The following is a 72,089-nucleotide window of genomic DNA, read 5'->3' on the forward strand; positions in this document are numbered from 1 at the left end:
CGGAACGGTCAGCGATGCTGACCGTTCATACATTCGGGCTGCTATCATTTTGATAGCAGCGCCGATATGGACAGGGGCTCATAGCGCCCCTGTCCATTACCGCATCCCGGCCGCTTCATACATGGTGGAGAAGCGGTATCAGTGCACATAACTGCGCTGATACCCTTCTCCCCCATATCGATACATCTGCCCCAGTGTCAGTTATGGAGGCAGCAGGAAGCCACATACTGGGATTTATATGGTGGGAGGAGCAGGGCCCCAGCAGCACAGAGTATATCAGGAGATGAGTGTGTCAAGTCTGCATGTGACATTGGGGCAGATTTATTAAGCTTGGAGAAGAGATAAACTGGAGATAAAGCACCAGCCAATCAACTCCCAACTGTCTTTTTCAAACACAGCTGATTGGCTGGTGCTTTATCTCCTTTTACCTTATCTCCGCTTCTCAAGTTTATCTCTTCTCCAAGATTAATAAATCTGCCCCATTATGTGAGGAGGGGAATGCAGGCAGCCACAGATAGTTATATAGTGAGAGGAGCAGGGTCCCCAGCAGCACAGAGTATATCAGGAGATGAGGGATGTGTCAGTGAGGACAGGGTTGCATGTGACAGGGGCAGTGACATGATGTGAGGAGGGGAATGGAGGCAGCAGGAAGCCACAGACAGTTATATAGTGGGAGGAGCATGGTCCCCAGCAGCACAGAGTATATCAGGATATGTTGGGTGTGTCAGTGAGGACAGGGCTGCATAAGTTATGTGACCACATTACAGATATCAAAGGAAAGAGGTGCAATTGGGTCAGACTTGGTGCGCAGATTTACATATCTGGTACCTCGGGTAGGGAGTATTTTTGCTGGTTATGAAGAAATACACAGAAAACAGGGTAAATTATTTTATTAGACCAGTAACAGAACCAATCACAGCAACAGTTCATAGCTTAATATGTCAGGACAAAATATTTTCTTCTCTATGTATACAAAAATAGTGTCCAGTAACAGAGATCCCATATAATACAGGAACAGTACACCCCAGGGCGAGAGATCACCTGTGATACACTAGGTGGCAGCAGTCAACCCTCTTAGAACAGAACTAGAAATATTACAGGAAGAAAGGTCTCCGTGTAGACAAACTTTGTTGTGAATTTTTCTTTTCCAAAAATACTTTTTCCACATCATGTATGTACTAAGCTCTCTGCTAACATTAGACTAGATTGTAAATCAATGAATTTTTCCTATTTGCATAGATACAGGTAATGAGATCAGAAGTGATTGAAGACGATACATTTGTAGGATATTGGTGGACACAGATCACCCGTGCGGGCAGTAACCACGGCCGGCTCTGCAGCAGATTATCCGTGCGGTGACAGCAATACGGTATAGCGGCCGGCTGTGTGACGAGCAGAGAATCAGCCATTCACCATCCACATTCCCAATTTTTTTCACCATTTCCCAAAAACCCACAACCAACATCCAAGCACATGGAGAGACTGGGTGGCCGGCACATCCGCAGCATATCCCGCGTCACCGGCGCGCTCTCACTTCCTGGCCTGCTCGTAGTTGGAATTAAACCAGTTACACGTCTCCTGGACAGCTGGAAATAACAGAGAGCTTGGTCAGTTCAGCAGAACAGCGGCTAAAGCGTTATGTATCACTATATCATCTCCAATCCCCGTTCTCTTACACAAACTTTACTTTTAGTAAATAGTGTGCAAACCAGGAGAGAAATGACAGGTCAGCACACATTACACTCCTCTCCAGGGCAGCATTGTGCAAATACAGTTTGCACTTTGCAGTATTCTAGACCAACCTTTGCTGCTATGAACACAACACAATGGGTGCGACAGTAGTGTAAACATCCATTGTGACATAAGTATCCCCAGATTCTAGCTGTGCGACATTACTGTAGGCAGAGCGCCACCTGGAGGAAACCCAGTTACTTACCTTGATTGAACGGGGTAAACTTGAAGTCGGGCAGGTGCTTCCGCAGTTTGCAGTTGCTGGCGGTCTTCTTGAACTGTCCGTCAGATTTGGTGCTGTCAAACTGATCGCAACGTTAAGGGATAGAACCACTTATATGAGAGATGATGTAACACTGTGCCGGGGATATCCAGTCCCCACCCCGCTGCTATACTGCTGCGGACATCTACTGCTGTAGTTAACCCTGTCCCAGATTAACATTGCCAGACTGCATTTCCTCTGTATACCCTACAGGTGGCACCGTTTCCAACACTGAGCGTGAATCAAAGGATAGACAGTATCTAAGTGGACGCTAACAAAAGGTTGAAATGTTTTTCACTTTCTATGGTATCAATGCCGACATGAGAGCACATGGACCCCCAACCCCTGCAGCAATAACCCTCGCAGGGCTTCAGTGCATTGTTTTACCCTTCCCACGTGGGCGACAAAGTATGAAAGTAAAAGAAAAAAAATGTGAAAAATTCACATCATCAAGTATCGACTTACTCACGTCGACACTGTTGGCCAATCATCCGGAACCCCAATTTCATAGGCTAGAATTGTGGTAGACATTGCTGGAGTATTAAACATTGGAGAGATAAGCACCAGCCAATCAGCTCTCATGTTACAGGTGGAGTTTGAAAAATGACAGGAGCTGATTGGAGAAAGGTAAAGCTACAACCAAAGTCTGATACATCTCCCAAACCCCACACTGCCCGATCATAGACAGCGGATACTAAGTACCAGTCACAGGCTCCCTCGCCCGATGGGGAGTGGCACAGAAGGTCCCCTTCCACCAATCATTGTCCAGATCAGCTGAGCGAGAACGGGACCTGTGTCGCTGCCATTAGCAGTGGTGCTGTAGCTGACAGACATGTATCCCGGACAGCACTGGTCTGAGCTCTGTACGGAGCTGGGATCACAGCTAAGGATACAATAACATCTCCCTTAAAGTCCATGGCGGCCACAATGCTCTCTGCAGCTTCCTTGATAGACACCTCGTCCTCTTCTCCAACTGAGAACACAGATAAGAGACTGATGCGGGGGTGACGTTTCTAGGATGTTCCGTATACATCCTCAGTCACACGCGGTATACAGGTGTCACATATCCCATCACTCAGCGCAGTCTGCTCCGTATACAGCCTCAGTCACACGCGGTAAACAGGTGTCACATATCACATCACTCAGCGCAGTCTGCTCCGTATACAGCCTGTCACACGCGGTATACAGGTGTCACATATCACATCACTCAGCGCAGTCTGCTCTGTATACAGCCTCAGTCACACGCAGTATACAGGTGTCACATATCACATCACTCAGCGCAGTCTGCTCCGTATACAGCCTCAGTCACACACAGTATACAGGTGTCACATCACTCAGCGCAGTCTGCTCCGTATACAGCCTCAGTCACACGCGGTATACAGGTTTTACATATCACATCACTCAGCACAGTCTGCTCCGTATACAGCCTCAGCCACACGCGGTATACAGGTGTCACATATCACATCACTCAGCACAGTCTGCTTCGTATACAGCCTCAGTCACACGCAGTATACAGGTGTCACATATCCCATCACTCAGCACAGTCTGCTCCGTATACAGCCTCAGTCACACACAGTATACAGGTGTCACATAGCACATCACTCAGCACAGTCTGCTCCGTATACAGCCTCAGTCACACACAGTATACAGGTGTCATATATCACATCACTCAGCACAGTCTGCTCCGTATACAGCCTCAGTCACACACAGTATACAGGTGTCACATCACATCACTGAGCGCAGTCTGCTCCGTATACAGCCTCAGTCACACACAGTATACAGGTGTCACATATCACATCACTCAGCGCAGCCTGCTCCGTATACAGCCTCAGTCACACGCGGTATACAGGTGTCACATATCACATCACTCAGCGCAGTCTGCTCCGTATACAGCCTCAGTCACACGCAGTATACAGGTGTCACATATCACATCACTCAGCGCAGTCTGCTCCGTATACAGCATCAGTCACACGCAGTATACAGGTGTCACATATCACATCACTCAGCGCAGTCTGCTCCGTATACAGCCTCAGTCACACACAGTATACAGGTGTCACATATCACATCACTCAGCGCAGTCTGCTCCGTATACAGCCTCAGTCACACGCGGTATACAGGTGTCACATATCACATCACTCAGCGCAGTCTGCTCCGTATACAGCCTCAGTCACACACAGTATACAGGTGTCACATCACTCAGCGCAGTCTGCTCCGTATACAGCCTCAGTCACACACAGTATACAGGTGTCATATCACATCACTCAGCGCAGTCTGCTCCGTATACAGCCTCAGTCACACACAGTATACAGGTGTCACATATCACATCACTCAGCGCAGTCTGCTCCGTATACAGCCTCAGTCACACGCGGTATACAGGTGTCACATATCACATCATACAGCGCAGTCTGCTCCGTATACAGCCTCAGTCACACACAGTATACAGGTGTCACATATCAGATCACTCAGCGCAGTCTGCTCCATATACAGCCTCAGTCACACGCGGTATACAGGTGTCACATATCACATCATACAGCGCAGTCTGCTCCGTATACAGCCTCAGTCACACGTGGTATACAGGTGTCACATATCACATCACTCAGCTCCGTATACAGCCTCAGTCACATGCAGTATACAGGTGTCACATATCACATCACTCAGCACAGTCTGCTCCGTATACAGCCTCAGTCACACACAGTATACAGGTGTCACATATCACATCACTCAGCACAGTCTGCTTCGTATACAGCCTCAGTCACACGCGGTATACAGGTGTCACATATCACTCAGCACAGTCTGCTCCGTATACAGCCTCAGTCACACACAGTATACAGGTGTCACATATCACATCACTCAGCACAGTCTGCTCCGTATACAGCCTCAGTCACCCACAGTATACAGGTGTCACATATCAGATCACTCAGCGCAGTCTGCTCCGTATACAGCCTCAGTCACACGTGGTATACAGGTGTCACATATCACATCACTCAGCGCAGTCTGCTCCGTATACAGCCTCAGTCACACACAGTATACAGGTGTCACATATCAGATCACTCAGCGCAGTCTGCTCCGTATACAGCCTCAGTCACACGTGGTATACAGGTGTCACATATCACATCACTCAGCACAGTCTGCTCCGTATACAGCCTCAGTCACACACAGTATACAGGTGTCACATCACATCACTGAGCGCAGTCTGCTCCGTATACAGCCTCAGTCACACACAGTATACAGGTGTCACATATCACATCACTCAGCGCAGCCTGCTCCGTATACAGCCTCAGTCACACGCGGTATACAGGTGTCACATATCACATCACTCAGCGCAGTCTGCTCCGTATACAGCCTCAGTCACACGCAGTATACAGGTGTCACATATCACATCACTCAGCGCAGTCTGCTCCGTATACAGCATCAGTCACACGCAGTATACAGGTGTCACATATCACATCACTCAGCGCAGTCTGCTCCGTATACAGCCTCAGTCACACACGGTATACAGGTGTCACATATCACATCACTCAGCGCAGTCTGCTCCGTATACAGCCTCAGTCACTTGCGGTATACAGGTGTCACATATCACATCACTCAGCGCAGTCTGCTCCGTATACAGCCTCAGTCACACACAGTATACAGGTGTCACATCACTCAGCGCAGTCTGCTCCATATACAGCCTCAGTCACACGCAGTATACATATGTCACATCACTCAGCACAGTCTGCTCCGTATACAGCCTCAGTCACACGCAGTATACAGGTGTTATATCACATCACTGAGCGCAGTCTGCTCCGTATACAGCCTCAGTCACACGCAGTATACAGGTGTCACATATCATATCACAGCGCAGCCTGCTCCGTATACAGCCTCAGTCACACGCAGTATACAGGTGTCACATATCACATCACTCAGCACAGTCTGCTCCGTATACAGGTGTCACATATCACATCACTCAGCGCAGTCTGCTCCGTATACAGCCTCAGTCACACACAGTATACAGTTGTCACATATCACATCACACAGCGCAGTCGGCTCTGTATACAGCCTCAGTCACACACAGTATACAGGTGTCATATCACATCACTCAGCGCAGTCTGCTCCGTATACAGCCTCAGTCACACACAGTATACAGGTGTCACATATCACATCACTCAGCGCAGTCTGCTCCGTATACAGCCTCAGTCACACGCGGTATACAGGTGTCACATATCACATCATACAGCGCAGTCTGCTCCGTATACAGCCTCAGTCACACACAGTATACAGGTGTCACATATCAGATCACTCAGCGCAGTCTGCTCCGTATACAGCCTCAGTCACACGTGGTATACAGGTGTCACATATCACATCACTCAGCGCAGTCTGCTCCGTATACAGCCTCAGTCACATGCAGTATACAGGTGTCACATATCACATCACTCAGCACAGTCTGCTCCGTATACAGCCTCAGTCACACACAGTATACAGGTGTCACATATCACATCACTCAGCACAGTCTGCTTCGTATACAGCCTCAGTCACACGCGGTATACAGGTGTCACATATCACTCAGTGCATTCTGCTCCGTATACAGCCTCAGTCACACGCAGTATAAAGGTGTCACATATCACATCACTCAGCACAGTCTGCTCCGTATACAGCCTCAGTCACACACAGTATACAGGTGTCACATATCACATCACTCAGCACAGTCTGCTCCGTATACAGCCTCAGTCACACACAGTATACAGGTGTCACATATCACATCACTCAGCGCAGTCTGCTCCGTATACAGCCTCAGTCACATGCAGTATACAGGTGTCACATATCACATCACTCAGCACAGTCTGCTCCGTAAACAGCCTCAGTCACACACAGTATACAGGTGTCACATATCACATCACTCAGCACAGTCTGCTCCGTATACAGCCTCAGTCACACACAGTATACAGGTGTCACATATCAGATCACTCAGCGCAGTCTGCTCCGTATACAGCCTCAGTCACACGTGGTATACAGGTGTCACATATCACATCACTCAGCGCAGTCTGCTCCGTATACAGCCTCAGTCACATGCAGTATACAGGTGTCACATATCACATCACTCAGCACAGTCTGCTCCGTATACAGCCTCAGTCACACGCAGTATACAGGTGTCACATATCACATCACTCAGCGCAGCCTGCTCCGTATACAGCCTCAGTCACACGCAGTATACAGGTGTCACATATCACATCACTCAGCGCAGTCTGCTCCGTATACAGCCTCAGTCACACGTGGTATACAGGTGTCACATATCACATCATACAGCGCAGTCTGCTCCGTATACAGCCTCAGTCACACACAGTATACAGGTGTCACATATCCCATCACTCAGCGCAGTCTGCTCCGTACACAGCCTCAGTCACACACAGTATACAGGTGTCACATATCCCATCACTCAGCGCAGTCTGCTCCGTATACAGCCTCAGTCACACACAGTATACAGGTGTCACATATCACATCACTCAGCGCAGTCTGCTCCGTATACAGCCTCAGTCACATGCAGTATACAGGTGTCACATATCACATCACTCAGCACAGTCTGCTCCGTATACAGCCTCAGTCACACACAGTATACAGGTGTCACATATCACATCACTCAGCGCAGTCTGCTCCGTATACAGCCTCAGTCACACGCGGTATACAGGTGTCACATATCACTCAGTGCATTCTGCTCCGTATACAGCCTCAGTCACACGCAGTATACAGGTGTCACATATCACATCACTCAGCACAGTCTGCTCCGTATACAGCCTCAGTCACACACAGTATACAGGTGTCACATATCACATCACTCAGCACAGTCTGCTCCGTATACAGCCTCAGTCACACACAGTATACAGGTGTCACATATCACATCACTCAGCGCAGTCTGCTCCGTATACAGCCTCAGTCACATGCAGTATACAGGTGTCACATATCACATCACTCAGCACAGTCTGCTCCGTATACAGCCTCAGTCACACGCGGTATACAGGTGTCACATCACTCAGCGCAGTCTGCTCCGTATACAGCCTCAGTCACACGCAGTATACAGGTGTCACATCACTCAGCGCAGTCTGCTCCGTATACAGCCTCAGTCACACGCGGTATACAGGTGTCACATATCACTCAGCGCAGTCTGCTCTGTATACAGCCTCAGTCACACGCAGTATACAGGTGTCACATATCACATCACTCAGCTCAGTCTGCTCCGTAAACAGCCTCAGTCACACACAGTATACAGGTGTCACATATCACATCACTCAGCGCAGTCTGCTCCGTATACAGCCTCAGTCACACACAGTATACAGGTGTCACATATCACATCACTCAGCGCAGTCTGCTCCGTATACAGCCTCAGTCACACGCAGTATACAGGTGTCACATATCACTCAGTGCAGTCTGCTCCGTATACAGCCTCAGTCACACGCAGTATACAGGTGTCACATATCACATTACTCAGCGCAGTCTGCTCCGTATACAGCCTCAGTCACACACAGTATACAGGTGTCACATATCACATCATACAGCGCAGTCTGCTCCGTATACAGCCTCAGTCACACGCGGTATACAGGTGTCACATATCACTCAGTGCATTCTGCTCCGTATACAGCCTCAGTCACACGCAGTATACAGGTGTCACATATCACATCACTCAGCGCAGTCTGCTCCGTATACAGCCTCAGTCACACACAGTATACAGGTGTCACATATCACATCATACAGCGTAGTCTGCTCCGTATACAGCCTCAGTCACACGCGGTATACAGGTGTCACATATCACTCAGTGCATTCTGCTCCGTATACAGCCTCAGTCACACGCAGTATACAGGTGTCACATCACTCAGCGCAGTCTGCTCCGTATACAGCCTCAGTCACACGTTGTATACAGGTGTCACATATCACATCACTCAGCGCAGTCTGCTCCGTATACAGCCTCAGTCACACGTTGTATACAGGTGTCACATATCACATCACTCAGTGTAGTCTGCTCCGTATACAGCCTCAGTCACACGCGGTATACAGGTGTCACATATCACATCACTCAGCACAGTCTGCTCCGTATACAGCCTCAGTCACACACAGTATACAGGTGTCACATATCACATCACTCAGCGCAGTCTGCTCCGTATACAGCCTCAGTCACACGCGGTATACAGGTGTCACATATCACATCACTCAGTGTAGTCTGCTCCGTATACAGCCTCAGTCACACGCAGTATACAGGTGTCACATATCACATCACTCAGCGCAGTCTGCTCCGTATACAGCCTCAGTCACACACAGCATACAGGTGTCACATATCACATCACTCAGCGCAGTCTGCTCCGTATACAGCCTCAGTCACACGCAGTATACAGGTGTCACATCCCATTCTCTGCTCCGTATACAGCCTCAGTCACATGCGGTATACAGGTGTCACATATCACTCAGCGCTGTCACCTTGTGCATAATAATCACTTTGCGTTGAGATAAAAAATGCATTTTTCAGCAAATCACCACAACCTGTGGTGCTGTGACTGCAGCAATAATATAAGGAGGACACATTGTGTACCCTGTCATGGCTGCACTTTATCTTCACTCTTTTCCAGAATGTAAAATATATACAGATAGTTTGTGGCCCCCTATATAAAGATAATCAGACAGACACGCGCGCGCACACACACACACACACACTCACGGAGCGTCTTACCAGACAGGATAATGGGATCCACCTCTGTGTACTCTCTCAGCACCCAGATGAACAGCCTGGCGAGATCCTAGAAAACAGATTCAGTTCTGGCTCTTGTTACCGTATAGAGGGCAGATGGCACATCTATCATTGCTTATGTGCAGCTATATATTTGGGGGGGGGGGGGTATCCCCCTGACTGTATGACAGGGATCCTTCCTTTCCCCCATGTTTGTTCATGGATTGTGCGGTGCAGATTTATCATTGTCCGTAAACTGAAACATTCCCAATATCGTCGCCAACAGCTTCCGCCACTTGAGCCACACAATGTGTAGCTGGCCGGGCAGCGTGGTCAGCCGGAACCCTCTCCGGAAGTGGCTGCTGTGCTTGTGCAGTCTGAATGACCCCACGGCCAGAAGATGGAAACATTTCATTAGGGTACAGGGTCAAGCCCTAAAAACAGTCCTGACACTCAGTGATTGTAGTTCTATCGGGAGGCAGCAGAAAAATTGACCATAATTTGTAACTCTGATTATAGATTGTTCTACTAGAGAAATCGTAATTCCCTGACCGCTTACTGCCCTACGGACGACATGGGCAAGGACTCACCAGAGAGTAGATGAACTGCCGACGCGGCTTGCCGGTGCCCCATATGGAGAGCGCGGCGTTGTTTTCTGAAATGACAAGTTACAATGTTACACAGTGTTATATGACTGCTGCAGGGAGCACACACAGGAGAGGCTCAGTGATGGGAGTACCAGCATTACACATTGTGAGAGCTGCTGCAGGGAACACACACACAGGGGAGGCAGGACAGGGAGAGGCTCAGTGATGGGAGTACCGGCATTACACAGTGTGACAGAGCTGCTGCAGGGAACACACACACAGGGGAGGCAGGACAGGGAGAGGCTCAGTGATGGGAGTACCAGCATTACACAGTGTGACACAGCGTGACACAGCTGCTGCAGGGAACACACACACACAGGGGAGGCAGGACAGGGAGAGGCTCAGTGATGGGAGTACCAGCATTACACAGTGTGACACAGCGTGACACAGCTGCTGCAGGGAACACACACACACAGGGGAGGCAGGACAGGGAGAGGCTCAGTGATGGGAGTACCAGCATTACACAGCGTGACAGAGCTGCTGCAGGGAGCACACACAGGGGAGGCAGGACAGGGAGAGGCTCAGTGATGGGAGTACCGGCATTACACAGCGTGACACAGCTGCTGCAGGGAACACACACACAGTAGAGGCAGGGCAGGGAGAGGCTCAGTGATGAGAGTACCGGCATTACACAGTGTGACAGAGCTGCTGCAGGGAACACACACACAGGGGAGGCAGGACAGGGGGAGGCTCAGTGATGGGAGTACCAGCATTACACAGTGTGACACAGCGTGACACAGCTGCTGCAGGGAACACGCACACACAGGGGAGGCAGGACAGGGAGAGGCTCAGTGATGGGAGTACCAGCATTACACAGCGTGACAGAGCTGCTGCAGGGAGCACACACAGGGGAGGCAGGATAGGGAGAGGCTCAGTGATGGGAGTACCGGCATTACACAGCTGCTGCAGGGAGCACACACACAGGGGAGGCAGGACAGGGAGAGGCTCAGTGATGGGAGTACCGGCATTACACAGTGTGACACAGCTGCTGCAGGGAGCACACACAAGGGAGGCAGGACAGGGAGAGGCTCAGTGATGGGAGTACCGGCATTACACAGTGTGACACAGCTGCTGCAGGGAACACACACAGGGGAGGCAGGACAGGGAGAGGCTCAGTGATGGGAGTACCGGCATTACACAGTGTGACACAGCTGCTGCAGGGAGCACACACACACAGGGGAGGCAGGACAGGGAGAGGCTCAGTGATGGGGGTACCGGCATTACACAGTGTGACACAGCTGCTGCAGGGAGCACACACACACAGGGGAGGCAGGACAGGGAGAGGCTCAGTGATGGGAGTACCGGCATTACACAGTGTGACAGAGCTGTTGCAGGGAGCACACACACAGGGGAGGCAGGACAGGGAGAGGCTCAGTGATGGGAGTACCGGCATTACACAGTGTGACACAGCTGCTGCAGGGAGCACACACACACAGGGGAGGCAGGACAGGGAGAGGCTCAGTGATGGGAGTACCGGCATTACACAGTGTGACACAGCTGCTGCAGGGAGCACACACACAGGGGAGGCAGGACAGGGAGAGGCTCAGTGATGGGAGTACCGACATTACACAGTGTGACACAGCTGCTGCAGGGAGCACACACAAGGGAGGCAGGACAGGGAGAGGCTCAGTGATGGGAGTACCGGCATTACACAGTGTGACACAGCTGCTGCAGGGAACACACACAGGGGAGGCAGGACAGGGAGAGGCTCAGTGATGGGAGTACCGGCATTACACAGTGTGACACAGCTGCTGCAGGGAGCACACACACACAGGGGAGGCAGGACAGGGAGAGGCTCAGTGATGGGGGTACCGGCATTACACAGTGTGACACAGCTGCTGCAGGGAGCACACACACACAGGGGAGGCAGGACAGGGAGAGGCTCAGTGATGGGAGTACCGGCATTACACAGTGTGACACAGCTGCTACAGGGAGCACGCACACACACACAGGGGAGGCAGGACAGGGAGAGGCTCAGTGATGGGAGTACCGGCATTACACAGTAGGACAGAGCTGCTGCAGGGAGCACACACAGGGGAGGCAGGACAGGGAGAGGCTCAGTGATGGGAGTACCAGCATTACACAGTGTGACAGAGCTGCTGCAGGGACCACACACACACACAGGGGAGGCAGGACAGGGAGAGGCTCAGTGATGGGAGTACCAGCATTACACAGTGTGACAGAGCTGCTGCAGGGAACACACACAGGGGAGGCAGGACAGGGAGAGGCTCAGTGATGGGAGTACCAGCATTACACAGTGTGACACAGCTGCTGCAGGGAACACACACACACAGGGGAGGCAGGACAGGGAGAGGCTCAGTGATGGGAGTACCGGCATTACACAGTGTGACACAGCTGCTGCAGGGAGCACACACACACAGGGGAGGCAGGACAGGGAGAGGCTCAGTGATGGGAGTACCGGCATTACACAGTAGGACAGAGCTGCTGCAGGGAGCACACACAGGGGAGGCAGGACAGGGAGAGGCTCAGTGATGGGAGTACCGGCATTACACAGTGTGACACAGCTGCTGCAGGGAACACACACACACAGGGGAGGCAGGACAGGGAGAGGCTCAGTGATGGGAGTACCAGCATTACACAGCGTGACACAGCTGCTGCAGGGAACACACACACACACACAGGGGAGGCAGGACAGGGAGAGGCTCAGTGATGGGAGTACCAGCATTACACAGCAAGACAGAGCTGCTGCAGGGAGCACACACAGGGGAGGCAGGACAGAAGGAGGCTCAGTGATGGGAGTACCGGCATTACACAGCGTGACACAGCTGCTGCAGGGAGCACACACACAGGGGAGGCAGGACAGGGAGAGGCTCAGTGATGGGAGTACCGGCATTATACAGTGTGACAGAGCTGCTGCAGGGAGCACACACAAGGGAGGCAGGACAGGGAGAGGCTCAGTGATGGGAGTACCGGCATTACACAGTGTGACACAGCTGCTGCAGGGAACACACACACACACACACAAGGGAGGCAGGACAGGGAGAGGCTCAGTGATGGGAGTACCGGCATTACACAGTGTGACACAGCTGCTGCAGGGAACACACACACAGGGGAGGCAGGACAGGGAGAGGCTCAGTGATGGGAGTACCGGCATTACACAGCGTGACACAGCTGCTGCAGGGAACACACACAGGGGAGGCAGGACAGGGAGAGGCTCAGTGATGGGAGTACTAGCATTTCACAGTGTGACACAGCTGCTGCAGGGAGCACACACACAGGGGAGGCAGGACAGGGAGAGGCTCAGTGATGGGAGTACTAGCATTTCACAGTGTGACACAGCTGCTGCAGGGAGCACACACACAGGGGAGGCAGGACAGGGAGAGGCTCAGTGATGGGAGTACCGGCATTACACAGTGTGACACAGCTGCTGCAGGGAGCACACACACACAGGGGAGGCAGGACAGGGAGAGGCTCAGTGATGGGAGTACCAGCATTGCAGGGACCCGGCCTGACCCAGACACACAGAACGTAATGCTCACGTTTAGCCAGATACACCTTGTGGATGAGACCCGGCAGGACATGGCCGTCCTCTATGTTGAAGTTATCGTGTGGGCCAAAGACATTGGTTGGTATGACGGAGGTATACCTGCAGCCGTGCTGCCCATAGTACGCCCTGGAGTTAGGAGACACAGAGGTCAGTGCGGAGGACGGAGCTCTGTACCCCAATGGGTAATAGAGGAGAAGGGGACGTCTGTGTTATTACCTAGTCATCCATCAGAGCTGTACGCACATGTGCTCCTGTATACGGGTGTTAGGGGATATCTCTTACCATTCACATAACAGGGGGCTTAGACCTGACATTATATAGACAGAATGGTGCAGCCCATGTACTGTGGATGTGACCCCTGCACCTGCCAGTGACAGAGAGGCAATGTGACCCCTGCACCTGCCAGTGACAGAGAGGCAATGTGACCCCTGCACCTGCCAGTGACAGAGAGGCAATGTGACCCCTGCACCTGCCAGTGACAGAGAGGCAATGTGACCCCTGCACCTGCCAGTGACAGAGAGGCGATGTGACCCCTGCACTGCCAGTGACAGAGAGGCAATGTGACCCCTGCACCTGCCAGTGACAGAGAGGCGATGTGACCCCTGCACCTGCCAGTGACAGAGAGGCAATGTGACCCCTGCACCTGCCAGTGACAGAGAGGCAATGTGACCCCTGCACCTGCCAGTGACAGAGAGGCAATGTGACCCCTGCACCTGCCAGTGACAGAGAGGCAATGTGACCCCTGCACCTGCCAGTGACAGAGAGGCAATGTGACCCCTGCACCTGCCAGTGACAGAGAGGCAATGTGACCCCTGCACCTGCCAGTGACAGAGAGGCAATGTGACCCCTGCACCTGCCAGTGACAGAGAGGCAATGTGACCCCTGCACCTGCCAGTGACAGAGAGGCAATGTGACCCCTGCACCTGCCAGTGACAGAGAGGCGATGTGACCCCTGCACTGCCAGTGACAGAGAGGCGATGTGACCCCTGCACCTGCCAGTGACAGAGAGGCAATGTGACCCCTGCACCTGCCAGTGACAGAGAGGCAATGTGACCCCTGCACCTGCCAGTGACAGAGAGGCAATGTGACCCCTGCACTGCCAGTGACAGAGAGGCAATGTGACCCCTGCACTGCCAGTGACAGAGAGGCAATGTGACCCCTGCACTGCCAGTGACAGAGAGGCAATGTGACCCCTGCACTGCCAGTGACAGAGAGGCAATGTGACCCCTGCACCTGCCAGTGACAGAGAGGCAATGTGACCCCTGCACCTGCCAGTGACAGAGAGGCAATGTGACCCCTGCACCTGCCAGTGACAGAGAGGCAATGTGACCCCTGCACCTGCCAGTGACAGAGAGGCAATGTGACCCCTGCACCTGCCAGTGACAGAGAGGCGATGTGACCCCTGCACCTGCCAGTGACAGAGAGGCGATGTGACCCCTGCACTGCCAGTGACAGAGAGGCAATGTGACCCCTGCACCTGCCAGTGACAGAGAGGCGATGTGACCCCTGCACTGCCAGTGACAGAGAGGCGATGTGACCCCTGCACCTGCCAGTGACAGAGAGGCAATGTGACCCCTGCACCTGCCAGTGACAGAGAGGCAATGTGACCCCTGCACCTGCCAGTGACAGAGAGGCAATGTGACCCCTGCACCTGCCAGTGACAGAGAGGCAATGTGACCCCTGCACTGCCAGTGACAGAGAGGCAATGTGACCCCTGCACTGCCAGTGACAGAGAGGCGATGTGACCCCTGCACCTGCCAGTGACAGAGAGGCAATGTGACCCCTGCACCTGCCAGTGACAGAGAGGCAATGTGACCCCTGCACTGCCAGTGACAGAGAGGCAATGTGACCCCTGCACTGCCAGTGACAGAGAGGCAATGTGACCCCTGCACTGCCAGTGACAGAGAGGCAATGTGACCCCTGCACTGCCAGTGACAGAGAGGCAATGTGACCCCTGCACTGCCAGTGACAGAGAGGCAATGTGACCCCTGCACTGCCAGTGACAGAGAGGCAATGTGACCCCTGCACTGCCAGTGACAGAGAGGCAATGTGACCCCTGCACTGCCAGTGACAGAGAGGCAATGTGACCCCTGCACTGCCAGTGACAGAGAGGCAATGTGACCCCTGCACTGCCAGTGACAGAGAGGCAATGTGACCCCTGCACTGCCAGTGACAGAGAGGCAATGTGACCCCTGCACTGCCAGTGACAGAGAGGCAATGTGACCCCTGCACTGCCAGTGACAGAGAGGCAATGTGACCCCTGCACCTGCCAGTGACAGAGAGGCAATGTGACCCCCTGCACTGCCAGTGAGAGAGGCAATGTGACCCCTGCACTGCCAGTGAGAGAGGCGATGTGACCCCTGCACTGCCAGTGAGAGAGGCGATGTGACCCCTGCACTGCCAGTGACAGAGAGGCAATGTGACCCCTGCACTGCCAGTGACAGAGAGGCAATGTGACCCCTGCACTGCCAGTGACAGAGAGGCAATGTGACCCCTGCACTGCCAGTGACAGAGAGGCAATGTGACCCCTGCACTGCCAGTGACAGAGAGGCAATGTGACCCCTGCACTGCCAGTGACAGAGAGGCAATGTGACCCCTGCACTGCCAGTGACAGAGAGGCAATGTGACCCCTGCACTGCCAGTGACAGAGAGGCAATGTGACCCCCTGCACTGCCAGTGAGAGAGAGGCAATGTGACCCCTGCACTGCCAGTGACAGAGAGGCAATGTGACTCCTGCACTGCCAGTGACAGAGAGGCAATGTGACCCCTGCACTGCCAGTGACAGAGAGGCCATGTGACGCTCCAGTGCTGAGCTATAGGGCCTGGTAATTCCCAGTTATACCCCGGCATTACACAGGTCTCACATTACCTGTTCTGGACGTCGATCATTCTCTTGGCATAGGAATAGCCGAAGTTTGAGCTGTGAGGAGGTCCATTGTGGATCTGCGGAGGACAGAGATATAGACACCACGTCTGAGAGCAGTCAGCACACAGTCCATGGAAGAACAAGGGGGAAATGTAATAGGGTGAGAGATCTGGTAAGAAATCTACAGGTTTTTTAAAGCGGCAAAATCACACTGGTTTTGCAGTGTAAATGATTGCCGCTTTAAAAAACTGGAGATTTCTTACCAAATCTCTCATCCTATTACATTTCCCTCAAAATCTTATACTGGACACAGCAATCACAGCTGTAGGGTTCCACCTTTGGCCACAGCCATCGTACACAAGAACAGTGGACCCTATTCCCATCCCGTCTATCGCCTGGCCAACTTGTCCAGCATCAGGAGCCCTAAACCATTAAGCCAAGCACTTAGCTGCTGATTATTACCTGGCTGCTGATCTCAGACATCTACAGCCCACTGGCCCCACGACCCTCCTGCCATGATCGATGGACGGACACAAGGAGATCTATATAAATACATAAAGGCAGATCTGCCAGGCATCATGAGGGTTACTTGCCATTGTCTCGTCGATGGGGTAAGTGGTCTTGTCTGGGAAGATGCAGGTGGAGAGGCAGGAAACCACCTTCTGTACTCCCAGCTCATATGCCGAGTGCAGAACATTGTCATTGATGTGCAGGTTATTCCTCTGGAAGGAAGAGGACAGAACATATAATATATATCTCACATATACTAACAAGGCCACTCACCGCTGCAATCTGTGGCTCCATATGTCCAGCACATTACAATGTGCCGTAGGGCTCCTCCCCACCAAGTCACACTTACCACCTTACTGCAGCAGGTTCCATTCCATTCTGTTTGACACATTCCCTTGGCACTTAAAGGGTTAATTGAGGAATATTCATTTAAAAAGAAAATAATGTGACCTCATATAAATATGTGACTACTAGTAACCCCGCACGAAAGCTAGTCTACGGTCTTCTGTGTTTGTGCATGTGTGAGAAAGAGTAGTTTTGCGCTCTGCCAGCAGATGGCAGTGTTTTGGAGACACATGGACACTACACATACATATATAGAGATGACGACGACAGGGGTATCAAGGATGTGCCCTATGGGAATGACCCGGATTGCAGTCCGTCCCACATGTAATAACGCAGCAGGCATTTCCCAGGAGAGGGGAGAACGTTACATTACGGACATGGTATAGAATACTGCTGCAATAGACATTCCTTACCAGGAAATCCAGGTTATATTTCATGTTACGGAACAGGCCCCCCACCATCGCCGCCAAGTGAATGACATGGGTGGGTTTATGCTTCTCAAACAGAGCTCTGGTGTCTGCAGCGTTCCTGCAACGTGAGAACCAGCGTTTCAGTATAGAAAGCAGCTGCTGCGATGTAATGTAACATATAATACAGACAAACCAAGCCTATCAGCGAGCGAAGATATTTATTTCTCACATATAACATGGGAGGATAAATTGGCTATATAGCAGATATTTTGTTATGGTCAGAGCAGAGGTTTTAAGAAGTTGCTCACTGTCTGCTGCCAGAATTTTAGCAATGTCTGTCCCACAATCTATTCTGACAAGGAGAAATACAAATACTAAGATTTACATGTTAGATTCACTTGTTAATGGATGAAGCAACATTCCAGGAGGGTTATAGAAGTCGTATGGTACCGCTGCTTAGCCGCTGTAGGAAATGCGCACGGGTAACTGCGATCTAGCCGGACAGACATACTGGGAGGATCGGACTACATTATAGGAGCAGATAACACTCACGTGAGGTCAGCGTCCTTAGAGGACACAAAGATCCATTCCTCGTCCGGCTGCCCCTCTCCGTCCGCCACCACCTTCTCGATGGCTTTCCCCACCAGGCCAGCGCCGCCCGTCACCAGGATTCTCTTTGGCTTCTTGTCAGACATGGTAACGCGTCCTGTGACAATAAACCGCACACACATGTTATTTCTCCACACGCGACACAGAAGTCATGCCACACACACGGGATTGGCACTGCCATAAGACCGCATTACACCAAACAGAAAATACTCCCAAAGATGGGAAAATCCCTTCTATAGAATGTAAGCTCTGTGAGCAAGGCACGCTCTCCTTTTCTATAGGAGAATGACATTTGCGGAGCAGAATTAGGTACAGGTGTGCATTGCTGGACCTGCTAGAACTTTGTACTATGTAATGTTATTGCGTTCTACCCTTCGGTGCGGAGCAGCGGAACCCTTGTGGTGTCATAAAGGATGTGTATCCCTTACCCATAATACTCGGGACCAGAGTAATGTCGAATAACAGATTATTCCGTATTTCTGAATATTTTTATATTTCAAAGAGGTATCTTGTATTTATGTTGTTTTAACACATCAAATATGAAATACACACAAATCTATTTTATTTGTGCATGAAACAGAGTTTGTGTACAACCTCTGGCACTGAATGTGAATGCCAAGCAATCATGTTCTTGCACATATTTAGTGCCAGCTACACATCACGTCCCCAGCAGCGCCAGCTACCCATCACGTCCCCAGCAGCGCCAGCTACACATCACTTCCCCAGCAGCGCCAGCTACACATCACGTCCCCAGCAGCGCCAGCTACACATCACGTCCCCAGCAGCGCCAGCTACACATCACGTCCCCAGCAGCGCCAGCTACCCATCACGTCCCCAGCAGCGCCAGCTACCCATCACGTCCCCAGCAGCGCCAGCTACCCATCACGTCCCCAGCAGCGCCAGCTACCCATCACGTCCCCAGCAGCGCCAGCTACACATCACGTCCCCAGCAGCGCCAGCTACACATCACGTCCCCAGCAGCGCCAGCTACACATCACGTCCCCAGCAGCGCCAGCTACACATCACATCCCCAGCAGCGCCAGCTACACATCACATCCCCAGCAGCGCCAGCTACACATCACGTCCCCAGCTACACATCACGTCCCCAGCAGCGCCAGCTACACATCACGTCCCCAGCAGCGCCAGCTGCACATCACGTCCCCAGCAGCGCCAGCTGCACATCACGTCCCCAGCAGCGCCAGCTGCACATCACGTCCCCAGCAGCGCCAGCTACACATCACGTCCCCAGCAGCGCCAGCTGCACATCACGTCCCCAGCAGCGCCAGCTGCACATCACGTCCCCAGCAGCGCCAGCTACACATCACGTCCCCAGCAGCGCCAGCTACACATCACGTCCCCAGCAGCGCCAGCTACACATCACGTCCCCAGCAGCGCCAGCTACACATCACGTCCCCAGCAGCGCCAGCTACACATCACGTCCCCAGCAGCGCCAGCTACACATCACGTCCCCAGCAGCGCCAGCTACCCATCACGTCCCCAGCAGCGCCAGCTACCCATCACGTCCCCAGCAGCGCCAGCTACACATCACAGCGCCAGCTACACATCACGTCCCCAGCAGCGCCAGCTACACATCACGTCCCCAGCAGTGCCAGCTACACATCACGTCCCCAGCAGCGCCAGCTACACATCACTTCCCCAGCAGCGCCAGCTACACATCACTTCCCCAGCAGCGCCAGCTACACATCACTTCCCCAGCAGCGCCAGCTACACATCACTTCCCCAGCAGCGCCAGCTACACATCACGTCCCCAGCAGCGCCAGCTACACATCACGTCCCCAGCAGCGCCAGCTACACATCACGTCCCCAGCAGCGCCAGCTACACATCACGTCCCCAGCAGCGCCAGCTACACATCACGTCCCCAGCAGCGCCAGCTACACATCACGTCCCCAGCAGCGCCAGCTACACATCACGTCCCCAGCTACACATCACGTCCCCAGCAGCGCCAGCTACACATCACGTCCCCAGCAGCGCCAGCTACCCATCACGTCCCCAGCAGCGCCAGCTACCCATCACGTCCCCAGCAGCGCCAGCTACCCATCACGTCCCCAGCAGCGCCAGCTACACATCACAGCGCCAGCTACACATCACGTCCCCAGCAGCGCCAGCTACACATCACGTCCCCAGCAGCGCCAGCTACACATCACGTCCCCAGCAGCGCCAGCTACACATCACTTCCCCAGCAGCGCCAGCTACACATCACTTCCCCAGCAGCGCCAGCTACACATCACGTCCCCAGCAGCGCCAGCTACACATCACGTCCCCAGCAGCGCCAGCTACACATCACGTCCCCAGCAGCGCCAGCTACACATCACGTCCCCAGCAGCGCCAGCTACACATCACGTCCCCAGCTACACATCACGTCCCCAGCTACACATCACGTCCCCAGCTACACATCACGTCCCCAGCAGCGCCAGCTACACATCACGTCCCCAGCAGCGCCAGCTACACATCACGTCCCCAGCAGCGCCAGCTACACATCACGTCCCCAGCAGCGCCAGCTACACATCACGTCCCCAGCAGCGCCAGCTACACATCACATGCCCAGCAGCGCCAGATCACATGCACAGCAGCGCCAGATCACATGCCCAGCAGCGCCAGATCACATGCCCAGCAGCGCCAGATCACATGCCCAGCAGCGCCAGCTACAGATCACATGCCCAGTAGTGCCAGCTACAGATCACATGCCCAGTAGTAACAGTTACACATCATATGCTCAGTAGTGCCAGTTACAGATCATATGCCCATTAGTGCCAGTTACAGATGTCTCAGTAGTGCTTTTAGCACACAAAAAAATACATTCTGGAAACTATGGACAAGGGATATTTGGATAAAGGATGCTCAACCTGTATAGGAAAAAGCAAATGGAACCCCTCTAAGCAGACAGAACTGCTGTCACCATAAGCCCTCTCCCAGTAACGCACACGTCCTCCCTGTACAGCGCTGTGGACACTCGCGTGCACCATGTAACACTCCGGTTTCCCTTCCAAGCTTTCTATAGTGCAGAGTAGAACTGCCTGCGGTTACCTGCTCTACTGCACACATCCACCCCTGTGACAGCACACACGGAGGTTACCTGCCCTACTGCACACATACACCCCTGTGACAGCGCACACGGAGGTTACCTGCCCTACTGCACACATCCACCCCTGTGACAGCGCACACGGAGGTTACCTGCCCTACTGCACACATCCACCCCTGTGACAGCGCACACGGAGGTTACCTGCCCTACTGCACACATCCAGCCCTGTGACAGCGCACACGGAGGTTACCTGCCCTACTGCACACATCCAGCCCTGTGACAGCGCACACGGAGGTTACCTGCCCTACTGCACACATCCACCCCTGTGACAGCGCACACGGAGGTTACCTGCCCTACTGCACACATCCACCCCTGTGACAGCGCACACGGAGGTTACCCGCCCTACTGCACACATACACCCCTGTGACAGCGCACACGGAGGTTACCTGCCCTACTGCACACATCCAGCCCTGTGACAGCGCACACGGAGGTTACCTGCCCTACTGCACACATCCACCCCTGTGACAGCGCACACGGAGGTTACCTGCCCTACTGCACACATCCACCCCTGTGACAGCGCACACGGAGGTTACCTGCCCTACTGCACACATCCACCCCTGTGACAGCACACACGGAGGTTACCCGCCCTACAGCACACATACACCCCTGTGACAGCGCACACGGAGGTTACCCGCTCTACTGCACACATACACCCCTGTGACAGCGCACACGGAGGTTACCTGCCCTACTGCACACATACACCCCTGTGACAGCGCACACGGAGGTTACCCGCCCTACTGCACACATCCACCCCTGTGACAGCACACACGGAGGTTACCCGCCCTACTGCACACATACACCCCTGTGACAGCGCACACGGAGGTTACCCGCTCTACTGCACACATACACCCCTGTGACAGCGCACACGGAGGTTACCTGCCCTACTGCACACATCCACCCCTGTGACAGCGCACACGGAGGTTACCTGCCCTACTGCACACATACACCCCTGTGACAGCGCACACGGAGGTTACCTGCCCTACTGCACACATACACCCCTGTGACAGCGCACACGGAGGTTACCTGCCCTACTGCACACATACACCCCTGTGACAGCGCACACGGAGGTCACCTGCTCTACTGCACACATACAGCCCTGTGACAGCGCACACAGAGGTTACCTGCCCTACTGCACACATACAGCCCTGTGACAGCGCACACGGAGGTTACCTGCCCTACTGCACACATCCACCCCTGTGACAGCGCACACGGAGGTTACCTGCTCTACTGCACACATCCACCCCTGTGACAGCGCACACGGAGGTTACCTGCCCTACTGCACACATCCACCCCTGTGACAGCGCACACGGAGGTTACCTGCTCTACTGCACACATCCACCCCTGTGACAGCGCACACGGAGGTTACCTGCCCTACTGCACACATCCACCCCTGTGACAGCGCACACGGAGGTTACCTGCCCTACTGCACACATCCACCCCTGTGACAGCGCACACGGAGGTTACCTGCCCTACTGCACACATACAGCCCTGTGACAGCGCACACGGAGGTTACCTGCTCTACTGCACACATCCAGCCCTGTGACAGCGCACACGGAGGTTACCTGCCCTACTGCACACATCCACCCCTGTGACAGAGCACACGGAGGTTACCTGCCCTACTGCACACATCCACCCCTGCGACAGCGCACACGGAGGTTACCTGCCCTACTGCACGCTTCCACCCCTGCGACAGCGCACACGGAGGTTACCTGCCCTACTGCACACATCCACCCCTGCGACAGCGCACACGGAGGTTACCTGCCCTACTGCACACATCCACCCCTGCGACAGCGCACACGGAGGTTACCTGCTCTACTGCACACATCCACCCCTGCGACAGCGCACACGGAGGTTACCTGCTCTACTGCACACATACACCCCTGTGACAGCGCACACGGAGGTTACCTGCCCTACTGCACACATACACCCCTGTGACAGCGCACACGGAGGTTACCTGCTCTACTGCACGCATCCACCCCTGTGACCGCGCACACAGAGGTTACCTGCTCTACTGCACGCATCCACCCCTGTGACCGCGCACACGGAGGTTACCTGGTCTACTGTACACATCCAGCCCTGTGACAGCGCACACGGAGGTCACCTGCCCTACTGCACACATCCAGCCCTGTGACAGCGCACACGGAGGTTACCTGCCCTACTGCACACATCCACCCCTGTGACAGCGCACACGGAGGTTACCTGCCCTACTGCACACATACAGCCCTGTGACAGCGCACACGGAGGTTACCTGCCCTACTGCACACATCCAGCCCTGTGACAGCGCACACGGAGGTTACCTGCCCTACTGCACACATCCAGCCCTGTGACAGCACACACGGAGGTTACCTGCCCTACTGCACACATACACCCCTGTGACAGCGCACACGGAGGTTACCTGCTCTACTGCACGCATCCACCCCTGTGACCGCGCACACGGAGGTTACCTGCTCTACTGCACGCATCCACCCCTGTGACCGCGCACACGGAGGTTACCTGGTCTACTGTACACATCCAGCCCTGTGACAGCGCACACGGAGGTCACCTGCCCTACTGCACGCATCCACCCCTGTGACCGCGCACACGGAGGTTACCTGGTCTACTGTACACATCCAGCCCTGTGACAGCGCACACGGAGGTCACCTGCCCTACTGCACACATCCACCCCTGTAACAGCGCACACGGAGGTTACCTGCCCTACTGCACACATACAGCCCTGCGACAGTGCACACGGAGGTTACCTGCCCTACTGCACACATACAGCCCTGCGACAGCGCACACGGATGTTACCTGGTCCCAGGTGAGGGAGGACATCTCTGCAGCCATAGGGTCAGGCACAGCGCCACTGACCTGACAGGTATGGCTCAGCAGATTACCCACAAGGCTTCTAATGCCTCCCGTATACCACCCCACGGGGTAGTCACAGGGGGAGATGCCCCCTGCCCAGTAGTACCCTCTCTGCTACAGAACATTACACGGTTGGCCAAAGTGCGTACCCTGACAAGTCCCCAGTGATTCTTCCTCGCTCCCATCTAGTACCAGATGTTTATATAGCGGACACATATACCATAGCCCTGTACAGTGAGTATTTCAGAGCTCACACACTGTAGTCACACATAGGGTCAATGTATCAGGATACCCTTAGCCAACAAGATGTTTTTAGGACTGTTGGAGGAACCCCTGATAAACAGAGGATATACAAACTCCACACAGATGAAGGTTCGGGTTGGAATAGGTGACCCATGACCCCAGAACTGTAAAGCTATCCACTGTGCCACCATGCATGATAATTATGGTGTATGGAGAATGGGATCAGCCATGTAGAACACCGGGTATTTCCTGGTCAGTGTCTGACCCAGCAGCAGCAGCACACATGGGCCCAGCCCTGAGCCATTACTATGAGTCACACTGCTAGCAATCAGCCAGCCAGGAGAACGTCCGCACGTGAGACTGTGTACACACCTGTGCAAGCCCAGCCACGCCATGCTACACGTCACATTACACCTGAGAACAGCTGATGGGCTGTGACACCCGGACGTGTGGCAGGAAACGGTCACACTATAGGACTCATGTCCACCACGGGCCGTGCCCATGTGCACCAAGGGCGATGAAAAGTTGTCGACATTTCGCCAAACAAGCTGAACCAATGGGGTTGAGTAGTGACCCTTCTTTTGTGGACTTGGCTGAAGAAAAGTGTTTGCGCCTTGGGACTTAGTTACCTTTTTGCCTTTGTATGGTCTGCCAATCTCCCCGATTACAATTCCCTCCCATTACGTAGTGGTTATATTATCTGGGGAGAACTATAAATCATTGGTAACAAGGCACTCTGCACTATGGAGCAGATGTATAATGCCTGGTACAGTGGAAGGTGGTAACGCTTCAGCCAAGCAGCTCCTAACTGTCATTTTCAGCCACAGCATTATCACCTTCCACTTTACCCGGCTTAATATATCTGCCCCAATGATCCCTATGGCTACGGCACATGGATTTGTAAACAAGGAGTTAGACTGGTATGCCTGTGTGGAGTTTGTATATGCTCCCCGTACCTGTGTGGGTATCCTCCAACACACCAACAATATACTGGTAGGTTAAAGTACAGTGTGTAAGTATGTACCAGGCAGTCCATATAGTGACACACACAACTTATATATACTGGGCACCGAGCATTACACTGTATATAGTATTAGGCACACACAGTGTCTATACACCAGTCACTGAGTGTTACAGCATATATACAAAATCAGCCACACACACGGCGTATATACGCCAGTCAATGAGTGTTACAGCATACTGTATATACAGGATCAGCCACACACACAGCGTATATACGCCGGTCACTGAGTGTTACTGTATATACAGGATCAGCCACATACACAGCGTATATACGCCGGTCACTCAGTGTTAAAGCATACTGTATATACAGGATCAGCCACACACACAGCGTATATACGCCAGTCACTCAGTGTTACAGCATACTGTATATACACTATCAGCCACACACACAGCATATATACGCCGGTCACTCTGTTACAGCATACTGTATATACAGGATCAGCCACATACACAGCATATATACGCCAGTCAATGAGTGTTACAGCATACTGTATATACAGGATCAGCCACACACACAGCGTATATAAGCCGGTCACTCAGTGTTACAGCATACTGTATATACAGGATCAGCCACACACACAGCGTATATACGCCGGTCACTCTGTTACAGCATACTGTATATACAGGATCAGCCACACACACACAGCATATATACGCCAGTCAATGAGTGTTACAGCATACTGTATATACAGGATCAGCCACACACACAGCGTATATACGCCAGTCACTCAGTGTTACAGCGTACTGTATATACAGGATCAGCCACACACACAGCGTATATACGCCAGTCACTCAGTGTTACAGCATACTGTATATACAAAATCAGCCACACACACAGCGTATATACGCCAGTCACTGAGTGTTACAGCATACTGTATATACAGGATCAGCCACATACACAGCATATATACGCCAGTCACTCAGTGTTACAGCATACTGTATATACAGGATCAGCCACATACACAGCATATATACGCCAGTCAATGAGTGTTACAGCATACTGTATATACAGGATCAGCCACACACGGCGTATATAAGCCGGTCACTCAGTGTTACAGCATACTGTATATACAGGATCAGCCACACACACCGCGTATATACGCCAGTCACTGAGTGTTACTGTATATACAGGATCAGCCACATACACAGCGTATATACGCCAGTCACTCAGTGTTACAGCATACTGTGTATACAGGATCAGCCACATACACAGCATATATACGCCAGTCACTCAGTGTTACAGCATACTGTATATACAAAATCAGCCACACACACAGCGTATATACGCCAGTCACTGAGTGTTACAGCATACTGTATATACAGGATCAGCCACATACACAGCATATATACGCCAGTCACTCAGTGTTACAGCATACTGTATATACAGGATCAGCCACATACACAGCATATATACGCCAGTCAATGAGTGTTACAGCATACTGTATATACAGGATCAGCCACATACACAGCATATATACGCCAGTCAATGAGTGTTACAGCATACTGTATATACAGGATCAGCCACACACACAGCGTATATAAGCCGGTCACTCAGTGTTACAGCATACTGTATATACAGGATCAGCCACATACACAGCATATATACGCCAGTCAATGAGTGTTACAGCATACTGTATATACAGGATCAGCCACATACACAGCATATATACGCCAGTCAATGAGTGTTACAGCATACTGTATATACAGGATCAGCCACACACACAGCGTATATAAGCCGGTCACTCAGTGTTACAGCATACTGTATATACAGGATCAGCCACATACACAGCATATATACGCCAGTCAATGAGTGTTACAGCATACTGTATATACAGGATCAGCCACATACACAGCATATATACGCCAGTCAATGAGTGTTACAGCATACTGTATATACAGGATCAGCCACACACACAGCGTATATACGCCGGTCACTCAGTGTTACAGCATACTGTATATACAGGATCAGCCACACACACAGCGTATATACGCCAGTCACTCAGTGTTACAGCATACTGTATATACAAAATCAGCCACAAACACAGCGTATATACGCCAGTCACTCAGTGTTACAGCATACTGTATATACAGGATCAGCCACATACACAGCATATATACGCCAGTCACTCAGTGTTACAGCATACTGTATATACAGGATCAGCCACACACACAGCATATATACGTTGGTCACTCAGTGTTACAGCGTACTGTATATACAGGATCAGCCACACACATACAGCGCATATACGCCGGTCACTCAGTGTTACAGCATACTGTATATACAGGATCAGCCACACACACAGCATATATACGCCAGTCAATGAGTGTTACAGCATACTGTATATACAAAATCAGCCACACACACAGCGTATATACGCCAGTCACTGAGTGTTATAGCATACTGTATATACAGGATCAGCCACATACACAGCATATATACGCCAGTCACTCAGTGTTACAGCATACTGTATATACAGGATCAGCCACATACACAGCATATATACGCCAGTCAATGAGTGTTACAGCATACTGTATATACAGGATCAGCCACATACACAGCATATATACGCCAGCCAATGAGTGTTACAGCATACTGTATATACAGGATCAGCCACACACACAGCGTATATAAGCCGGTCACTCAGTGTTACAGCATACTGTATATACAGGATCAGCCACATACACAGAATATATACGCCAGTCAATGAGTGTTACAGCATACTGTATATACAAAATCAGCCACACACACAGCGTATATACGCCAGTCACTGAGTGTTATAGCATACTGTATATACAGGATCAGCCACATACACAGCATATATACGCCAGTCACTCAGTGTTACAGCATACTGTATATACAGGATCAGCCACATACACAGCATATATACGCCAGTCAATGAGTGTTACAGCATACTGTATATACAGGATCAGCCACATACACAGCATATATACGCCAGCCAATGAGTGTTACAGCATACTGTATATACAGGATCAGCCACACACACAGCGTATATAAGCCGGTCACTCAGTGTTACAGCATACTGTATATACAGGATCAGCCACATACACAGAATATATACGCCAGTCAATGAGTGTTACAGCATACTGTATATACAGGATCAGCCACATACACAGCATATATACGCCAGTCAATGAGTGTTACAGCATACTGTATATACAGGATCAGCCACACACACAGCGTATATAAGCCGGTCACTCAGTGTTACAGCATACTGTATATACAGGATCAGCCACACACACAGCGTATATACGCCGGTCACTCAGTGTTACAGCATACTGTATATACAGGATCAGCCACACACACAGCGTATATACGCCAGTCACTCAGTGTTACAGCATACTGTATATACAAAATCAGCCACACACACAGCGTATATACGCCAGTCACTCAGTGTTACAGCATACTGTATATACAGGATCAGCCACATACACAGCATATATACGCCAGTCACTCAGTGTTACAGCATACTGTATATACAGGATCAGCCACACACACAGCATATATACGTCGGTCACTCAGTGTTACAGGACAGTCTTGATAAAGGACAGTCTTGATAAAGGGTCAGAGACCCGAAACGTCGACTGCACCTCCGTGTGTAGACTCTTATTTGACTGACTTGGTTGTGAATGCGAGTGCCGTCCAGCATCTTTGGCGCTCTCTCTATATATATAGGTAGTGGGGCAGGTGGGTGCACACAGTGTATATAGTATGAGGCAGGCAGTATATGGTAGGTAGAGGGGCAGGTGGGTGCACACAGTGTATATAGTATGAGGCAGGCAGTATATGGTAGGTAGAGGGGCAGGTGGGTGCACACAGGGTATATAGTATGAGGCAGGCAGTATATGGTAGGGATGGACATCGATGGTCGATGTTTCGGAAACATCGATGGTTTTCTTTCGATGTTAGTGTTTTTGCCATTTAATGGTGACCTTCCGATGTTTGTCACCATCGAATGCTAATCATTCGATGGTGTACCGATGGTGGCTTATTTTTTGTAATTCCCAAAAGCTATGCCTCCCCTGGCTGCTGTGTCTGTGTCAGGGAAACTTCCTAGGTTCGTTGGAGGCTGTCTGACTTTCTCTCTGCTTCCCTCCCTCTCCCTCTCTATGGTTGCTGTAGCTGCTAGGCAACAGGGCCCACTGCTAGTTCTGATTGGCTCTCACTGACTCAGAGAGCCAATCAGAGCACAAACCTCACCCTGCAGCACCAGTCAGTCACTCAAACAGCAGCAAATTTCACAGACACACTGAGCTCTGGAGGATTCAGAGAGGAGGAGAAGTCACTGAATGTTATACCAGCCCAGGCAAGCTACAATAATAATAAGTACACAATACAACTAGCTACAGATATCTGTGAATGTCAGTCACATACAACACTCATTAATATACTGCATTAGTATTACCAGGCAGCAACCACTATATGATCATCAGTGAAGTGTTGGTCAGAGATTGTCTGTTTCTGTGAATATAGTGAGGAACAATATACACAGTCCTGGGGTACCAGTGGAATGGACCAAGCTAAAGGTGCCCATACACTGCTGCGAGGCCTCGCAGCAGTGTACGGACACCCGACAGCCTGCAAGCTGCCAGGACCTTCTCGGAAGCACGGACGCATGCGATCCGTTGTGATGGATGCATGCGTCCCTGCTTTCCACCCGCCTCACCGCCAGGAGGAACGGGTGGATGGCCTGCCTGGTCGGGTCCAATGCGCACGGGACCCAACGGCATGTCAGGGAGAGGCGATTTGGTCCGATTTAACGTGGCGATTGGTCGCAATTGGCCAAAATCAGACCAAATCGCCTCAGTGTAGGGGCACCTTTACTGTTTTTATATATAGTGAACTATTTTTTTATATTACGTGACCTGGTCGCTCAGCGACTGAATTGCTGGTTATCAGTATTTTACTGGTGACCAGCGATTCTAGCAAGTTCCTGCGACCGTCGCTGGGCTGCGGTGGGAGCGCACACATGGCGAAGGTCGCTAGGTATCACCGGCAATATGGTCACTGAGCGACCATATAGCTGACGATGGAAGCTAGAATCGCCTAGTGTGTAGCATTATAGTGGTGCCCCCACAGATCCTGGCACCCTAGGCAGCTGCCTAATGGTAGAGCTGGCCCTGCTCTCTGCAATATTTATCTCACCATATAAATGATGTGACCACTATACTGTCATCTCCCTTATTTGTGTGTGTAGTTACACTTGCCTTAAGAAATAGACATTTTCCTATCTGGAAAAATAGTGAAACCTAAAGCGAGTTAGTTTACAATTTATCTATTTTTATTACATTTTGATTACTTGCTGTTAAAGTGTTAATAATGTGTACAAAATTAATATACTACTTTATCATTGGGCATTGTGTGAATATTATATATGTATATTATACACACAATGTCCAGTGATAAAGTAATATGTTGCTCAGAGCCTGGGCCCTGTCACCAAACCCAATTACCACCTTACAAATGGCAATACAGGCTTTTGCGCATGCGCTAGTCATATAACTAGTTTTCACCATCGAATACTTTTGATGCGATGGTTAATTACCATCGCATCGAAAGTTTCAATGGTGGAAGTACTGCCATCATTTGATGGTTGGCTTCCGATGTCCATCCCTAGTATATGGTAGGTAGAGGGGCAGGTGGGTGCACACAGTGTGTATATAGTATGAGGCAGGCAGTATATGGTAGGTAGGTAGTGGGGCAGGTGGGTGCACACAGTGTATATAGTATGAGGCAGTATATGGTAGGTAGGTAGAGGGGCAGGTGGGTGCACATAGTGTATATAGTATGGGGCAGGCAGTATATGGTAGGTAGGTAGTGGGGCAGCTGGGTGCACACAGTGTATATAGTATGAGGCAGGCAGTATATGGTAGGTAGGTAGAGGGGCAGGTGGGTGCACACAGTGTATATAGTATGAGGCAGGCAGTATATGGTAGGTAGGTAGAGGGACAGGTGGGTGCACACAGTGTATATAGTATGAGGCAGGCAGTCTATGGTAGGTAGTGGGGCAGGTGGGTGCACACAGTGTATATAGTATGAGGCAGTATATGGTAGGTAGGTAGAGGGGCAGGTGGGTGCACACAGTGTAAATAGTATGAGGCAGGCAGTATATGGTAGGTAGGTAGAGGGACAGGTGGGTGCACACAGTGTATATAGTATGAGGCAGGCAGTATATGGTAGGTAGTGGGGCAGGTGGGTGCACACAGTGTATATAGAATGAGGCAGTATATGGTAGGTAGGTAGGTAGAGGGGCAGGTGGGTGCACACAGTGTATATAGTATGGGGCAGGCAGTATATGGTAGGTAGGTAGTGGGGCAGGTGGGTGCACAGTGTATATAGTATGAGGCAGACAGTATATGGTAGGTAGGTAGAGGGGCAGGTGGGTGCACAGTGTATATAGTATAAGGCAGACAGTATATGGTAGGTAGGTAGAGGGGCAGTTGGGTGCACACAGTGTATATAGTATGAGGCAGGCAGTATATAACATGTAGGTAGAGGGGCAGGTAGGTGCACACAGTTTATATAATATGAGGCAGGCAGTATATGGTAGGTAGGTAGAGGGGCAGGTGGGTGCACACAGTGTATATAGTATGAGGCAGGCAGTATATAACATGTAGGTAGGTAGAGGGGCAGGTGGGTGCACACAGTGTATATAGTATGAGGCAGGCAGTATATGGTAGGTAGGTAGAGGGGCAGGTGGGTGCACACAGTGTATATAGTATGAGGCAGGCAGTATATGGTAGGTAGGTAGAGGGGCAGGTGGGTGCACACAGTGTATATAATATGAGGCAGGCAGTATATGGTAGGTAGGTAGAGGGGCAGGTAGGTGCACACAGTGTATATAGTATGAGGCAGGCAGTATATGGTAGGTAGGTAGAGGGGCAGGTGGGTGCACACAGTGTATATAGTATGAGGCAGTATATGGTAGGTAGAGGGGCAGGTGGGTGCACACAGTGTATATAGTATGAGGCAGTATATGGTAGTTAGAGGGGCAGGTGGGTGCACACAGTGTATATAGTATGAGGCAGGCAGCATATGGTAGGTAGGTAGAGGGGCAGGTGGGTGCACACAGTGTATATAGTATAAGGTAGGTAGGTAGAGGGGCAGGTGGGTGCACACAGTGTATATAGTATGAGGCAGTATATGGTAGGTAGAGGGGCAGGTGGGTGCCCACAGTGTATATAGTATAAGGTAGGTAGGTAGAGGGGCAGGTGGGTGCACACAGTGTATATAGTATGAGGCAGTATATGGTAGGTAGAGGGGAGGGCAGGGGTCTCACACACTTCGGGCTCTCACCTCCTCTCTCACAGTCATTCAGTCTCGGCCAGTCTCTGTGTGTGACGTCAGCACCGGCTGCTGCATGCTGGGAGATGTAGTCAGGACACGCCCACTCAGCCTTAAACCCTGCTCTGTACAGTTTGAGGAGATGCTGCTGTTGCTGCTGCCTGCACTCTCCCTATCATCACGTGACACACCTCCTAAGGCCTAATAACATGAATAACATTAATAACAACAATAATAACTATAATATAATAACAATGATAATAATAATGTGTAGTCTGTTGTTATATAGAAATGACATGTGAGATCACATGGCCAGCCCTCTGCAGTTCCCATGGTAATACAGTTACACTACACTCCTGTGGCCACATAAATAATGGTGCTGCGGATCCCTTGTGGCAACATATTAAACAATAATAATAATAATACAATAATGATGGAAGCCAGGAATACAGCTCCCGGTGGTGGACAGTGTGCGCCGCGGACGCTGAGGGCTGGAGATGGTGTGACAGCAGCCGTGACTGTGGACAGTGTGCGCCACCAGGACGCTGAGGGCTGGAGATGGTGTGACAGCAGCCGGTGACTGTGGCCATGCAAGAGAATGGGCCTTATTCATATCTGGACCCAAATACATCTGCGATCTCCAGTGCGCTTTCCCAACCACCTACCGTAATGTCCCCGTTACCACGGCCCTTCCTGTCACACGGGGGTCCGGACGGCAAGCAATAGATAGACATGACAATGGTCGACACATGATAAGGTCGACATTCATTTTTCACAATTTTTTTGTTACTGTTTAATTCTTTACCATCCATGTGAACTCGGAATGGGAACGGCAAAGTGTGCCAGGCGCAGAGGTGGCGCAGTGAGGTACCGGGCACGGGGCATGGTGGGGGTCCATGTGCTCAGATTCTTCCGTTTAGTACATGGCTAATGCGCTACGTCTGTACCCTGTGTGCCGGCCGCCGGCCGCAACAACCTTTTCTTATATCGACCATTTGCTTGTGTTGATCTTTTTCATGTCAACCTTTTTGTGGTCGACATAGACATTGTCAACCTAAATATGGTCTACCTGCTATACCACACTATGGCCAGTCTGCTGATAACTGCACCGTTGTGCGGTAATTGGCCATTGCGTACTGACAGGAATTAGGCCCAAGTCTCCATTAGACAGCTTCCATTCCTGCGTGTTACTTAATGGAAGGACATTATGGCAGAGAGACCCTGTGTACCCCTACTATATTATTAGCTGGTAGGCCCGGTGACAGGTGGGTACTTGGGGCTCAGCCAAGGTACTAGGGGACCCTGGGGGGCTCCACAAATAAAGCTAGCATGGAGGGACATTGTTTAGTATGGCTGGATGGACACTTAGGGGGGACTGGCTGTAGGAACACTGTGGGGACTGGCTGGTGGTAGACTGAAGAGACTGGCTGGAGGGACACGGTGGGAACTAGAGGGACACTGTGGGGGCTGGAGGGACATGGTGGTAACTGGACGGACACTGTGAGGGCTGGAGGGACATGGTGGTGACTGCTGGGATATGGTGACATCTGTAGGGACACTGTGGATGTTGGAGAGAGAGAAAGGGTCTGGAGATGTAGAGAGAAAAGGAAGCTGGAGAGACTCTGGGAAATGAGTCTGGAGACGCAAGGGTGAAGCGGGTGAGGCAGAAAAGACCTGGGAGAAAGTGGTTGGAGACACAAGGGTGGAGCAGGTGAGGCAGAAAAGACCTGGGAGAAAGTGGTTGGAGACACAAGGGTGGAGCGGGTGAGGCAGAAGAACCTGGGAGAATGAGGCTGGAGACTCAAGGGTGGAGCGGGTGAGGCAGAAGAGACCTGGGAGAAAGTAACTGGAGGCACAAGGGTGGAGCGGGTGAGGCAGAAGAGACCTGGGGGATTGAGGCTGGAGACACAAGGGTTGCTAGTGAGGTGACTAGTGAATATATCAGCATAGAAAGCTTGTGTAGGGTACTCCCCACAAAGTGGTGGCTAGTGTATAGCAGTGTAGGACGCACATGTAGGGTAGTCCCCACAATGTGGTGGCTAGTGTATAGTAGAGTAGGACGCACATGTAGGGTAGTCCCCGCAATGTAGTGGCTAGTGTATAGCAGTGTATGACGCACATGTAGGGTAGTCCCCACAATGTGATGGCTAGTGTATAGCAGAGTAGGACGCACATGTAGGGTAGTCCCCACAATGTGGTGGCTAGTGTATAGCAGAGTAGGACGCACATGTAGGGTAGTCCCCACACTGTAGTGGCTAGTGTATAGCAGTGTATGACGCACATATAGGGTAGTGTCCACAATGTGGTGGCTAGTGTATAGCAGAGTAGGACGCACATGTAGGGTAGTCCCCACAATGTTGTGGCTAGTGTATAGCAGCATAGAACACTCCTGTAGGGTAGACCCCAAATTGTGGTGGCTAGTATATAGCAGCGTAGGACACTTGTGCAGGTTAGTCCCCACAATGTGGTGGTTAGTGTATAGCAGCGTAGGACGCACATGTAGGATAGTCCCCACAATGTGGTGCTTAGTGTCTAGCAGCATAGGACACTCCTGTAGGGTAGTCCCCACAATCTGGTGGCTAGTGTATAGCAGCGTAGGACGCACATGTAGGCTAGTTCCCACAATGTGGTGGCTAATGTATGGCAGCGTAGGACACTCATGTAGGGTAGTCCCCACAATGTGGTGGCTAGTGTATAGCAGTGTAGGGTGCTCATGTAGGGTACTCCCCACAATGTGGTGGCTAGTGTATAGCAGCGTAGGACACTCATGTAGGATAGTCCCCACAATGTGGTGGCTAGTGTATGGCAGCGTAGGAAGCTCATGTAGAGTAGTCCCCACAATGAGGTGGCTAGTGTATAGCAGCGTAGGACGCACATGTAGGATAGTCCCCACAATGAGGTGGCTAGTATATAGCAGCGTAGGACGCACATGTAGGGTAGTCCCCACAATGTGGTGGCTAGTGTATGGCAGCGTAGGAAGCTCATGTAGGGTAGTCCCCACAATAAGGTGGCTAGTGTATGGCAGCGTAGGACACTCATGTAGGGTAGTCCGCACAATGTGGTGGCTAGTGTATAGCAGCGTAGGACACTCCTGTAGGGTAGTCCCCACAATCTGGTGGCTAGTGTATAGCAGCGTAGGACGCACATGTAGGCTAGTTCCCACAATGTGGTGGCTAATGTATGGCAGCGTAGGACACTCATGTAGGGTAGTCCCCACAATGTGGTGGCTAGTGTATAGCAGCGTAGGACACTCATGTAGGGTAGTCCCCACAATGTGGTGGTTAGTGTATAGCAGTTTTGGGTGCTCATGTAGGGTAGTCCCCACAATGTGGTGGCTAGTGTATAGCAGCATAGGCCACTCATGTAGGGTAGTCCCCACAATGTGGTGGTTAGTGTATAGCAGCGTAGGACACTCATGTAGGATAGTCCCCACAATGTGGTGGCTAGTGTATAGCAGCGTAGGACGCACATGTAGGCTAGTTCCCACAATGTGGTGGCTAGTGTATGGCAGCGTAGGAAGCTCATGTAGGGTAGTCCCCACAATGTGGTGGCTAGTGTATAGCAGCGTATGGTGCTCATGTAGGGTAGTCTGCACAATGTAGTGGCTAGTGTATAGCAGTGTAGGACACTCATGTAGGGTAGTCCGCACCATGTGGTGGCTAGTGTAAAGCAGCGTAGGACACTCATGTAGGGTAGTCCCCACAATGTGGTGGCTAGTGTATAGCAGTGTAGGGTGCTCATGTAGGGTAGTCCCCACAATGTGGTGGTTAGTGTATGGCAGCGTAGGATGCTCATGTAGGGTAGTCCCCACAATGTGGTGGCTAGTGTATAGCAGTTTTGGGCGCTCATGTAGGGTAGTCCCCACAATGTGGTGGCTAGTGTATAGCAGCGTATGGTGCTCATGTAGGGTAGTCTGCACAATGTGGTGGCTAGTGTATAGCAGTGTAATACGCTCATGAAGGGTAGTCCCCAGAATGTGGTGGCTAGTGTATAGCAGCGTAGGACAGTCATGTAGGGTAGTCCGCACAATGTGGTGGCTAGTGTATAGCAGCGTAGGACACTCATGTAGGGTAGTCCCCACAATGTGGTGGCTAGTGTATAGCAGCGTAGGACACTCATGTAGGGTAGTCCCCACAATGTGGTGGCTAGTGTATAGCAGCGTAGGACACTCCTGTAGGGTAGTCCCCACAATGTGGTGGCTAGTGTATAGCAGCGTAGGAAGCTCATGTAGGGCAGTCCTCACAATGTGGAGGCTAGTGTATGGCAGCGTAGGACACTCATGTAGGGTAGTCCGCACAATGTGGTGGTTAGTGTATAGCAGCGTAGGACACTCCTGTAGTGTAGTCCCCACAATGTGGTGGCTAGTGTATAGCAGTGTAGGAAGCTCATGTAGGGTAGTCCCCACAATGTGGTGGCTAGTGTATAGCAGCGTAGGACACTCATGTAGGGTAGTCCGCACAATGTGGTGGCTAGTGTATAGCAGCGTAGGACACTCATGTAGGGTAGTCCCCACAATGTGGTGGCTAGTGTATAGCAGCGTAGGACACTCATGTAGGGTAGTCCGCACAATGTGGTGGCTAGTGTATAACAGCGTAGGGTGCTCATGTAGGGTAGTCCGCACAATGTGGTGGCTAGTGTATAGCAGCGTAGGACACTCATGTAGGGTAGTCCCCACAATGTGGTGGCTAGTGTATAGCAGCGTAGGACACTCCTGTAGGGTAGTCCGCACAATGTGGTGGTTAGTGTATAGCAGCGTAGGACACTCATGTAGGGTAGTCCCCACAATGTGGTGGCTAGTGTATAGCAGTGTAGGACACTCATGTAGGGTAGTCCTCACAATGTGGTGGTTAGTGTATAGCAGTGTAGGACACTCATGTATGGTAGTCTCTACAATGAGGTGGCTAGTGTATAGCAGCGTAGGACACTCATGTATGGTAGTCCCCACAATGTGGTGGCTAGTGTATAGCAGCGTAGGACACTCATGTATGGTAGTCCCCACAATGTGGTGGTTAGTGTATAGCAGCGTAGGACACTCCTGTAGGTTAGTCCGCACAATGTGGTGGCTAGTGTATAGCCGCGTAGGGTGCTCATGTAGGGTAGTCCCCACAATGTGGTGGCTAGTGTATAGCAGCGTAGGACACTCCTGTAGGGTAGTCCCCACAATGTGGTGGTTAGTGTATAGCAGCGTATGGTGCTCATGTAGGGTAGTCCCCACAATGTGGTGGCTAGTGTATAGCAGCGTAGGACACTCATGTAGGGTAGTCCCCACAATGTGGTGGCTAGTGTATAGCAGCGTAGGACACATGTAGGGTAGTCCTCACAATGTGGTTAGTGTATAGCAGTGTAGGACACTCATGTATGGTAGTCCCCACAATGTGATGGCTAGTGTATAGCAGCGTAGGGTGCTCATGTAGGGTACTCCCCACAATGTGGTGGCTAGTGTATAGCAGCGTAGGACACTCGTGTATGGTAGTCCCCAAAATGTGGTGGTTAGTGTATAGCAGCGTAGGAAGCTCATGTAGGATAGTCCCCACAATGTGGTGGTTAGTGTATAGCAGCGTAGGACACTCATGTAGGGTAGTCCCCACAATGTGGTGGCTAGTGTATAGCAGCGTAGGACCCCCTTGTAGGGTAGTCCGCACAATGTGGTGGCTAGTGTATAGCAGCGTAGGGTGCTCATGTAGGGTAGTCCCCACAATGTGGTGGCTAGTGTATAGCAGTGTAGGACACTCATGTAGGGTAGTCCCCACAATGCGGTGGCTAGTGTATAGCAGCGTAAGGTGCTCATGTAGGGTAGTCTCCACAATGAGGTGGCTATTGTATAGCAGTGTAGGACACTCCTGTAGGGTAGTCCCCACAATGTGGTGGCTAGTGTATAGCAGCGTAGGGTGCTCATGTAGGGTAGTCCCCACAATGTGGTGGCTAGTGTATAGCAGCGTAGGATGCTCATGTAGGGTAGTCTCCACAATGAGGTGGCTATTGTATAGCAGTGTAGGACACTCCTGTAGGGTAGTCCCCACAATGTGGTGGCTAGTGTATAGCAGCGTAGGGTGCTCATGTAGGGTAGTCCCCACAATGTGGTGGCTAGTGTATAGCAGCGTAGGACACTCATGTAGGGTAGTCCCCACAATGTGGTGGCTAGTGTATAGCAGCGTAGGACACTCCTGTAGGGTAGTCCCCACAACGTGGTGGCTAGTGTATAGCAGCGTAGGACACTCATGTAGGGTAGTCCCCACAATGTGGTGGCTAGTGTATAGCAGCGTATGGTGCTCATGTAGGGTAGTCCGCACAATGTGGTGGCTAGTGTATAGCAGCGTAGGACACTCCTGTAGGGTAGTCCCCACAATGTGGTGGCCAGTGTATAGCAGCGTAGGGTGCTCATGTAGGGTAGTCCCCACAATGTGGTGGCTAGTGTATAGCAGTGTAGGACACTCATGTAGGGTAGTCCCCACAATGTGGTGGCTAGTGTATAGCAGCGTAGGATGCTCATGTAGGGTAGTCTCCACAATGAGGTGGCTATTGTATAGCAGTGTAGGACACTCCTGTAGGGTAGTCCCCACAATGTGGTGGCTAGTGTATAGCAGCGTAGGGTGCTCATGTAGGGTAGTCCCCACAATGTGGTGGCTAGTGTATAGCAGTGTAGGACACTCATGTAGGGTAGTCCCCACAATGTGGTGGCTAGTGTATAGCAGTGTAGGGTGCTCATGTAGGGTAGTCCCCACAATGAGGTGGTTAGTGTATAGCAGCGTAGGACAGTCATGTAGGGTAGTCCCCACAATGTGGTGGCTAGTGTATAGCAGCGTAGGGTGCTCATGTAGGGTAGTCCCCACAATGTGGTGGCTAGTGTATAGCAGCGTAGGACACTCATGTAGGGTAGTCCCCACAATGTGGTGGCTAGTGTATAGCAGCGTAGGACACTCCTGTAGGGTAGTCCCCACAATGTGGTGGCTAGTGTATAGCAGCGTAGGACACTCATGTAGGGTAGTCCCCACAATGTGGTGGCTAGTGTATAGCAGCGTATGGTGCTCATGTAGGGTAGTCCGCACAATGTGGTGGCTAGTGTATAGCAGCGTAGGACACTCCTGTAGGGTAGTCCCCACAATGTGGTGGCCAGTGTATAGCAGCGTAGGGTGCTCATGTAGGGTAGTCCCCACAATGTGGTGGCTAGTGTATAGCAGTGTAGGACACTCATGTAGGGTAGTCCCCACAATGTGGTGGCTAGTGTATAGCAGCGTAGGGTGCTCATGTAGGGTACTCCCCACAATGAGGTGGTTAGTGTATAGCAGCGTAGGACACTCATGTAGGGTAGTCCCCACAATGTGGTGGCTAGTGTATAGCAGCGTAGGGTGCTCATGTAGGGTAGTCCCCACAATGTGGTGGCTAGTGTATAGCAGCGTAGGATGCTCATGTAGGGTAGTGTCCACAATGAGGTGGCTATTGCATAGCAGTGTAGGACACTCCTGTAGGGTAGTCCCCACAATGTGGTGGCTAGTGTATAGCAGCGTAGGACACTCATGTAGGGTAGTCCCCACAATGTGGTGGCTAGTGTATAGCAGCATAGGACACTCCTGTAGGGTAGTCCCCACAATGTGGTGGCTAGTGTATAGCAGCGTAGGACACTCATGTAGGGTAGTCCCCACAATGTGGTGGCTAGTGTATAGCAGCGTATGGTGCTCATGTAGGGTAGTCCGCACAATGTGGTGGCTAGTGTAAAGCAGCGTAGGACACTCATGTAGGGTAGTCCCCACAATGTGGTGGCTAGTGTATAGCAACGTAGGGTGCTCATGTATGGTAGTCTCCACAATGAGGTGGCTATTGTATAGCAGCGTAGGACACTCCTGTAGGGTAGTCCCCACAATGTGGTGGCTAGTGTATAGCAGCGTAGGCCACTCATGTAGGGTAGTCCCCACAATGTGGTGGCTAGTGTATAGCAGCGTAGGACACTCCTGTAGGGTAGTCCCCACAATGTGGTGGCTAGTGTATAGCAGCGTAGGACACTCATGTAGGGTAGTCCCCACAATGTGGTGGCTAGTGTATAGCAGCGTAGGAAGCTCATGTAGGGTAGTCTGCACAATGTGGTGGCTAGTGTATAGCAGCGTAGGAAGCTCATGTAGGGTAGTCCCCACAATGTGGTGGCTAGTGTATAGCAGTGTAGGAAGCTCATGTAGGGTAGTCCCCACAATGTGGTGGCTAGTGTATAGCAGCATAGGACACTCATGTAGGGTAGTCCCCACAATGTGGTGGTTAGTGTATAGCAGCGTAGGACACTCCTGTAGGGTAGTCCCCACAATGTGGTGGCTAGTGTATAGCAGCATAGGACGCTCATGTAGGGTAGTCCCCACAATGAGGTGGTTAGTGTATCGCAGCGTAGGACACTCATGGAGGGTAGTCCGCACAATGTGGTGGCTATTGTATAGCAGCGTAGGACACTCATGTAGGGTAGTCCCCACAATGTGGTGGCTAGTGTATAGCAGCGTAGGACACTCATGTAGGGTAGTCCCCACAATGTGGTGGCTAGTGTATAGCAGCGCGGGACTCTCATGTAGGGTAGTCCCCACAATGTGGTGGTTAGTGTATGGCAGCATAGGACACTCATGTAGGGTAGTCCCCACAATGTGGTGGCTAGTGTATAGCAGCGTAGGACACTCATGTAGGGTAGTCCCCACAATGTGGTCGCTAGTGTATAGCAGCGTAGGACTCTCATGTAGGGTAGTCCCCACAATGTGGTGGTTAGTGTATAGCAGCGTAGGAAGCTTATGTAGGGTCGTCCGCACAATGTGGTGGTTAGTGTATAGCAGCGTAGGACACTCATGTAGGGTAGTCCCCACAATGTGGTGGCTAGTGCATAGCAGCGTAGGACACTCCTATAGGGTAGTCCCCACAATGTGGTGGCTAGTGTATAGAAGCGTAGGACACTCCTGTAGGGTAGTCCCCACAATGTGGTGGCTAGTGTATAGCAGCGTAGGACACTCCTGTAGGGTAGTCCCCACAATGTGGTGGCTAGTGTATAGCAGCCAACGTAGGACACTCATCTAGGGTAGTCCCCACATTGTGGTGGCTAGTGTATAGCAGCATGGGACGCTCATGTAGGGTAGTCCCCACAATGTGGTGGCTAATGTATAGCAGTGTAGGAAGCTCATGTAGGGTTGTCCCCACAATGTGGTGGCTAGTGTATAGCAGCGTAGAACACTCATGGTGGGTAGTCCCCACAATGTGGTGGCAAGTGTATAGCAGCGTAGGACACTCATGGTGGGTAGTCCCCACAATGTGGTGGCAAGTGTATAGCAGCGTAGGACACTCGTGTAGGGTAGTCCCCACAATGTGGTGGTTAGTGTATACCAGCGTAGGGTGCTCATGTAGGGTAGACCCCACAATGTGGTGGTTAGTGTATAGCAGCGTAGGACACTCATGTAGGGTAGTCCCCACATTGTGGTGGCTAGTGTATAGCAGCACAGGACGCTCATGTAGGGTAGTCTCCACAATGTGGTGGTTAGTGTATAGCAGTGTAAGATGCTCAGTAAGGAAAGTCATAGTCTTGGGACAAACTGGGATTCTGTTACAATTTTGGCAGAACAACATGAGGTTATTAATAGATTTCCTCTCCTCAGACCTCTCTGGAGAAACTTTCATAGCAACTGTAACGTAAAGATCTTGACTATGATAAAGATCACAATGGTATCCAAACAAGGTGGACCTGAGGGAATGGCCCCAGATGTACTTAGGAGAAGTAAGGAGACATGGCTACAGAAAGAGTATGACATACTAACAGAGGATTTACAGCGGTTGTCTATGATAGCTGGAAAACATTTCCCTGGAAAGAGAGGCCAGAAATGTCCACCTGCAGATGGTGGAGGTCATCAATGACCTGTCCAAACTCAACCATGGATATAATAATGCCGTAACCAGAAATGATTGTACAGATGCATGAGAGGTATATGGTGTGGAGGGTGCTGATGGACACGGAGGACAGGTTGTCCAAACTGGTCAGTGAAGCAGCTGAACTACGACACTACAAAGAGCAGAAAGCAGAGCAGTTGGCCAGAATTAAGGACCTTGAACGAGACATCTTTAAGGTTAGAGTTTCCTACAATAAGAATGTCCAGGGGGCTTGGAGTGAGTTCATTGTGGATAACATTAGATTGGAGAACGTGTTTCAGAAGAAAGTTTCCCATCTGCCAAGCATGGTGATGAAGGATGCAGGTCATTTACTGCAGGATCACGTCAACTTGGCGATAGACGAGAACCACAAACTTCTAGATGAAATGCTTCATCTGATGCATCACAGTCACCTCCTAAACACCTACATCCTGAGGCTGCAGAGGCAGCACAAGGAACTTCAAAGAGAGGTGGACTACACCCGTTATCTTACACAAATCAAACACATTGCACCAAGCTGAAGGTTCCAAAGATGCCTCACTCAGATCCAACAGAGTGGAGAACTGAAGCCATCTAGAAATGTAACACTCAGCACAGACTTGGCCCTTCTCCATTAAATGGACCTTACAAATCTTGGTCCTTAATCTCCAGACATCCAACATCAATGGTCACTGAGTGAATCCTTTACCACTTAGTTCAGCAGAAGTTCATGTCCAACATCATCATCATCATCCAAGCACATTATATAGAAGTAAAGAACACACACAAACTAAAAATAAAGTTGAAAAAAAAGCTCTGTTTCCTGTGATTGCAAACCATAGCATGTCTATGTACACAATGCAGGTACATGCTTGTGGTGGCCCCAGGGCTACTATCTTGTGGAGGACTTAAGTAAAATTGTCAGTAAGACTTCGGATGTTAGCAAAAAGTGTAAATACATCCAGCCCCACTAATGTGTTATATACACTTTAGTGCCCCCAATTCATATTATGCCACACACAAACCCTGATGCCCCCCAAGCTGGTGATATAGTGCCTCCAATTCACATTATGCCACACACACAAACCCTGATGCCCTCCACGCTGGAGATATAGTGCCACCAATTCATATTATGCCACACACTAACCCTGATGACCCCCAAACTGGTGATATAGTACCCCCAATTCACATTATGCCACACACACAAACCCTGATGCCCTCCACGCTGCTTATATAGTGCCTACAATTCACATTATGCCACAACCAAACCCTGATGACCCCCAAACTGGTGATATAGTACCCCCAATTCACATTATGCCACACACAAACCTGGATGTTCTCCACGTTGGTGATATAGTACCCCCAATTCACATTATGCCACACACAATCCCTGATGCCCCCCAAGCTGGTGATATAGTGCCTCCAATTCACATTATGCCACACACAAACCTTGATGCTCCCCCACACTGGTGATATAGTGCCTGCAATTCACATTATGCCACACACAATCCCTGATGCCCCCCAAGCTGGTGATATAGTGCCTCCAATTCACATTATGACACACACAAACCTTGATGCTCCCCACACTGGTGATAAAGTGCCCGCAATTTACATTATGCCACACACAAACTCCGACCCTCCCCGCACTGGTGATATAGTGCCCCCAATTCACATTATAACACACACAAACCCTGTTGTCCCCCACACTGGTGAAATAGTGCCCCCAATTCACATTATGCCACACACAAACACCAATACCTCCCATGCTGGTGATATACTGCCCCCAATTCGCATTATGGTAAAGTTTCAGACTCTTTGCACTTTGCCCAATATTGTAGACATGAGAATGAAGCCAAATAGAGACACATATAGGGCCTTATTCTAGTTCACTCTTTCTGACAAAATGCTTCTTAGATGGACAAAACCATGTGCACTGCAGGGGGGCAGCTTTCAAAATGTGCAGAGAGAATTAGATTTGGGTGAGTTATTTTGTTTCTGTGCAGGGTAAATACTGTCTGCTTTATTTTTACACTGCAATATTGATCTCACTTTGAAGTAAACCCCCACCAAAATCTAATTCTCTCTGCACAAGTTACATCTGCCCCACCTGCAGTGCACATGGTTTTGTCCATCTAAGAAGGATTTTGTCAGAAAGAGTTTAGTAGAAAAAGGCCCATAATTACAGACAGCCATTTCCCCTGACTGACCACGCCATGAATAAGGCTAAGCGAGCTGTATGTGAAGAGGAGGAACTGAAAGCATAATATAATGGATGGGGTGACTCTACCCACCTCCCCCCTGGGTAAGTTTTGCCCAAGTTTAGATTGCAGGTGTGCACATGAACCTCCCTAGGCTAGTCATCTTCTACACCAGTTCTAAAGCAGGCCGCATAAACCCACCAGTGGCCCAATCAGGCTTGCCCGGGATCTTGGTGGTGACATCACTTAGGACGGCGTGGCTGTTTTCCATCACAATTGTTGCTCAATTTAGTTGAGTAATTAGGGAAATGCAGACACCACAGGTTTACTTGGTCCCGGTTCTTATATTTGTTTTTTTGAGAGTTTGATGTTCTTGTCGACACTGCTCCTGCCTCCACATTGCCAGGTACCGCCTCTCCTATTTTATCTCCCTCCACTTTATCTCTCTCCAATATTTACAGCATGTCCCCATCAGGTTTGCATACAAATATGTTTGTAATGCACATTCTGCAGAATCTGCGGTCTATGGTTAGAGATAATGGTGGCGCTGTGGGTGAGATAGAGCTGGGATAATGGTAGCGTTGTGGGCATTTAGAATGGAATATAACATGCCATGCATTACTGCGGTACAGCCACTAGAGGCCGCTAGATGCTATATTTTCCTATTTCCAGGTCTATCCTCAATCTTCCTTTGGCAATGAGAAATGCTGATTATTCCCAGACACTGATTTCCTCACTGTCAGCGCTTAGTAACGACACATCTGTCTGCGCGGATGGTTCTGGCGCAGTGATCAGTAGCCGTAGAATTACCAATTAAATCACTAATAAGTAAGATTTGGAAGAGACCAGAATAGATGACGGCTCTAATCCTTCCCCTGTTATTGCTGCTCCTGATCATTCTCCTCTCATTGCTTTGTGAGCTGTATATAACCAATGGAATGGATCGTACAGATGTGTCCCGATCCTCAGCCGCCTCGGCGCCATACAGCGCGGCTCAGCTACACCGATAGGTGACGGTTACCCTCTTTTGTTAAAAAATCTTTGGGGCTTATTTACTAAGATGGGATTTTACTATGTGCAAACAATCAGATTCTGCTTCTTATTTATTTCGCACCAACAGGTAGAATCTGATTGGTCACCTCCCATCTTAGTAAATAAACCCTTTAAGCAGACACAGACACCCAGCGCTCTAATCACACTCGCAGGGCACAAGAGACGCCCGGCCGTGACTTTAACGCACAGGAATTAGTGCGTCACATGTACAATGCTTCATCCAGCGCGGTGGCAGCGCAGCGAGCGGGTGTGAATCAGGCCCTGTGACCCTTCCATGAGGAGAGAAACCAGGGAGATGGCTCATGCAGGTGTAAGGCTTCTCAGCACCCTACTTACTGCCACCCCCCTATAGTGCCACCAATACCCACTGTCCAACCCCTTAAGGCATACTTACCTAAAATTACAGAATGGCAGGGAAGCTCCCAAAAATCGCGTGGTCCTCCAAGCCCCCCGGGAAAGGTGGCAAGTCCCCTGCTTTCCCTGGAGGCCTCCCTTTGCCACCCACAACAGAGTACAAGTAGGGAAGTATGGAGGTGAGGTCTTAGAGGTTCCACAGCCGCCACCTGCATTAAGTACAACAAGGATCCTCATAGACATCCTTGATGATTTGATAGGCAGACTTGGTGGTGCCCCCCCAGATCCCGGCACCCTAGGCAGCCGCCTAATGGTACAGCCAGCCCTGGGCTCATGGGTGTTCTGTGCACATAAAGCCACATACTGTATGTGAGTATTTGGTCATTATAAGAGTATGGACACCGGTCCTGTGCGGTCCCCTGCAGGAGATCCCACCTCTGTTGTGGGTGGACCCAGTTCCTGTCCAGAGTGCGCCCAGATGCCACTACTGAGATGGTTCAGGGCCGGTGGGACCACTCGGCAGCACAGGCTCTGGCCTAGGGGCAGGATCCAGGAGTTAGGCCACTGGCAGAGACTTCATGCTGTATATACAATCCTCCTGTATTAGAGGGACATGTTCAGTGCGACCATCACATTTTATTAAATTAACCAGACTATACTTTGTTCTATATCTACACCCTCATCTAGGGCCAAAGGGGCCCAATGACAGGTTCATTATCCTAATAGTATATATTTTAACCTGCCTTAAATACGATGTAATGAAGCCCAGAGAATAAGAATATTAACCATTAGGGCGGAGTCAGCGCGGATCGTAAATCAAGCGATTAATAACGACTGCGTCTGCGTAACGTACGTACTGCGCATGTGCGGGGAATTAGTCACTGGGAATATGTATGGATCGTAAATGCAATGTGGCCTCAGTCTGAGTGACAGGAAGCTGGCAATTGTGGGTGGTAACCAGACCCCCTTATAAGGCCTCCTCCGGCCGGACCCCCTTGTAAGGCCTCCTCCGCCTGGACCCCCTTGTAAGGCCTCCTCCGGCCGGACTCCCTTGTAAGGCCTCCTCCTGCCGGGCCCCCTTGTGCGGCCTCCTCCGGCCGTGCCCCCATGTGCAGCCTCCTCCGGCCGGGCCCCCGTGTGTAGCCTCCTCCTGCTGAGTCCCCGTGTGTAGCCTCCTCCGGCTGGACCTCCTTGTAAGGCCTCCTCCTGCCGGGCCCCCATGTGCAGCCTCCTCCGGCCAGACCCCCTTGTAAGGCCTCCTCCTGCCGGGCCCCCTTGTGCTCCCTCCTCCGGCCGTGCCCCCGTGTGCAGCCTCCTCCGGCCGGACCCCCTTGTGCAGCCTCCTCCGGCCGGACCACCTTGTGCTGCCTCCTCCGACCGGACCACCTTGTGCTGCCTCCTCCGACCGGACCCCCTTGTGCGGCCTCCTCCGGCCGGCCCCCCTTGTGCGGCCTCCTCCTACCAGGCCCCCTTGTGCAGCCTCCTCCTGCTGGGCCCCTGTGTGCAGCCTCCTGCAGCCTCCCCTCGTCAGGGCCCCCGTGTGAAGCCTCCGGTGTTATGGAGTCAGCATTAGAGCACTCAGACTCCACTACGCATGCACAGGTCACCGAAGAAATGTCCGCCGGGGATTCTGCACTGCCGCTGGGCTCTAGAGGGTATGTATAATAAAAATGTGTGCAGAGTGTGTGGTGTGGCCCCCCGCGACTCAGCGACCCACTATAAATTCTCCACTGCCATAAGGGTCCCCACCCTGTTTCAAACATGAACGCCCCATGCAGAAGGATTTACCGCCATCATCCCAGCGCTCGAGGACTGTGCGTCCAGGGGTTCCCCCTTTTGTGAACGACAATTTGTGCAGAATATAGGGGAGCACAAACCATGAACAGGCCTGGGCAACCTGTGACCCTCAGCTATTATATAAACTACATATCCCAGCATGCACTGCCACAGTTTTAGTATTCCCTAATAGCAAAATGGTGACAAGGCATGCTGGTACTTGTGGTTTTACAACAGCCGCAGAGCGGAACGCTGGCCAGACCTGCCCCAGAGGTTGTGCTGCATCCTACAAGTGGTAGGTGTGATGGATTCCAGGCCACTGCCGTGGTGCCCCCTGGCATATCCCAGCTATTACATGGTCGTCTGACGGGCCCCACACACAGGGAAAGGTTACGCTCTGCGGCCCATGAATGGACGGTCCCTGTGACTAGCAGATGGGCTGTCTATACAACGCTGCGGAATATGTGTGCGCTATACAAATAGCTGCTAATGAATGAATGTGCGGCACAGGTGTCTGGGAACGGAGCCGGGAGAGGACGCGGCAGCTGCGGCTTCCCAGCGCCTACCGGATAAAGGAGCAGATTACCATGACAATATTAATAGGCTCCTCTCAGTGTAATCTCAGATTAGCAGCCTGTGTGGGATCAGTGGGGGAAACTATTTACATGGTTAAACACTGTTGTGTGAGTAACCGTCAGCGCCCTCTACGGTCTCAGCGCGGAACAGCCTCGCTAGGACACTCATTCAGAATGTGCGTGGGCGTCTGACGTCTGCAGCCACCAGGGTATAATCCGTCAGGACACTGGGGATGTGGTTAGGAACAGGCGCAGGAAATACATCAAAATATACTGTACTGACGACTGGTGAAACAAATGCTGCTGCCCCAGTAAACGCTGCCAGGCCCCTCTGACCAGCGGCATAACCATTGGCCCATGGGCCTGAAGGTGGACAGCCTTGTTCCAAAGAATGATGATACTGTAGCAAGACTCCGCTGTGGCAGTGATACACAGTGTGAGAGATGTTACATTGCAGGATATTGGATCTGATTCACACCTTTCCACAACCCCCACCCAAATCTAACTCTCTCTGCACCTGTTACATCTGCCCCACCTGCAGCACAGAACGGTTTTGTCCATGTGCAGTAAATGCAGCCTTGGTAACTGGTGTGAATCAGGCCCATTATTTTATAATGCAATCATTTATTTCAGTGCCATGATCTTTGGTAACCCATCAGAAGATAGGTGGCACCGCGGGATGGGCAATGAGCAGAGAGAGCTGGGCACCGTATAGGCAGGCACAGTGGTCAGTCAGGGTGGCAAGGTGTGGGCTGTGGATTAGCTCAAAGACATTGTCTAGAATGGTCAACATTTCAAGACACAAGGAAAAGAATGGCCGACATGGGTTTTTCAGGGTATTTTTGTGTCCGCCACAGAGCCATGCCACAGGCCACGGACCCGCTTATGGCATGCTATACTCCCTAGGCGTGAACGTTTGTCTGTCTCTGGCGCACACAGTTAGGGGTCACACCAGCGCAGGTGACCGATCGCACCTACAGCCAGAGAGGCAGAACAGGGGGGCGCACTACACACTGGAGGTTTGTGTACAGGCAAGGGGCCTAAATCAAGGTTGCCAACTTCAGCGGCCGTCTCCGTTAGAGGGCAGCCAGCTAGCCAAAGAAGGGGGCAGAGCTGATGGGCTTGCCTTGAAGGGGCGTGACCGGAGGCTGGGCTGAAACTCTGTGCTGTATTTGGGGGTGTAGTCATATGCTGGTATTCCAGAGTGGGGGGAGGGGCCACAATGACGCGATTTGCGCCATCGAATCACCGCGGATTCCGAGTGGGAATTTTGGGAGGCTGGGGGGATTGCAGTGTCAGAATAAAGAATCCAGTATATTCCCTGCACAGAAACAAAGTACCACCCAAATCAAACTCTCTGTGCACATGTTACGTCTGCCCCACCTGCAGTGCAGCATGGTTTTGCCCATTTTCAGAACAGATTTGTTCAGCGTTCAGGTCTGAATTAGGTACACAGTCCTTCAAGCTCATCAGGCCCCTCTACACTGGCGGTTATCATACGTGCCATATACAGTGTGTACAGTGTTCTATCTACACGCCGGAAGTGACCCCCTGTCTGAGTCACTGTACCAATGCTGAGAAGCCTCAGTTCCGGTGGTACCTTACCGTCCCCACAGAGGTGCTGTCAGGATTACAGGGTGACGGCCCTTGGTGTCAGTATTAGAGGGTGACGGGCGGCCCTGGGTTAGAAGACGTTTACTGCACTACTTATATGATTAAGGTATTAAAGGAGCAGTTCAAAGACTCCAATTGGGGACATCATTATCTGCAGTGCAGAGTCTTTAAGTGGTGGGTGCGGAGAGACTGTAAAAGACGTAATATGAGATCATCGTCTGGCTTCTAAATGTCCTATTTTTCCCAGGACAGTCCCAGTTTCTGAAACGCTCATTTTCAAGGAATGAGGATTCCTGATGGAACGAGATTATAATACAAATAGGTCTCACAGGAAGCAAAATCGGTTCTCGGGATCTACCAACAGTCCACATTTCTCAAACCCCCTAGCTGGTGCACAGGTGTAGTCATTACTAACTGTCACATTCCCCAGACCACCTAGCTGGGGCACATGTGCAGTCATTACTAACTTTCACATTCCCTAGACCTCCTAGCTGGTGCACAGGTGTAGTCATTACTAACTGTCACATTCCCCAGACCACCTAGCTGGGGCACATGTGCAGTCATTACTAACTGTCACATTCCCCAGACCTCCTAGCTGGTGCACAGGTGTAGTTATAACTAACTGTCACATTCACCAGACCACCTAGCTGGGGCACATGTGCAGTCATTACTAACTGTCACATTCCCCAGACCTCCTAGCTGGTGCACAGGTGTAGTCATAACTAACTGTCACATTCCCCAGATCACCTAGCTGGTGCACCGGTGCAGTCATTACTAACTGTCACATTCCCCAGACCTCCTAGCTGGTGCACAGGTGTAGTTATAACTAACTGTCACATTCCCCAGACCCCCTAGCTGGGGCACATGTGCAGTCATTACTAACTGTCACATTCCCCAGACCTCCTAGCTGGTGCACAGGTGTAGTTATAACTAACTGTCACATTCCAAGACCACCTAGCTGGGGCACATGTGCAGTCATTACTAACTGTCACATTCCCCAGACCTCCTAGCTGGTGCACAGGTGTAGTCATAACTAACTGTCACATTTCCCAGACCACCTAGCTGGTGCACCGGTGCAGTCATTACTAACTGTCAAATTCCCTAGACCTCCTAGCTGGAGCACAGGTGCAGTCATTACTAAATGTCACATTTCCCCAGACCACCTAGCTGGGGCACAGGTGCAGTCATTACTAACTGTCACATTCCCTAGACCCCCTAGCTGGTGCACAGATGCAGTCATTACTAAGTGTCACATTTTCCAGACCCCCTAGCTGGTGCACAGGTGCAGTCATTACTAACTGTCACATTTCCCAGACCCCCTAGCTGGTGCACAGGTGTAGTCATTACTAACTGTCACATTTCCCAGACCCCCTAGCTGGTGCACAAGTGTAGTCATTACTAACTGTCACATTCCCCAGACCACCTAGCTGGTGCACAGGTGTAGTCATAACTAACTGTCACATTCCCCAGATCACCTAGCTGGTGCACAGGTGCAGTCATTACTAACTTTCACATTCCCCAGACCTCCTAGCTGGTGCACAGGTGTAGTTATAACTAACTGTCACATTCCCCAGACCACCTAGCTGGGGCACATGTGCAGTCATTACTAACTGTCACATTCCCCAGACCTCCTAGCTGGTGCACAGGTGTAGTTATAACTAACTGTCACATTCCCCAGACCACCTAGCTGGGGCACATGTGCAGTCATTACTAACTGTCACATTCCCCAGACCTCCTAGCTGGTGCACAGGTGTAGTCATAACTAACTGTCACATTTCCCAGACCACCTAGCTGGTGCACCGGTGCAGTCATTACTAACTGTCAAATTCCCTAGACCTCCTAGCTGGAGCACAGGTGCAGTCATTACTAAATGTCACATTTCCCCAGACCACCTAGCTGGGGCACAGGTGCAGTCATTACTAACTGTCATATTCCCTAGACCTCCTAGCTGGTGCACAGATGCAGTCATTACTAAGTGTCACATTTTCCAGACCCCCTAGCTGCTGCACAGGTGCAGTCATTACTAACTGTCACATTTCCCAGACCCCCTAGCTGGTGCACAAGTGTAGTCATTACTAACTGTCACATTCCCCAGACCACCTAGCTGGGGCACAGGTGCAGTCATTACTAACTGTCACATTCCCTAGACCTCCTAGCTGGAGCACAGGTGCAGTCATTACTAAGTGTCACAGTTTCCAGACCCCATAGCTGATGCACAGGTGCAGTCATTACTAAGTGTCACATTTTCCAGACCCCCTAGCTGCTGCAGAAGGTGCAGTCATTACTAACTGTCACATTTCCCAGACCCCCTAGCTGGTGCACAGGTGTAGTCATTACTAACTGTTACATTTCCCAGACCACATAGCTGGTGCACAGGTGCAGTCATTACTAACTGTCACATTCCCCAGACCACATAGCTGGTACACAGGTGCAGTCATTACTAACTGTAACATTCCCCAGACCACATAGCTGGTGCACAGGTGCAGTCATTACTGTCACATTCCCCAGATCACATAGCTGGTGCACAGGTGCAGTCATTACTGTCACATTGTCAATCATGTTGCATTCTTTACTAACCGACACATTCTAATGATCCACCGGTGGCCTGGAAAACATGGACCTTGGTAGATCTCGGTGACTGTTTTGGCCGATTAAGATAAAGATGGTCGACAGTGTCTAGGTCGACATTGACAGAATGTTGACACACACAAAGGTCGGCATTAACATGGTCAAATGCAGGGAAATGTTGACACAAGATTTTCCTTTTCCATAATTACGACGCCGTATCATTTAGGTCACATTCACTCTGGCACTAATGTAGTCAGTGTGTGACCCGGACGTTCGGGACCCCCCTGTATACTGCTCGGAGCCCCCCGCTTTTCCCACGCACAGAGAGATGCAGGATAGAATGTGACATTTCCCTGTACCCGGGGACGGCTGATAAGCTGCCAGCACCATGGTATTGTGCAGCCAGGACAATGACGCCAGCAGGATGGTAAAAGCTGCCATTCTACTTCTTATAAAGGCCACTGGTTGTGAGCTAGCGGCTGCGGGGGTGGAGAGGCCCAGCTGCTATTATCACCCTGCTCTGGGCTAGGACAGCGTGTATACATCGGGCATTCCTGGGCGCGGATATCACTGCCCCCCCCCCACATATACATCGGGCATTCCTGGGCGCTGATATCACTGCCCCCCCCCCCCACATATACATCGGGCATTCCTGGGCGCTGATATCACTGCCCCCCCCCCCCCACATATACATCGGGCATTCCTGGGCGCTGATATCACTGCCCCCCCCCCCCACATATACATCGGGCATTCCTGGGCGCTGATATCACTGCCCCCCCCCCCCCACATATACATCGGGCATTCCTGGGCGCTGATATCACTGCCCCCCCCCCCCCCACATATACATCGGGCATTCCTGGGCGCTGATATCACTGCCCCCCCCGCAGCCGTCACCCCCACATATACATCGGACATCACTGCCCCCCCCCCCCCCCTGCAGCCGTCACCCCCACATATACATCGGGCATTCCTGCGCACTGATATTACTGCCCCCCTGCAGCCGTCACCCCTACATATACATTGGGCATTCCTGGGCGCTGATATCACTGCCCCCCCCTGCAGCCGTCACCCCCACATATACATTGGGCATTCCTGGGCGCTGATATCACTGCCCCCCCCTGCAGCCGTCACCCCCACATATACATCGGGCATTCCTGGGCGCTGATATCACTGCCCCCCCCTGCAGCCGTCACCCCCACATATACATCGGGCATTCCTGGGCGCTGATATCACTGCCCCCCCCTGCAGCCGTCACCCCCACATATACATCGGACATCACTGCCCCCCCCCCTGCAGCCGGCACCTCCCCGGGTCACCCCCACATATACATCGGGCATTCTTACGCACTGGTATCACTGCCCCCCCTGCAGCCGTCACCCCCACATATACATCGGACATCACTGCCCCCCCCTGCAGCCGTCACCTCCCCGTGTCACCCCCACATATACATCGGACATCACTGCCCCCCTCCCTGCAGCCGGCACCTCCCCGGGTCACCCCCACATATACATCGGGCATTCTTACGCACTGGTATCACTGCCCCCCCTGCAGCCGTCACCCCCACATATACATCGGACATCACTGCCCCCCCCCCCTGCAGCCGTCACCTCCCCGGGTCACCCCCACATATACATCAGACATCACTGTGCCCCCCCCTGCAGCCGTCACCTCCCCGTGTCACCCCCACATATACATCAGACATCACTGTGCCCCCCCCCTGCAGCCGTCACCTCCCCGTGTCACCCCCACATATACATCTGGCATCACTGCCCCCCCCCCCCTGCAGCCGGCACCTCCCCGGGTCACCTCCACATATACATCAGACATCACTGTGCCCCCCCCCCCCCTGCAGCCATAACCTCCCTGTGTCACCCCCACATATACATCGGGCATCACTGCCCCCCCCCCCTGCAGCCGTCACCTCCCCGGGTCACCCCCACATATACATCGGACATCACTGCCCCCCCCCCCTGCAGATGTCACCTCCCCGGGTCACCCCCACATATACATCGGACATCACTGCCCCCCCCTGCAGCCGTCATCTCCCCGGGTCCCCCCCACATATACATCGGACATCACTGCCCCCCCCCCTTGCAGCCGTCACCTCCCTGTGTCACCCCTACATATACATCGGACATCACTGCCCCCCCCCTGCAGCCGTCACCTCCCCGTGTCACCCCCACATATACATCGGACATCACTGCCCCCCCCTGCAGACGTCACCTCCCCGTATCACCCCCACATATACATCGGACATCACTGCCCCCCCTGCAGCCGTCACCTCCCCGGGTCACCCCCACATATACATCGGACATCACTGCCCCCCCCCTGCAGATGTCACCTCCCCGGGTCACCCCACATATACATCGGACATCACTGCCCCCCCTGCAGCCGCCACCTCCCCGGGTCACCCCCACATATACATCGGGCATTCCTGCGCACTGATATCACTGCCCCCCTGCAGCCGTCACCTCCCCGTGTCACCCCCACATATACATCGGACATCACTGCCCCCCCCCCCTGCAGTCGTCACCTCACCGGGTCACCCCCACATATACATCGGACATCACTGCCCCCCCCTGCAGCCGTCACCTCCCCGGGTCACCCCCACATATACATCGGACATCACTGCCCCCCCCCTGCAGCCGTCACCTCCCCGGGTCACCCCCACATATACATCGGACATCACTGCCCCCCCCCACCCCCCCTGCAGCTGTCACCTCCCCGGGTCACCCCCACATATACATCGGACATCACTGCCCCCCCCCCTGCAGATGTCACCTCCCCGGGTCACCCCCACATATACATCGGACATCACTGCCCCCCCCTGCAGCCGTCACCTCCCCGGGTCACCCCCACATATACATCGGACATCACTGCCCCCCCCCCCTGCAGCCGTCACCTCCCCGTGTCACCCCCACATATACATCGGACATCACTGCCCCCCCCCCTGCAGTCGTCACCTCCCCGGGTCACCCCCACATATACATCGGACATCACTGCCCCCCCCCTGCAGCCGTCACCTCCCCGGGTCACCCCCACATATACATCGGACATCACTGCCCCCCCCCCCCTGCAGCCGTCACCTCCCCGGGTCACCCCCACATATACATCGGACATCACTGCCCCCCCCCCCACCCCCCCTGCAGCTGTCACCTCCCCGGGTCACCCCCACATATACATCGGACATCACTGCACACTGATGTAAGGCCCCCCCAAGAGTGATCGACATTGGGAACAGGCATCATAAGTCCATCGGTCGGTCTGCCCTCGATGGTCACCATCGATATCACCAGGGATGTATAGCATCGATGGTGTAAACCATCTGCATGGAAACCATTGATAGTTTAACCCCACCGAAGGTCACTCCTGCTCTCCTATACACATGGCTTAGGCCAATCAGTGCCCAGGGGCGGGGCTTCACAGCAGCATCAGGGGGCGGAGTTAAGTTTTGTGCCCCGTTCCTTAAAGGGGGAAAAAATATTGAGTTGCTTCTATATCGTCGATGGTGGAAAACCACGATGTTAAAACTATTCGAGAAACATCGATGAGTACTGGCCATCCCTACTATGGGGCATGGTCAGCATTCGGTGAGCTGCTGACTTAACCCCTATCTCTCTGTCTGCAGTGATTAGACGCTGGCCGCACCCCTAAGTATGGGCCCCTATCACTGCATTCCCCAGGGGGCCCTTCATGCCCCAGTCACTGTGTCCTATTACACCACAGACAGCGCATATTTCTCTCCGGCAGCGTCAGGGCGACATGCGCAGTATCGGGGGCGCGCAGCGGCAGGTGGGGCTCATTGTCCGCTTGCAGAGTGTTGCAGATAAACAGGGATTTTATTTCCAGGGAATAAATGTCACCGACAGTAATAGATGAGTAATTAATGTCCACACATTGCGCAGACACGAGTACACTGTGGTCCCAGGGGGGCTATTCACATATGGGCGAGATCGCGTAAATCACGGTGTCCTGCCAGCAGTAACGAGGTCCTGTCATGTTACAGGGAAGCGGATAATGACATCTGTACGTAGGGTTACCGTACTGTCCCTTTAAATGGGCACGCACATGAATTACACCGGGCCTGTGGCGGATCAAACCAGGAGAAATGCAGGGTGAAATGTAATAGGATGAGAGATTCAGAAAGTGAGAGATTTGGTAAGAAATCTCCAGGTTTTTTAAAGCGGCAATCATTGACACTTCAAAATCAAACTGGTTTTGCAGTGTAAATGATTGCCGCTTTAAAAAAACTGGAGATTTCTTACCAAATCTCTCACTTTCTGAATCTCTCATCCTATTACATTTCACCCATAGTCAGTTTAATTATATATATATATATATCCCCATAATCTGGGCTGCTGGGGTGTGCTGAGGACCGCATTTAACCCCTTCCCGACATTTGACGTACATTTACGTCATGGTCGGGATGTACTTCCCGACACATGGCATAAATGTACGTCATGAATGTAAACTGTCACCGCGTCTATAGACGCGGTGACAGAGGGACGATGGCTGCTGTCCCTGACAGCAAACATCTTCCCTCATTGCCCAGGGGGGCAGCGATGCCCCCCCCCCCATCGGCGATCGCTGTGATTGGCTGTTCAAATGTGAACAGCCAATTACAGCGTTTTCTGTGTACCGGCGAATAACGTCGCTCGGTAACACAGGGATTGGTGGTGATTGGTGCTGTTAAGTACAGCACCAATCACCACCGGGTGTAAAGGGCTCACTGGTGGTCACCCCACCTCACCCCACCTGCCCCCAAGGCTGTGATTGGTCCGTCGGACCGACGGACCAATCACAGCCATTACACCTCACAGAAAATAACGGAGACAGCCCTGCAGCCGCCATTCCAGTCAGGAACAGCGTGCAGAGCGGTCTCCGTGCCCATCTGTCCCCTTATACTGACCTGATCAGCGTTGGTGGCATCCGTGCTGCCAGCTGCTGCTGCTTCCTGGGGTTGCTGTTGATTCCTGGTGCTTGTGCTGCTGCTGCAGCGTCATTGTGTCAGAGAATATAATATTGTGTGATATAATTTTGTCTCTGCTGCCCCCTGCTGCCCCCCTTTTGTGCTGATCAGTATAAATTAACTGATCAGCAACTTTTTTGGGGTGCAGGGTTTTTTTTTTATATATACCCTGTCAGGTTGCACCAAAAGTTGTGTGCCTGCTGCCCCTCACTGCTAATCAGTGTTGCATCACTGATCAGCAGTTGTTTTTTTTTGAGGGTGCTGTGGGGTTTTTTTTTTTTTTTAAATTTACACCCACGGTGATTTTGTGGGTGTCCTATGGCCGCTGAGCGCTGATCAGTGACGTACATCACTGATCAGCATTTTTGGCACAGGGTTGATCTAATTTTTTTTTTTTGGATCAAATTCCTGTTGCCTTTGACTCATCAGCAGTTTTTTTTTTTTTTTTTTTTTGGAGGGTGCTGTGGGGTCTATTTTTTAAATTTTTTTTACACCCACGGTGATTTTGTGGGTGTCCTGTGGCCGCTGAGCGCTGATCAGTGACGTACATCACTGATCAGCATTTTTGGCACAGGGTTGATCTAATTTTTTTTGGGGGGATCAAATTCCTGTTGCCTTTGACTCATCAGCAGTTTTTTTTTATTTTATTTTTTTGGAGGGTGCTGTGGGGTCTATTTTTTTAAAAAATTTTACACCCACGGTGATTTTGTGGGTGTCCTGTGGCCGCTGAGCGCTGATCAGTGACAGACGTTACTGACCAACATCTGTGCTCAATTTTTGGCGCAGGAGCTTTTTTTTTTTCTTTTAACTTACACGTGTTAAAGCACTACATACACACTACATACCCCCCGTGTTGAAATAAAGTTTGTACCCCCCCCTACACTATACACGTGTTGAAACACTACACTTACACAAACACAAAAATAATAAAAATGTCCCAATCATCGCAAAGACTGTTTTCAGCGGAGGAGGCATATGCCCTTATTGCCTCTGACACTGACACAGCCAGTGAAGAAAGCGATGAATTTGCATTCGTCTTAAGCTCCTCTTCCTCCTCTAGTGATGAGGGACCCCCTCAAAGACGCCCCCGTAGAGCAGCTGAGACCCCCCCCCCCAATGATTGATCTCGTATGGACCCCACCACCAGACAATTTTGAGCCCCAGGTTCCTGAGTTTTTGGCCAACCCAGGAATCCAATTTGATACTACAGGCCTCAAAGAAATTGACTTTTTCAAAGTCTTTTTCTCTGATGATTTTATAAATTTAATGGTGGACCAAAGTAATTTATATGCCCAGCAGTTTATTGCCCAAAACCCCACGTCATCATTTGCTAGGTGGACCCCTGTAGATGCAGTAGAGATGATGACGTTTTGGGGTCTGGTGTTACATATGGGCATAGTTAAAAAGCCAGAAATTAGACAATATTGGAGTACAGATGTTCTGTACAGCACCCCACTTCATCGTATGGCCATGACCCGGACTCGTTTTGAGACGATCCTTAAATTTTTGCATTACAACGATAATGCACAGTGCCCACCCAGAGATGATCCCACCTTTGACCGGCTATTCAAAGTCAGGCCGGTCATTGATCATTTCAGCGCCAAATTTGCTGAGATGTACATCCCCGAAAAATTCATTTGTGTAGACGAGTCACTGATACATTTTACAGGAAGGGTTAAATTCCGCCAGTACCTTCCCAATAAGAGGGCAAGGTATGGCATAAAAATGTATAAGCTGTGCGAAAGTACCTCAGGGTACACCCACAGGTTTAGGGTATATGAAGGGAAGGACACAAGAATTGAACCGCCAGAATGCCCCCCCTCCCTCGTAGGTGTTAGTGGAAAGATTGTCTGTGATTTAGTGCACCCCTTCCTGGATAAGGGTTATCACCTCTATGTGGATAACTTTTACACCAGCATCCCCCTGTTTAAGGCCCTTGGTTCAAGAGGTACAGCAGCTTGCGGTACTGTGCGCAAGAACCAAAGAGGCCTCCCAAAAACGCACGTTGCCCAATTACTGAGAAAGGGTGAAAGCAGGGCACAATCCACCGAAAATATGTTGTTGGTCAAATATAAGGACAAGAGGGATGTCCTTATACTGACAACAATTCACGGAGACAGTACCACCTCCGTCCCTGTACGAGGTACCAGTACCCACACCTCAAAACCTATTTGTATCCTAGATTACAATAAGTACATGGGCGGAGTGGATCTTTCAGATCAGGTACTGAAGCCGTACAGTGCCCTGCGGAAAACAAAAATATGGTATAAGAAGCTGGCCGTGTATATCATCCAGATGGCACTGTATAACGCTTACGTACTATTCCGTTCTACCAGACAGACGGGGACATTTATGCACTTTCAAGAGGAAGTCATAAAGGGCCTAATATTTGGGAACCAGCAGGCAGAGGGCCCCAGTACTTCTAGTACTGGCCCCAGTACTTCTAGTACTGGCCCCCGTATTGTATCAGGGCAGCATTTTCCTAACGAAATCCCCTCCACTGGAAAAAAGGGCAGGACACAAAAAAGGTGCAAAGTTTGCTATAAAAAGGGAATAAGAAAGCAAACTATTTTCCACTGTGAAACTTGCCCCGACAAACCCGGCCTATGTATGAAGGAGTGTTTTAAAATATACCACACATCTATGGATTATTAGGTTCATCATTTCACCGTGCTTCGGGGGTCTTGCTAATGCGACATAGCACCCAGCATTCATTCCACCAGAATCTGTGCTGCAAAATCCAAATATCACTCCTTCCCTTCTGAGTCCTGCCATGCACCCAAATGGTATTTTTTGGTCACATATAAGGCATTGCCGTACTCTGGAGAAATTGCGGCACAGATTTTGGGGTGCTTTGTCTCCTTCATTCCTTGTGAAAATGAAAAATTTTGAGCCAGAACTGCATTTTTGTGTATAAAAATGTAATTTTTCATTTTCACAGCCCAGTTGTACCAAAATTGGTGAAACCCCTGGGGGTTTGAAATGTACACTATACCCCTAGATGAATTCCCTGAGGGGTGTAGTTTGCAAAATGGGGTCACTTGTGGGGGGGTTCCACTGTATTGGTGCTTCGGGGGTCTTGCTAATACGACATAGCACCCACCATTCATTCCACCAGAATCTGTGCTGCAAAATCCAAATATCACTCCTTTCCTTCTGAGTCCTGCCATGCACCCAAATGGTATTTTTTGGTCACATATGAGGCATTGCCGTACTCGGGAGAAATTGCGGCACAGATTTTGGGGTGCTTTGTCTCCTTCATTCCTTGTGAAAATGAAAAATTTTGAGCCAGAACTGCATTTTTGTGTAAAAAAATGTAATTTTTCATTTTCACAGCCCAGTTGTACCAAAATTGGTGAAACCCCTGGGGGTTTGAAATGTACACTATACCCCTAGATGAATTCCCTGAGGGGTGTAGTTTGCAAAATGGGGTCACTTGTGGGGGGGTTCCACTGTATTGGTGCTTCGGGGGCAGGGGCGGATTGGCCCACCGGGAATTCGGGCCAGTTCCCGGTGGGCCGGTCCAATATAGCCCCCTGGCGGGCCGGTCCGAGAGTCCGGCCGGCTGACTAGCAGGACAGTTGTTCTGCGGCCGCTAGCAGTACCCGGAAGCTGCTCAGCGCTCCGGCTATCATGCAATACCTAGTGCTGCTAGCCGGAAGCAGCACTGCAGCGGCCAGAATAGAAAACCGCTGCCCGCTGGCTCTCCGCGCCGCCTCCTTGTCACCCACGTCGCTGGAGAGAGAGGGAATCCTGCCTGGCTGGGCTGTACACTCTGGCCGCCGGCCCCTGCCGCGCTGTATGAACCAGGTACTGTAACGGAAGAGAGGAGAGGCTCTTCCTTCCTTTCACTCGCCTCCCCTCCCCTCCACTTGCTTTCCTGGTCATGCCCGCTTCCCCCTGCGTCTGTGCAGGCTAGCTGCGGGGGTCAGGGGGTTATTGGCTGGTGCTGCTTGAATTGAAGAATCACGAAGACGAACTCCAGCCTCACAAGCACAGCATAAGGCATACGGTTAGTGGGGGTCTTGTGTATGTGATTATATATATATATATATATATATATATATATATATATATATATATATACACATACATATACAAACAGATACACACACATATATATATATATATATATATATATATGTGTGTGTCTATATATATATATATATATATATATATATATATATATGCTGGGGAGGGGTGTGTGTGACATGGAAATATTTGCTGGGGGGGTGACATGTAAATATGTGCTGGGGAGAGGTGTTGTCATGCAAATGTGTGCTCTTATTGACTGCTGGCCCAGTGCAAGATTTCTAACAGCAGTGGACCCACTCTGAAGACAGCCAGGCAGCCCACCACTTCTGCCCGGCTGTCAGACTGCTTCCCCATGGGTAGGAGCATGTAAACCTCCTTGGCAACAAGCATTAAACCGTGGAATGAGCATGGCGGTAAGCGTGCATCACGGTGTGCGGCATATGTATAATGGGCATCAAGGTGTGCGGCATATGTATAATGGGCATCACGGTGTGCGGCATATGTATAATGGGCATCAAGGTGTGCGGCATATGTATAATGGGCATCACGGTGTGCGGCATATATATAATGGGCATCATGGTGTGCGGCATATGTATAATGGGCATCAAGGTGTGCGGCATATGTATAATGGGCATCACGGTGTGCGGCATATGTATAATGGGCATCACGGTGTGCGGCATATGTATAATGGGCATCACGGTGTGTGGCATATGTATAATGGAGCATCACGGTGTGTGGCATATGTATAATGGAGGATCACGGTGTGGCATATGTATAATGGAGTATCACGGTGTGGGGCATATGTATAATGGACATCACGGTGTGTAACATATGTATAATGGGCATAACGGTGTGTGGCATATGTATAATGGGCATCACGGTGTGTGGCATATGTATAATGGAGCATCACAGTGTGGCATATGTATAATGGAGCATCACAGTGTGGCATATGTATAATGGAGCATCACGGTGTGAGGCATATGTATAATGGAGCATCACGGTGTGCGGCATATGTATAATGGGCATCACGGTGTGTGGCATATGTATAATGGAGCATCACGGTGTGTGGCATATGTATAATGGAGGATCACGGTGTGGCATATGTATAATGGAGTATCACGGTGTGGGGCATATGTATAATGGACATCACGGTGTGTAACATATGTATAATGGGCATAACGGTGTGGGGCATATGTATAATGGAGCATCATGGTGTGTGGCATATGTATAATGGAGCATCACAGTGTGGCATATGTATAATGGAGCATCACAGTGTGGCATATGTATAATGGAGCATCACGGTGTGAGGCATATGTATAATGGAGCATCACGGTGTGTGGCATATGCATAATGGAGCATCACGGTGTGTGGCATATGTATAAGGGAGTATCACGGTGTGTGGCATATGTATAATGGGCATCACAGTGTGGTATATGTATAATGGGCATCACGGTGGGGCATATGTATAATGGGCATCACGGTGTGTGGCATATGTATAATGGGCATCACGGTGGGGCATATGTATAATGGGCATCACGGTGTGTGACATGTATAATGGAGCATCACGGTGTGTGGCATATGTATAATGGGCATCACTGTGTGTGGTATATGTATAATGGAGCATCACGGTGTGTGGCATATGTATAATGGAGCATCACGGTGTGTGGCATATGTATAATGGAGCATCACGGTGGGGCATATGTATAATGGAGCATCACGGTGTGTGGCATATGTATAATGGAGTATCACTGTGTGTGGCATATGTATAATGGAGCATCACGGTGTGTGACATGTATAATGGGCATCACTGTGTGCGGCATATGTATAATGGGCATCATGGTGTGTGGCATATGTATAATGGAGCATCACGGTGTGTGGTATATGTTTAATGGAGCATCACAGTGTGTGGTATATGTTTAATGGAGCATCACGGTGTGTGGTATATGTATAATGGAGCATCACGGTGTGTGGTATGTGTATAATGGAGCATCACGGTGTGTGGTATATGTTTAATGGAGCATCACGGTGTGTGGTATATGTTTAATGGAGCATCACGGTGTGTGGTATGTGTATGATGGGCATCACGGTGTGTGGTATATATGTATAATGAGCATCACGTGTGTGGCATATGTATAATGGGCATCACAGTGTGCGGCATATGTATAATGGAGCGTCCCCCCTCCCATGCGCCTATTCTGCAGCCTGAGGGGCTGGGGACATAGCCAGCAGTTCAGAGAGCCACTAGCCATGCCCCCACAGCGGCGAAAATGGGGCGTGGCCTCATTGAAATAGGCCACACCCTCATATCACTAGGCCACACACCCCAAAAAATCGGGCGCGCAACAGGCCCCCCCCCTCAGGGCTGCTTCAACATATTTCCCGGGCTGCTTTTAATTCCCAATCCGCCCCTGTTCGGGGGTCTTGCTAATGCGACATAGCACCCACCATTCATTCCACCAGAATCTGTGCTGCAAAATCCAAATATCACTCCTTCCCTTCTGAGTCCTGCCATGCACCCAAATGGTATTTTTTGGTCACATATGAGGCATTGCCGTACTCGGGAGAAATTGCGGCACAGATTTTGGGGTGCTATGTTTCCTTCATTCCTTGTGAAAATGAAACATTTTGAGCCAGAACTGCATTTTTGTGTAAAAAAATGTAATTTTTCATTTTCACAGCCCAGTTGTACCAAAATTGGTGAAACCCCTGGGGGTTTGAAATGTACACTATATCCCTAGATTAATTCCCTGAGGGGTGTAGTTTGCAAAATGGGGTCACTTGTGGGGGGGGTTCCTAACTTTTAGCATCTTATGGTGCCTAAAAAATAATCTCATAAAAAGGAGGCTCCAAAATCAAGTAGGTGCTCCTTCTATTATGAAGCCTGTGGTTTGGTCAACGTGCACACTAGGGCCACATATAGGATATTTATGAAAACAAAAGAATTGGGGGAATCAATTTTTAGTCACATTTCTCTAGTAAAATCTACTGTGTTCCTTAGAAAAATGTATTAAAATTGAAAATCTGCTAAAAAAAAAATGAAATTTTGAAATTTCACCTACACTTTGTTTTAATTCCTGTGAAACACCTAAAGGGTTAACAAACTTCCAAAATGCTGTTTTGAATACTGTGAGGGGTGCAGTTTTTGAAATGGCATCATTTATGGGGGTGTCTCACATACAAGTCCCTCAAAGTCACATCAGAACTGAACTGGTCCCTAAAAAATCAGTGTTTGAAATTTTCTTGAAAAATTGAGAATTTGCTATTCATATTTTAAGCCTCCTAGTGTCCAAAAAAATTAAAAGGAGGTTGAAATAATGATGGCAACATAAAATAGACATATGGTCTTTGTTAGTTATTAACTATTTTGAGTGGTATGATTATTTGTCTCACAAGCAGAAAATGTAACATTTTGCAAATTGCTAAATTTTAAATTTTTTTACGACATTTTGGTATTTTTCACAAAAAAAACACAGACTGTATCGACTAAAATTTACCACTAACTTGAAGTACAATGTGTCACGAGAAAACAATCTCAAAATCACTGGGATAAGTAAAAGCAAAAAAAAGTTATCCCCACATAAAGTGATACATGTCAGATTTGAAAAAAAGGGCTCTGACAGGAAGGCAAAAACAGGCTGCGGCGGTAAGGGGTTAAGAACCACTGGTTTAGGATTTTGTTACTGTTTCTGTATTTCAGAATCTGGACGGTTCCATCTTGGGGCTGTCGAGCTGTAATATAAATACACACGTCTCAGAGTATATAAGAGAAACCAAGGTTATTCTGTACATATCATAAGAATAACATTAACCTAATAATAAATGAGAATTTACACAGCGGCTTCGCCCCATATACATTGTTTTTCCTTACATTATCGAGTCAGAATGGATATATTCAGGAATTGTCGCCACTAATCAGCACGAACCGCTCTGTACTTGCCGAATAATAATTAAAACAAAAACTAACATTTTTTTGTAATATTTTAATTAGTTGCAAATAAAAACAGACATTAATTGTTTACACCTAAATAATCCCTGATGCAATCCGTTATCTTTTAAAGGTCACATCATGAATTAATTACAGCGTTCAATTAAAATATTTCATGTGATTCAAAAATAAACACAGCTGAAAAAGAGCCACAGTTGGTTAGTACATTTCCGAGCCAGAGCTTCATCGTCAAGATAGAAGAACACCCAAAGCAACTTAGAGGAAAGATGAAACCTCTAATTGTATTCATAATTTTTTTGTTTTTAACTTTTTTAGCCATTGGTTCAAGAGAGACAAAATACTTGTTAATGATGGACAACTCACCTGAAAGTGACTGAACTGTGGTTCTAGCATATCATGCTTGGGGACAGAGTTGGCTCTATCCAATTTAATGCCCTAGGCAAGATTTTGGCTGGTGCACCCTAGCATCATCCACAGTTCCGACCATGACCCAGCAGCACCCATTCATTATACAGCACCACAGATCACAGCAGCCACATCCATCACCTCTCACCCATAGCAATCCTCATCCACAAAGCTGTAACTAGACATTTTGGGGCTCTGTTTCAGACCCCAATATGTTAAATATAGAAAGAAATGTGTGTGGTCTTGCTGGGAAGGGGTGTGACCAAACAATAGTACCAAATCAAATTAAATCACAAAGTAGTGCAACCTTATTTACATTGCATCACATCATAATGTCCCTTATTAATGTTACACCACACAGAAGTGTCCCTTATTAATGTTACATCACACAGTAGTGCAACCTTATTTACATTACATCACATCATAGTGTCCCTTATTAATGTTACACCACACAGTAGTGTCCCTTATTCACATTACATCACTTATGTTAAGAGTTGTTGTTAGTAATAATTCTGTAGTGAAACACATTTGTTTAGCTAGAGTATCAGGTGTCCATACCGATTTGGCTAATGTTATATAGGTATAGAAAACAGCACAGCCAATAAATATAGGTAGTGCCTACAAGATGCAGACAGTCCTGTGTTCACAATAAAAATTAACATTTAATACACTGAAGACTTATTTATATACTCAATGATGGATTCACACAAGGTCAAATTGCATTTGGAATTTATAGCATAGGCATTACATTAATCATGTAAAAAATAAATATCACAGCGAATGTACAGTATACAGTGGCTGCAAAAAGAATCCGCATATTGCAGACAGCAATATGATATGTAATTTGCATAGGCTAAAGCTGGCCATACATCTACAGATCGATTGTCAGATTGGGCCGGTTGGAACAAAAACCTGGCAATGGATGAATGACAGTTTTTGGCACTTTTCCAGCATTTCAAAGCAAATTGTAAACTGTCATCTGCTCTCATCCATTACCAGGATTTTGTTCCAACCAGCCCGATCTGACAATCGATCTGTAGATGTATGGCCAGCTTTGGATGTGGATGAGCGTGTTCAAACTTAAATCTAGTATGACAATAGAGCTGGTCAGCATGTGTGGGCTACATACAAAAGCAGACAGTATTTGCCCTGCATGCACATATAATACATGTATGCAGGGCTATTTTTCTGCAGGCTCCAGCAGGAACTAGTTATTCTAGTTCACTCTTTCTGACAAAATATTTCTTATACCATGTTCTCATTGCCGCCCTGCAAAATCCCGGGTTTTTCTTGCCGGATATTTCAGCTCAAAAGACCCCCTTCACACTGCACCTCAGACCCGGGAATTTCCAGTGTCTGCCCCTTTCACACTGCTTTCCATGGTCTTCCTTCCAACAAGTGTGTGGAATGTAATAGCAGCTTTGATTGGCTGTTGGGAAATTTGTACTAATTACTGTGATTGGCTGTTTAAAAACAGCTTTTATTGGCTGCCTAAAGATTATGTCATTTTAAATAGGGCTTTTTTCACCAGCACACTACATAGATTTTATCATGGCTATTACAACATTTAATAAAATATTAATAATAAGGACAAGACATTTATGTTTTTATGTACATATTTTAATCATATGTACATTAAAGTGATTTTCACTATATACATACTTTTATAGCATATAATGTATACGTACTTGCGTATATTGTATAATGCGTATATTGTATATGTGTAATAATTGCGTATAATGTATACGTACTTGCGTAGCATATAATGCATGTCACATATCACATGATTACATCCCCCAATGAGCTTGCTTTTTGGCATCATGTGTGAAAAACACGGGTCTGTGCTGTTCACACTGATGTACACCCGTGTATTACCCAGGAAAAACCTGTGTCTAATTCCCAGGACATAACACCCGGGAATTTCACAAAGACCCTTTCACACTGAGACAGGACAGGGGAATTTTCAGCTTGCCCTGGGAAATACCCGGGTTTTTGCGGCAGTGAGAACGGGGTATTAGATGGACAAAACCATGTGCACTGCAGGTGAGGCAGGTGTAAAACCCCACCCAAATCTAATTATCTCTGCACACCTGCCTCACCTGCAGTGCACATGGTTTTGTCCATCTAAGAAATATTTTGTCAGAAAGAGTGAACTAGAATAAGGGCCACAGTTCCTGCTGGAACCTGCTGAAAATAGCACTGCATGTATGTGGATTGCTGCATGGTTTATCCAGATGCACAGATCCTGGCTCCCACCTCAGAATTAGGCCTTGTAGGCACATAGCACATAACTCCCAACATGACCCTCTCCCCCTCTCCAGGAGGACACATTGCTCTGCTCCTGTACTTCCATTTTAATGTATGATTACCATCACCTGTGTTGAACAGGTAAATTGCTCAGAATGGCGTTTCAACACAGGTGATGGCTATTCTAAATCAAGAGGGAAGTACAGGAGCAGAGCAATGTGTCCCTCCTGGAGAGGGTTATGTTGGGAGGTATGTAACCAGTGCATACGTGTAAGGGAAATAAGATTGTAGAATAAAGGTGCGTACACACGGGGGCGATTTTGTATAATATCGCGGGAAATATGGTCGCGCAGCGACCATATTGCCCACGATGGGAGTGTGCACCGGCGATATATCGCCGGCTGCGCGCTTCCGTTTTTACCCCTGTAGTGATCGCTGGTCGCAGGAACATGCTCCTGCGACCATCTCTGGTCGCTGATGAACAGGAGAAACTGAGCAATATATCTCCCCCGTGTGTACGGGGCTTAAGTGTAATATATTATATTGTGGCCCTAAGAACCCAGCATTTCCCCGCAGCGCAGGGGCCAGCACAGCACTGTGATTGCAGAGCCCTGTTTTTCCTTTGCACAACCTGTGAAGTGTGCCCTGTGTACGGTAGGGGCATGCGGCGCTGCGTGTGGATGCTGGGAATATCAGAGCAGCTGCTTCCCAGTTTTTTTATTCAGTAATTACAGTCTGGAGAGGATTCTGGGCACCTGTACTCGTCTCCTCCACCCGCCTGGGCCCAGATGCAGCGCGCGCGTGTGTGTGTAGAGATTCCCCGTCACGCGCTGCATCTCTGGGAGGAAAGTGACAGGTTACATCCTATTTCCCGGGAAATGAGACAGACTGACAGACTCTAGCAGATCCCTGGAGAAATCAGGCCTCTCGCGCAGAGCCCTATGAATCCTGCTGAGCTGTATAAATGCTCTGCATGTTCCGTACAGAATGGCTGCCACCCTGCCTGGCTCCGTCCCCACAGCTTCCCACAGAGAAGGAAATGGGGTTGGAGCGTCTCTGGGGAACACGCGTGTAACATGTAATATTCCAATTATTCAGTAACCGCCACTACATACCGCAGCTCTGTTCCGAGCACATGCTCTGCAGCCACCGACCAGGCCTTCGCCCTCATATTCTTACAGCTGACAGATACTGTAACAGGTCCCTACACATAAATGTAATGTTACTGGAACTAATGAGTCCTAGCTTTGGGGCAGTTATCAGTCACGGCGCCCAGGGGGTAACTACCATAGGTGCAGATGCTATGGGGCCCAGAGCTGCAGGGGGCCCATCTTTGCTAAGTCATATGTTTTACATACATTTCATACCATCAGTTGCTAAATATGGGGCCCACGAAGATGTAGTTACACCGAGTTTAGCTAGTACGGGGAGCTGGTATAGAAGTATTACATTTCCAAGCAGCTACTTATCTACTGCAGCTCTGTACTGCTGCCTCCACCTGCAAGGAACACCTCTGTACCGCTGCCTCCACCTATAAGGAACACCTCTGTACTGCTGCCTCCACCTGCAAGGAACACCTCTGCACTGCTGCCTCCACCTATAAGGGACACCTCTGTACCACTGCCTCCACCTGCAAGGAACACCTCTGTACCCAGTGGCGTAACTACAGAGGGTGCAGGGCAGTGGCGTAACTACAGAGGGTGCAGGGGGTGCAGCTGCTATGGGGCCCGGGCCTTTGGGGGGCCCCATAGCAGCTGCATCCCCTGCACCCTCTGTGTAGCGTGGGCAGAGGCTGCGCCAGTGTTTCCCCCTTCATCAACGGACAGTGCACCCGGCAGGAGGTTGGCGTATAGGAGAGCGGCGGCTCTCTCCGCCGTTTGCAGACAGGAGACACAGCGCAGGGGAGCGGTGGATGCAAGAGCCCCTGCACACAGAAGACCTGGCAAACAGCCAGGAAAGCAGGGGCTGCCTATGCCCGCCGCTCCCCTGCACCCAGTCACACTGCTCGTGCAGAATGCAGGCCAGTCACAGGTCACATTACTTGACTACTTGAAAGTGATGGGGCTTGGTGCTGCTGAGCTGAGACGTCTGCGCAAAGAGGCTTATTATAGTCGTCCCAGCAGCAGTTGATTGGTGGTGGGTGGGTGGGCGAGTCTCATGTTCCCTCTCGCGGCGGAGCCCGCCCCCACTAGCACCGATTTGACCTGCTGCACTACAGAGCATGGGATGGGGTTACCGGGCCGCGCTGAGCTTCTCCTGTTCTGCGGAGGACAGGTGAGAGAAGGATGTTCATGCTCTATTGTGCAGGTGAGGGCTGCGCTGGCCATGGGTGAGTGACTGGAGTAAGAGGGTGCAGGACACTGTGTTCAGGGGGAGGAGGGGGAGGGATAGGTAATGGCATATTGTGTACTGGGGTAAGGGGTGTTTGCTGTATGCTCTCCCTATGTGCTGTGCATCCGGCTCCACCACCTGGCCTATATAGTATATACATACCTCCCAACATGGCCCTCTCCAGGAGGGACACAGTGCTCTGTTTCTGGACTTTCCTCTTAATGTATGATTACCATCACGTGTTTTTGAACAGGTTAACTAATAAGAAAGGTGTTTCTCCACAGGTGTTGGCAATCAAAATTAAGAGGGAAGTGCAGGAGCAGAGCAATGTGTCCCTCCTGTAGAGGGTCATGTTGGGAGGTATGGTATATATATATACTTTCCTCCTAAATCACTTAGCAACATATGGGGATACAGGCATTTGCTCTTCAACTCTTTGAGATATACCTGTCTTGTCATCAGGATATCCATACAAAAGTCTACTAACGTTGAACTGCAACTGCCCGTGTCTGTGTATATTGTCGACTGTCACCTTCACCCTTCACTGTATATTTAATATGTGCGTGTATATATATATATATATATATATATATAATATATATATATATATACATACATACACAGTGTGACCGCTGCTCATATACCTGGCATGTCAGTGTCCACTGTGCCCGGTCCTGCCCATCCACTCCCCTATCAGACACCAAACCAGGGGGCCCCATTTAAAATTTTGCTATGGGGCCCACAAAGGGTTAGTTACGCCCCTGTCTGTACTGCTGCCTCCGCCTGCAAGGAACACCTCTGTACTGCTGCCTAAACCTGCAAGGAACACCTCTGTACCGCTGCCTCCGCCTGCAAGGAACACCTCTGTACTGCTGCCTCCACCTATAAGGGACACCTCTGCACTACTGCCTCCACCTGCAAGGAACAACTCCACACTGCTGCCTCCACCTGGGAAGAACACCACACCGCTGTCTCCACCTGGGAAGAACACTTCCACACTGCTGCCTCCACCTGGGAAGAACACCTCCGCACTGCTGCCTCCACCTGCGAAGAACACCTCCGCCCTGCTGCCTC

The 72,089-nt window shown here is 50.5% G+C and overlaps 1 protein-coding gene across 2 annotated transcripts; it reads right to left on the reverse strand.

Moving 5' to 3' along the window:
- Positions 1-873: 873 nt before the first annotated feature.
- On the reverse strand, positions 874-33,239 carry GFUS (GDP-L-fucose synthase). 2 transcript variants are annotated; one of them, XM_083144970.1, is made up of 11 exons: positions 33,102-33,239; positions 18,519-18,672; positions 17,970-18,084; positions 17,295-17,423; positions 16,705-16,778; positions 13,828-13,961; positions 10,271-10,335; positions 9,684-9,750; positions 2,887-2,966; positions 1,937-2,036; positions 874-1,586 (listed from the first exon to the last, which is right to left on the reverse strand). In XM_083144970.1, the coding sequence occupies exons 2-11, from the start codon at positions 18,659-18,661 to the stop codon at positions 1,531-1,533; spliced, it is 963 nt and encodes a 320-aa protein (XP_083001096.1). In that variant the 5' UTR covers positions 18,662-18,672; positions 33,102-33,239; the 3' UTR covers positions 874-1,530. The 2 variants fall into 2 exon arrangements, with proteins under 2 accessions (XP_083001096.1, XP_083001097.1); XM_083144971.1 differs by having other exon boundaries at positions 33,089-33,109.
- Between the last annotated feature and the right edge of the window lie 38,850 nt (positions 33,240-72,089).

The sequence above is a fragment of the Crinia signifera genome, chromosome 5, assembly GCF_055691185.1.
Source record: "Crinia signifera chromosome 5, ASM5569118v1, whole genome shotgun sequence".
Classification (NCBI taxonomy): Eukaryota; Metazoa; Chordata; class Amphibia; order Anura; family Myobatrachidae; genus Crinia; species Crinia signifera.

What these genes read in the sequence shown, in the direction of transcription:
- GFUS (XM_083144970.1), bottom strand. Translation starts at nt 18,661, where the DNA reads ATGTCTGACAAGAAGCCAAAGAGAATCCTGGTGACGGGCGGCGCTGGC. An exon ending in ACCCCATCGACGAGACAATG is followed by an intron (nt 16,779 to 17,294) that starts GCAAGTAACCCT and finishes TGTCCTCCGCAG; the next exon opens with ATCCACAATGGACCTCCTCA. An exon ending in GGCAGTTCATCTACTCTCTG is followed by an intron (nt 9,751 to 10,270) that starts GTGAGTCCTTGC and finishes TCTGTTTTCTAG; the next exon opens with GATCTCGCCAGGCTGTTCAT.